Source organism: Sparus aurata, chromosome 6 (genome assembly GCF_900880675.1).
Source record: "Sparus aurata chromosome 6, fSpaAur1.1, whole genome shotgun sequence".
Classification (NCBI taxonomy): Eukaryota; Metazoa; Chordata; class Actinopteri; order Spariformes; family Sparidae; genus Sparus; species Sparus aurata.
The window spans coordinates 13062396-13133972 of record NC_044192.1 but is presented as its reverse complement, the minus strand read 5'-3'; the positions used below and the strand labels follow the sequence as shown (position 1 = coordinate 13133972).

At 42.0% G+C, this 71577-nt stretch overlaps 3 protein-coding genes across 14 annotated transcripts; 1 reads left to right on the top strand and 2 right to left on the bottom strand.

Moving 5' to 3' along the window:
- Nucleotides 1-30691: 30691 nt before the first annotated feature.
- On the bottom strand, nucleotides 30692-43280 carry tfap2c (transcription factor AP-2 gamma (activating enhancer binding protein 2 gamma)). 4 transcript variants are annotated; one of them, XM_030418549.1, is made up of 8 exons: nucleotides 43222-43280; nucleotides 38579-39037; nucleotides 38169-38220; nucleotides 36762-36833; nucleotides 35923-36145; nucleotides 33777-33895; nucleotides 32455-32596; nucleotides 30692-32288 (listed from the first exon to the last, which is right to left on the bottom strand). In XM_030418549.1, exons 1-8 carry the CDS (start codon nucleotides 43249-43251, stop codon nucleotides 31994-31996), a joined length of 1392 nt encoding a protein of 463 aa, XP_030274409.1. In that variant the 5' UTR covers nucleotides 43252-43280; the 3' UTR covers nucleotides 30692-31993. The 4 variants fall into 4 exon arrangements, with proteins under 4 accessions (XP_030274409.1, XP_030274408.1, XP_030274411.1 ...); XM_030418548.1 differs by lacking the exon at nucleotides 43222-43280 and adding an exon at nucleotides 39656-40144; XM_030418551.1 differs by lacking the exon at nucleotides 36762-36833.
- Nucleotides 43281-47202: 3922 nt separating this feature from the next.
- On the bottom strand, nucleotides 47203-67163 carry rtf2 (replication termination factor 2). 4 transcript variants are annotated; one of them, XM_030420501.1, is made up of 9 exons: nucleotides 66979-67163; nucleotides 66528-66622; nucleotides 66222-66315; nucleotides 65947-66086; nucleotides 65541-65619; nucleotides 55141-55251; nucleotides 54840-54897; nucleotides 50937-51005; nucleotides 47203-48407 (listed from the first exon to the last, which is right to left on the bottom strand). In XM_030420501.1, exons 1-9 carry the CDS (start codon nucleotides 67045-67047, stop codon nucleotides 48202-48204), a joined length of 921 nt encoding a protein of 306 aa, XP_030276361.1. In that variant the 5' UTR covers nucleotides 67048-67163; the 3' UTR covers nucleotides 47203-48201. The 4 variants fall into 4 exon arrangements, with proteins under 4 accessions (XP_030276361.1, XP_030276362.1, XP_030276359.1 ...); XM_030420502.1 differs by having other exon boundaries at nucleotides 50937-51002; XM_030420499.1 differs by lacking the exon at nucleotides 47203-48407 and adding an exon at nucleotides 49568-50019.
- On the top strand, nucleotides 51851-63785 carry gcnt7 (glucosaminyl (N-acetyl) transferase family member 7). Of its 6 annotated transcripts, none has more exons than XM_030420494.1 (5): nucleotides 51851-52170; nucleotides 60086-60325; nucleotides 60435-61176; nucleotides 62455-62550; nucleotides 63121-63785. In XM_030420494.1, exons 2-5 carry the CDS (start codon nucleotides 60122-60124, stop codon nucleotides 63354-63356), a joined length of 1278 nt encoding a protein of 425 aa, XP_030276354.1. In that variant the 5' UTR covers nucleotides 51851-52170; nucleotides 60086-60121; the 3' UTR covers nucleotides 63357-63785. The 6 variants fall into 6 exon arrangements, with proteins under 6 accessions (XP_030276354.1, XP_030276355.1, XP_030276358.1 ...); XM_030420495.1 differs by lacking the exon at nucleotides 51851-52170 and adding an exon at nucleotides 52960-53282; XM_030420498.1 differs by lacking the exon at nucleotides 51851-52170 and adding an exon at nucleotides 55186-55277.
- Nucleotides 67164-71577: the final 4414 nt, after the last annotated feature.

Genomic DNA, 71577 nt, shown 5'->3' with positions numbered 1-71577 from the left:
CAAGGAGGCTAATGAGCACAGGATCGGTACCTCTATTCTCCAGGAGGGCGGCCCCCATTCATTCATCCAGCGGCCCTTCTGTGAAATCCTACGCATTTACCAAAGGCCAAGCCTACAGTCAGTCAGCATACACACCACTCCCCTGTTGCTTGCTCTCCCCGCTGCGGCACACAAACTGTCAAAGCCCAGTTCCACCTTTTCACACTGTGCCAGGCTCAAAGGGAGGCTGGCGGGGGAAGTGGAAAAGAGCTGTGTTTGTTTAAACATGTCTTTAAAAAAGCGAGGGGGGGAACTTGTTAAATGCAGACCAGTGTGACTTGGCTGCACACACCCGAACACATGAAGGAGTGAAGCTGCTGTGCTGCTGCTGCTGCTGCTGCTGAAGGCCTTTTAGGTATCACTGCCACTCAGGCGGGTCATAAAGACCCTTTAAATGCCACCAAGGCTCTTTAACACAGATCTGTGCGCGTGTGTGCGTGCGTGTGTATGTGCAAGTGTGCCTGCATCCAAAATTGTGAGTTGCATTTGCTGTCAGCGAAAAGAATGTGATGATTTCTTTATTGTTCTCGTTTTTTTTTTTTTTTATCATGAAAACGTCTCAATAAACACATTTGTTTCGTTTAGCGTGTGTTTTTTCTTTTCTTTTCTTTCTTTTTTTTTTCTTTTCTGTTCTTTGTTTTCATGCCTTTATTTCTTAAGCCTTTGAAGGAAATATGTTTCCCCACAGCTTAGTCTCGGTTATTCCAGTTAATTATAAAAAGGCCATTTTCATTTATTTATAAATTTTCCTTCTTTGTCGATAATCAAACGCACGTTTCTCCCGGTGCCACTGCCGGCTTGTGAAGCGAAGTGAACCCAGTATTTTATGGCCTTTTTACATCTCAATCTGTGTTACATTTCGCTTGCGATTTTCCAAGAATAACCCGGCTGACTGTCCGTGAACGCGGCCAGTGACATTTTCAACACTCACTCAATGCGACCCGTGTGCGCCTCTTCAAAATGCCGAGCAAGTACTCACCAACCGCGTTCCACATACATCCCCATTCATGTTTTGCTCCACAAGTTCAGCATCTATTTATTTTTTTTTTAACCCAGATATAGATCTTCTAACTCTGTTTGACAGATTCACTGGAGATATTCATTCTGATTACATTCTCCCCCCTCACATAAAACGCGCTCCTCTTTGTGTTGATGTAGCCTATGAGAGTAAACATGTGTTTAGTTGTTTTGCATGTCTAACAGCGGAAGGTTTTTCACGGTTGACTTTGCGCAGCATCATCACCATCATCATCAGCAGCAGCAGCGCAGGAGGACGCAGCCTCGTCCCGGTTGTCGCGCCTGGACTCTGTCTCAGACTTGTCAGCGCTCTTGATCTGCGGCTTGCGAAAGGCAAAACGCGCCTTACAGGAGGAACCCCTCCCGAATTAGGTTAATTTGCGCTAATAACGAGGGTATTTTCTGATGTCTTCCTTAATGAGGGCTGCAGACGTGGACCCCGAGCGCTCATTGTCTCAGTGTAATTAAAGTCGCGGCCCTGGCTGACGTGCGTCATGTGTGACTGTGTGTGGAGAGGAGAGAAATTAATGAATGACGGGCCGAGCCGCGTTTTTTTTGTTGTTTTTTTTTTTTTTTTGTATGATACATAAAAAATGACTCATGTGCTTATTTTTTTTATTTTATTCGCCATTAAAAGAGCCTGTAAAATATTAATCTATTGTATTAATTTATTTATTTATTTATTTATTTATTTTCACGATTGGAGAGTTAATTCGTGCATTTTCTTTCATTGCAGACACGAGATGTTTTTTTTTTTTCTACGCGGATCTGAATCTGTGGCGTGTCACTCGTCTCCACGCACGCTCGGGACGCTCAAGAGAGACATTTGCATTTATGCAGATTAAATTAATCTGTTGATCTCCGTGTCTGTCCTAATGAAGGAAGGCACCGTGGTGTGTGTGGATATGAATGTCTGTATGCATGAGGAGGACGGGTTAATTAGGGAAACTGCGCCTGGGCCCTTGAACCCCCCTCCTCCTCCTCCTCCTCCCCCCCCCTTCCCTTCCCAAAAGGTCACACTTTGCCAAAGGCTTGAATACATTCTCTGCTCTTGACATGCCACAAAGTGACAAGTGCAATGACAGATTTTTTTTTTCTTCCGCTTCTTTTATTTATTTTATTTTAGTCAAACAAAAAAAAAATAATAATAAGAGAGCGCTGATTAAAAGACGTTCAGGGCTCAAGTGGGTTAATTTCCTATACTTTTAATTGTGCCTCTCCTTAATACATCGCCCGTGGAGAGTTCAACTTACTTCATTACTTTAATTCACTCAGGCCTGTAATTTGCATCAAGTCCTCTGATTTGGACGTAGAGCCAAAAATCTGCCTCAGATTTCACACTCTTTGAAAATTATATGTTATGAATATTGTCATCCGCGACAAGTGCTGGAAAACAAGACATCCTCTTTTTCTTTTTTTTTTCTTTTTCTTCAGAGCACACTGAACTCGTCACAAGACTCGAACGTGTGAAACGTTTTCCCTGCCTCATATTTTCTTTGGCTGTCACCTCCCACTCCAGCTGCTTTGTCTGATGGTTATTGCTTCCTTGTCTCATCAAATTATTCAAATACAGCCTTACCTGACAGCCGCGGCCACCGGCTGACACTCACACACACACACACAGTCTGTACATATTTGCCTGGCTGAGTTCAGATGCAAAATGAATGGAAGCTCAAGAATTACTCAACAAAATGAGATAATGAGTTGAACATGGTTCCACTTACATGAGCCCCCTAAGATGTGTGTAAGGTCTGGGTTAGAAGTGTTTGATTTCATTGTCCTCCAGTGAACCCCGTTTTCTATTTTTATGTTAAGGCATTAGAGCCATCAGCCCACAGCGGGAGTAATGATCAGCATGTTTCCTCTTTTATGAATCTCTCTATCAGTCGATCTTGTTAGACCACAGAGATGCTCGCCGACCCACCCTAACCATGCTCATCTCGGAAAAATGGAAAACATCTTTCATGGTTTACTGTCTACGGCCACATGATTGCCTCTAAAGACCTGTGACAGAGACGCAGACTACTAAAAATATCAGTTCTGGTCTGCATCTTAGAAGAACTGGAGCCAGTTTTGGTTTCACTACTTCCCTCCCCAAATTATTTACTCGTCGACGAAGGATCTAATACTGATGTCAGCTGTCTGTCCTAATCAGAATCAGGGGATAACATTTCTTTTCATGTCATGATTTACTGTAAATCACAAGTTTGGAAGAATGTATTTTTGAAGACGTGGTGCAATTAACACACGCCTCACATGTGAGCAGCCCACATGACAGGTGTGTTGTTTGAAATTGAACTTCTAAGTTCATATTATGTTCAAGAAACATGATACCAAATGACACCAATATTAATGAGTCCGTTGGTTTGATCATACAGATTCATTACTTGAGATGACACATATATACTGATATCTGCTGATTATAATATATCGCATAATGAAAGTTCATTCCGAAGACATTACCATTTATTACTTAAAGATATGGTGTGTTAATTGTTTGATAAGAAATCAGAACTCCAGAATTGTATTCAGGGTCATGTCAGATATAATTTCCTCAGTAATATAGTTGTTTAATGGTCTGCCTGACCGCCGGATCGTTTCTGTTCATTCACGTTACTTGAGTCAGTGTTTATTCGCCCCAAACAGCCAGTTAACTTTACTTTACGTTCGTTCTCACCGCTCTTTATCCCCTGGCCTCTCTGTAACATTATGTTCATTGAGTACAGTTCCTTTTACTTAGAGCTTCAATAGATGTCATCTCCGCGGATTGCTGCTGCAGTCAGGTTGATAAATGGGAGAGAAGATGAATCCACAAGGTGTTTATTCCTCCTGAAGGTCTGGCTCTGCACCGAACTGTCATCTGCTATGCCCCCCAGCGACTGATGTTGCATATTGTGTGATTAAATGAAATACAGATCTCAACTTGTTGGAAATGCTATTAAATTTTACTCTCTATTTCATGTCCTGAAATGTCACGTTGGACAGTTTTGCAGGAGCGCTGGCGATCCGGTGATGCTCAGAGCGTCACTCTGGTGGCATGTGCGCTCTCTGTGCTTGCAGGCGGACTTGTTGAGATTTTTACAGAGACTTTCTGTTTGCTGGGATGAATGCAGAATATTTAGTTCAGATGCACAAGAAACTAACCGCACAGCAACTGCATAAAATCTTCAATAAATCTACCACATTTTGCTTTGGTTCTGTAGACAATTAGGAGCATGTTCCTGCAGAAAAGAAACTCCTGGTGTTTTTGGTAATAGACACACACACACACACACACACACAAGTGAATAATTCTATAAAAATATGAAAGCCTGCCGTTGCTGCAGAACTGTGCCCCAATTGTGAAGCTCATATAAGTCGGTAAATAGCATGTGGAGAAAATTAGCAGCGCCGTACAGGACCGGTGTCAGCCAAACCGCACAGCGTTTCTTCTGCCATCTCCCTGCATCTCTGCCTGTCCTTCATTTCCCAACCGGCTGAATTTGCACGAAAAACCTTCAAAGCTCCCGTCAGCCAAACACCCTCCAGCGCATCTGATTGTTGTCCCTCTCCCAGAGTACATCAAACAAGTGGATTTTAATCAGTCACTCTGGTGTCTTGCAGGATGAAAACAAACAAGGCAGAGAAAGACAGAGGTCACTTTTCTAAAGTTTGGAGGAGGAGCGCAGTCACAGGCCTGACAGGACAAGTGCTATTCTGATATAAAGGAACATTCCTAAATGCACAAGATAAATGTGCAAGAACAGCACATACAGACAGATAAAGCACGGCCTTTACAGGTTTTACCGGTTGGTTCATATTGTTGATAGAGTCGTGCACTTAAGATCTGAGGTGGCTCCAGCGGTGGATCATGATTGACCTCAGTGTTGATTTGAGGATGCATTTCTATCAGTCAGCTCCTGTATAAATAACTCAGGCCTGAAGATGTCTTGGATGCACTACTCTGCACTACTACATCTGTAAGCACCCGAGGGGCTCAGGTAGCAGTGGAGTGGGCCGGTATTAACAGATTTCACAGCAGCTATTGTGGCGCACCATGACTCGGAATGAGCCAAATCCCTCTCTGGTCCTGCCTAAACCAAACCACAGCGTCTCACTTTGTTTGAGCGATATGAAAAAGAGAAGTTTGTGCTGACACTGAAAATGACACAAAGCAAACAAGCGCAGTGTAAGTGACACAAAGGATCCAAAAGATAAACACGTATGACTGAATAAATGGATTACATGTTCCCCTTGACAAAGTAGCTTTCTGCACCTCTGGGATTTTGGAGTTTGCCAAGTGTTGACTGCCACGCCCAGTCGAGTGAATGGATTTGGAGGAGAGGGGGTGTGTTGACTGATCCTTTTTATATGGGCAGAGTCATTGGTTCCAAGTTTACAGTGGTCATCAGATTCAATCTGCACAAAGTACGACTCCGCGGCCAGCTCGATTTCTTCCAACAGCTGTTTCGCCAGAGTTTGCTTTATTCGACCAAGATGCCTCTTGTGACAGAGAAAACAAGGTCATACTACCCTCTTTAGTGATTGGCCCAGAGGTTGGATTAGGGTTAAAAAAAAAAAAAAGACATGCGAGGGGTCCTTTCACTGCCGAAGCTGTTAAGAATAACTTAATCTGCAGAATCTGCTCCTGCCGCGGTGGTAATATCAGTTATATGGGAGCCTGTCAGCATTGGCAGCTCCACTCCAAATGATGCGAGCGGGGCGCGCTGCAGCATGCCTCTGTTACACATACAGTATTTCAATTACTGTGGGAATTTGCCACAGGACCCAGCGTCCTACAGCTCTCTGTCTTTGTAGTTGGGTCGATAATATATCACACTGAGCGTCAGGTTCTTTTTGGAAATATAAACTTGACGCTGGAAAGAGTCACATCGGCCAACGGTGCCAAGGGAGCGTTGTTGTGCGTCTCTATAGCAACATGAGCGGCGACGCAAAATCCCAATGAGAGAGTGTTTCCAGCTCGTCGAAACTAAACCGACACACGCCTCTGAGCGCGCGCATACACCTATACGCAAGTTCAGTCTGCTGGATGATGCCCCCCCCCCCACCCCACCCCCTTCGCCCCACTGTCCCTTTGAAGTGTGGACCTGGCAGTAAATTCTTGGGCTCTTTTATGCTCATTCCCATTTCGATTAGTGGGGTTAACAAGCCGCTGCAGCTCAGGCTAATGAGACTGTGCCACGGAGAGGGGTCATCAGAGGTGGTGGTGGGGGGGCGGGGGTGGTTGGAATGGAGGATGGATGACTCAGTCCCCTTCCTACTGAGGGAGTTAAGGGGAATCCTTAACATGTGTAGCTCAACACGGTCCAATGTTTCGGGACTGAAATAAGAAAAAAACAAAATAAAACACAAGAGACGGCCAGATCCCACAAAAAGGGGTACTCCCTTCGTTGCCTTTTTTCGGAGGGGATGCAGCCGCTCTTACCTTCGGTGGATCAATTCACATCTCCCCTGCGCAAACACATGCAGATGCGCGCGCACACACACACACACACAAACATACCTCCTCGCTAACATGGGGGCCCCGTGCGGCCAATCCCGCTGGGGACAGATGGGCAGACAGAGAGGGGGGCCTCATTAAGGCAGGATGTACCAGGATGCAGTAAAAACCTCGACTTTCCTTTCCTCCCATTCCCCCTTTTTTCTTCCCCGTGCTCCCCTCACAGCACACGGTGCTCTTGGAGATCACTAACAGATGGAGGGGGAGATAGAGTCGGATATCTAAGCGTCAAAAGACGAAACTTGAAGACTGTATTTCAGTTACCTGTTTAGGAAAGTCCGATATAAATCATGCAAAATTCGACGACAGTGTGTTTGAACACAGCTTTGTGCCGTGGCCCCGAACGTTAATGTATGGTCTCTCTGATTACCTTCCCTGTGTGTTCAAGCAGAGCCAATTATGATCAAACAGCCTGCATAAAAGTGATATAGGAATGTAATACAGAATATTTTAACATAAACGGCCTGCATGGTGTACTTTCGAGGCAGATTGGCAGCCCTACAGAGCAGCAGATGGTAACTATCTGTAAAATGTACACTTTAACACCCAGAAATCTCGTGATATGGATTCGGTTAACTGCGCATAAATCTCGCATCTGTAATGCTTCCAACAAAGAGGAGCCGAAAGAGCGAACAGAGGGAAAGATCGTAGGCTGGTTCAGACTTCCTCGAACTTTCATGCCCACGAACACAATCTTTACATCCGAATCCCTCTTGAGAACTGAGAAAAGAGAGTACGCAGTTCCAAATGGATTACGTAGGGGCTTCTTAGATATCTATGACCACTGTTTCCCTACAAACAGTTTGAAATATGTTGTGAAGTTGTTGTTGTATCCTGTTGCTCGCGGTCAAGGTCGAGTGATTCTCTGTTATTGAGTCCACATTTCTCTGGACTGAGCTCACAACGAGGTCTGTGGAAAATCTTGTGTGAGATGATTTTTAGAAAGTACACTGCTGTTTGGTTTCTCAAATGTTGTACTTTTTTTGGCGCCTCGAGCACCACAAGCCATCTAGTTCCATTATATCTGAGAGACGGCAGACATCTCTACGGCTTCACACTCAGCAGCTCACACCAAGTCGGTTGAATATAAGAGTAAAATATGCGTGTTTTTTATTTATTTTTTTACTTTTTTGTGAATTGTTTGTTTTCACAACTTTCATATTTGTCAGTTTATTTGGTGCATAACTGACAGAAGTATTATATTTTGGCAACAAAGTTTAGGAAGCAACAAAGTTAGAAAGTAAAGGCAAATGTAACAGTGTAATGATAATAATACACTCTATTTATGAACTATAACACTTTCCTGTTTCCTGTTTTATTTTGTAAGGTTCATCCTCAAGTGTCATGCTGTGTTTGCTTCCTGTCTTGTTCTTGTTTTCCCTCTTGATCGTCCTGATTAGTTTCACCTGTCCCCAGCTGAAGTCTTTGTCTTTTCCTGTTGTCCAGAGTTTTTTCTCCCAGCCTCTCTTTTTGTTTTCTGCCCTTGTGTTTCAAGATTCCTGTTTGTTTTCCCTGAGTTTTTTGTTTGAACTTCTTTTGCTTTTTATGTTTTTTGCACTACACTATTACTCAGATGTGCCCCCTGCTTGCTTCTGTGTTTTTTTTGCCACCTGCCTTTATGTTTGCTGTATTTGTTGGTCACTTTGGACTCCTTTGGATTACAGCTTAGTTTATTAAAGCTTGCCTTTTGTCTATTACCTGCCTGCCTTTGTGTGTCTTGTGTTTGGCATGTGTATGAATGTAAACTTAGAGAATAATAAATAAAATCAAACAAAGAGAAATTATAAAAATAATGACATAAAATATAATACACTTTGTATGAATAGAGGTCTTGAGAAGTGACGTAACAGTTAAAAGTGAGTCCGGACCACATTTATTGACAAAGTGTCAAAGTGTCAGATCACTGTGGACGTGTAGGCCGTGGACATTATGCATGAAAACATTATCCAGTGTAATGGAGCCTCGTGGACAGCCCCGGGGCTCCTGTTTTTGCATGAAAACACTTTACCGGGGTCAACACACTAACAGACCCATCTGCATGGCCCTCCCGCAGAGGTTAAGTGTCTCGAACCGAGAGGTCAGGCCGTCATTTAACGAATGTATCTTGCATCATATCCAGGTCACATGCTGGCGTGGAGATCGGCTGTGATGGCTGGCCAAGTGAGCAGACAAATGAGGAAATGATGAGAAGTGGGGGGCCGTGTCTTGGCTTGTCTCCGGCAGCATCGGCTCTCTCCTCCCCTGCTGTGTCCGTGGCTGTCTGTGCCGTTGTCCTAATCAGGCCAGTCAGCGGTGACACACAGCATACTGTACTGAAGCCCTCGCACGGCCCACAGTCCACTAGCATCCCAGCTCCTGTCAGTCTGTGTGGGAGGGAAGAGAAAGGGAAACCGCATCAGCAGCCCTTCAAAAACCTGACACTTTTTGGGACAGATTGGGGGTGTTCCTTTTTGCTTTTTTGAAGTCCTCAGCTCCTCTCCTGCATCCTGTCATCTTTCCATCACCGCCTGTCTATCCCACCCCCATAAGTACAGACGGATCGAGTGTGAGGCAGACATCCCCTCCAGGTGAATTTTGCAGACACAAAGCTTTCAAAGCCTGTTGCTCGGAGCGATGGAATGAGCATTGATCTCTGCAGAGGGAGAAAAAGAGGGATGAGAGGAAAAGAGGAAAAACTGCACTCCGTGTCTTTACTGCGAGGGTTGCTCCTTAATAAGCGACACCTCGGGGGGTGTGGAGGGGAAAAGCGAGGCAGGCACAAACAGTGGACATCAGGATAATAATCATAATTCAATTAAAAGGTTACTCACCTACTCGGTCACTCAAGGGGGGAAGATGAACAGTTCCAGTCAGCGAGGCCTATAACAGCACAGCCTAATTGAGGCCTGTGTGTGTATGTGCGTGTAATGACAACAAGGGGACCCTCGAACGCCTCCCGGGGGCTCCTCTCCTAATTGGTTAATTAATCCTTACAGAGCTCGTCTACAGGGCCAGGGGCGCTCAACGTGGAGAGGGAGGGAGAGAGGTAAGGACAGAGGGCTGCATGGATGTGGGGGAGTGTGTGTGTGTGTGTGTGTGTGTGTGTGTGTGTGTGTGTGTGTGTGTGTGTGTGTGTGTGTGTGTGTGTGTGTGTGTGACGGAAAGGGGAGCAAGTTTGACAATGACATCAGCAGCAACAGAGCGGATATTATCCCTTAAAGCGCCACATGTTTCTCACTAAGTCTGAAACAATCTGTTTTTTTTATGAGATCTGTGCTCGGTTCCACATTTTGACAGATACGTTTTTTTCTTTTTTCTTTTTGATCGATGTAAACTTTTTCCTCTCTTGAACTCCTCTCGCTTCTTCTTTCTCTCTCTCTTAACACCCCTCTCTGTCTCTGTGTCTCTCTTTCTCTTTTTTTTTGTGCAGAGAAGGGTTACACTGGGCTGCAGGGAAGGGCAGCCATGTATAGTGCTTGTCTGGATGATACTCACTGAAAGAGACAAGTATGTAATTTGCCCTTAGATGCAACACAACACATAATTCACTCTTGCATAATATGCTGGTTACGCGGGGGTAAAAATGAGGGTTGTCAAGAATATGTGTTGGAGCTCCACTCAAGTAAGAGTGATACAAATTCATTGTTAAAGAGCATTTTTGCGCAAAAGAAAGTAAACGTGTTTTCTTCATGGAGTTTTGGCTGGCAGTCACTGGGATGAAAGAGCATTTTAATAAGGAGGAGGATGTCTATGTTAACTTATTCAGTTTCATGTTTTTTGTCTGCCTTTTAATTTGTTTAAACATACAGCGAGAAGCTTTAACTGGTTATAAAACAGACGTTCTTTAATACCGATGTTTCTATATGACCTACATAAGCAGGTCAGACCAGAGGGCAAATGAGATGACTGCTTATTTCTGCAGTGTTACTATAGTTATACTTAACACTTGTCGCTGGGTTGGATAAGTTGTAAGGTCATGTTGTTTTTTTCGTCAAATACATTTTCTTTTATTAAACACCTACAGAAGCTCCAAAGTGATGTTTAGATGATGTGTCTGTGAAACGGTGGTTCCAGCTTCAAACAAGGTTTGTCAGACAATAGCACAACGTAGTCGTATCACATGTTTCAACAGCGATCAAGAGGCTTGGTTGCTGCCAGTTTGTGGGAAAAGAAACCCTTCCAGAAACCCTGAGTTCTACAGTTAGCGTTAGCTTATATAAGCAATACTGATGTTGTTTTGATAAAGAAACACAGACCAGCATCGAAAAAATCTTACATCTCTCAATCCCTTTCTAAATAAAAAAACATGCAAGTAAGATCAAGATCTTTACGACAGGAGCCGGTGGTGCTTGTAACCACTTTTGTCCACAGGGGGTGCCAGATTCAATGCAAAGTGAAAGCTCCCCAAAGCAGCTTTAATGTTACTTTTGTGCAGGGGTCTTGCGCAGAAAATGGGCTGATCCAATCAAATTTTGGCCCAAAGTTGTTGAAATGACAGAGATTTTCTCATCACGAGGAGGACTTTTGTACGTAGCAAAGCATAAACTTGTGAGTACTGGCAGCACTGTTGGCATTCATCGTGTTTTGTGAGTCACTGCGCTGTACCACCTAGTGCTAATTCCTCTAAAACAACATGCAGTCGGTGTTTGTGTTTGCTGCTCAAACCGTAGAAGGTTTCCCTCACATTCACAGGGCGGGAAATGAAAGCACACCTGCGCGCACACAAACACCCAAACCGAGGGAAATCAGGGCAGCGTGGATTCAGATGCAGACCGGAAAATGTAACCCACGCGCTGTCTTTCTTTCAGACACACACACACACATACATACACGTGTGCGCACAGGGGAATGTGGTCTGTATGCAGCCATGTGCGTGTGAACAGGTTCGATGAATAAAGTTAAAAGGTTTTGATGACTGAGGGAGCCTGTACACACACTCTCTAATCCCATTCACAATGCTAGTGAAACATGTAATGGGCACACACAAAGCCACGGATATACTGTACATTATTGAGGACAGCGTATCATCAGGAGGTACCACAACGTCTTACTCAGGTAGAGACTGAACAATTGTGATGCATTCTGGGTGCAAATATGAAAGGACACAGCCTATACAGAAGTATTTGGCCGAGATCAGTTTTGAAGAGGATAACACATGTGCAAATTGTAAAAACAAAGATGTTTAAAAATCTAATCCAACTCACATTTCATGCAGTGTGCTAACCAGGCAAATGGTTGCATCATCGAAAACTCAACTATTTTTAACTTTAAAATAATAACCATGTGTGTTTTTCTGCGGGAAGCGACTCGGGGTGGGGATCATAAAACCGCTAAAGTGCTCATAAGGACGGCAACGTTCATACTTCAAGTCATCACCCAGATCTTCCCCTCTCATCCAGGTCGTGCACGCAGTGTGACACAATGAGCAGCGTGCAGGTCTCAGCACGCTCGTCACTGCTGTGGCACCGCGGTCAGATATGAAGTCTTTGCATGAGGCTTCAGTTCCACGGAAAAGTCTTTGTTTGGCTCGAGACTTTTCTTTGCAGGCAACATTTCAGCAAGCTTCAGAAAAAAACACTGCTTTAAGTACAAATGACCAGATGATTTAAGTTCGAAGCCATTATCATTATACATTTAACTCTTTGGATAATAAAATGCATTTCATCAATTCCAGGGCAACTTTTGTTTTAACTACATCTGTTTATTGACCAGTTGAGTTTGTTAGCAGGATTACACAAAAAAACGGCTTTCAACAAAACTTGGATGGAGGATGGTTCTCCACCCAGATTAGATCATATTAACTTTTGGTGCAGCTCTGCAAGAAGGGCTGGTGCCAGGGAAAACATGTTTTCTCTTTCTTGAACAATGTGAGGACAACAGGTTGGTTAATTACTCTGGGAATAATGTTTGGATCTTGACTAACAAAATTAAGCGTATTCAGGTGGCTTGTACAGTATATATGTAAGAACAAAAAAGGACTGTTGGGCCTTGGCGGCTATATACGCTCTACTGATTCCAGATTGAGTTTAGTCCACACTACGGTTTTGGGAGAGTTCAGAGGCAAATCAGCTCGCACCCATTTGTGACGATTGCTATGTTTCATCTGTTCAAAGATGCAATCCGAGAGGTTGATGAGAAGTCGTGGACGCCTTGGCGACATATCTGCATATCTAGCAGACTAAATCTCTGGTTGAGATGCAATTTGGAGCCAGAACAAGCTGAATACCTGACCCCTTTCACCCTATTTTAGTCAATTATTGATCTTTCTCGCTTAGCTCCAGCCAACTCTATCTTTGATATTACAGTTAGCATAAACTACTCATGTATAGTGCTTGTCTATATATAAATTATTAATGTTTTCTTTTTTCTAAAAATCGTACTTCAAAAGCCTATCCTTGTATTGTTCTCCTGCTGCTGTGACCCTTTCACTTCTTCTCTGGGTAATTTTGGCTGCAGGCTGAAGAGATGTTTAAACCCCCCTTGGACATTAAAATATAAGGAGAGGAACCATGTCTGTCATAGCTGAGATCCCAAAGAGTTCAGTAGGGGATGAGCCATGTTGGTGTACCAGAAAACATGGCCCAAGTCAAGTCAAGCACTCGTCTTGGACGAGTCCGGCCTGAGGCAAGGACGAGCCAAGCACCGAGCAGACTGTATGTGACATGACGGGGTTTCAAAGCAACCCAAATGGACACACACTGACAGTAGAGACAAATAGCTTGTGTGTGGGTGCGTGTGTGTGTGCGTGTGTGTGTGTGTCAGGCAGTCAATTATACACACATGCACACACATGCACATATGTTGTATGTAGACATGTAGGATACAAAGACAGTAAGACGGAGCAGCGAGGCAGCGATAGTCTTGTTCCTTCTGTGTGCAGGCTGTCCCCTGACAGTCCACCTCCCTCAGGCCCTTACTAGCTCAGGTCAGGGATGTTAAAGTAAAACACATGTAGAGTAAATAGATACAAGTAAATGAAAGCAAACAGAACAACTGACTTTCATGTTTCTACTTTGGGAAATACTGGAGCATCAAACTTTCCATTGAATCTTTCCATCGGAAGGCACTGGAGCCAAAATGCGAAACATCTTGTCCAATGTTACAGTTCTATGTGCACACGTGTATGTGTGTCTGTCAGCATGGATCTTCGTGTGTGTGTATGTGTGTTTTGAGGTTAATGTTAGTGTTCTACTTATGGCATCGAGTGTGTGTGTGTGTGTGTGTCGTCTTGTCTCCTCAGACGTCAGAACAAGGCGAGGGGTGTCAGAAGTCATTTGGCCACGATGGAGCCACACGGCACGCTGCCATTCACTTCGAATCAGCCGCACACTGAGAGATCCAACTCAGCCTGGGGGGGCACGGCCACTGCCACACACATGCACAGACACACACACGCGCGCGCACACACACACATGCACCTCCATCATCCCACCTCATTCTGCCTCACAGACACACCGAACACAAGATCCCTACCACGCCTCATCGCCCAGCCCCTGGCCACCCCTCTTGACCTGCCCTGGACACACACATGCACAAAAGAAAACGCGCGTAAACACAGACACCTACGATCTCCACATGCACACGCCGACACACAGCGATGTCAAGAAACGCACACATTTAATACACATGCACATGCACCAGACAAGCGCTGTCTCTCCCACTTATTCTCCCTCCATCCTCCACCTTCTCACAGATTTCTTTCCTTCCCCACTGACTTCACTGTCTCCCTCCTTCCTTCCTCTTTCTTCTCATCCCCCCACCTCCTCCTCCTCCTCCTCCTCCTCCTCCTCCTCCTCCCTTTCGGAGATTTCAGAGAAAATAGCTGAGGGCCAGATTAGAGGTTGGCTGCCTCTTTGCGTTACCAGCAAAGATAAATATTCCCAGGATGACTCCCATTGCCTGGAGGATGTTTATGTGTGTACATGCGGCTCCAGCCCCCTCCGCACCCACCCACCCAGCCAACACACACTGACACACGTATGTGAGCACATGTGCGAGTTCAACCACACACACCGTGCTGCATTTTCCTCTCGTGCTCAGTGTGGCACAGTAGATTGAGCGGAGGGAGGTCGCCAACATTCATCCGCCTGTTACCGGCTCAACTCACCCTTACCTGTTGCCTCACCGTGCCAGGTGATAAACGCCAACAGCTGCTCTCTGATGTCACAATCACAAGCTTGTGGGAGGAAGATGACGGCGAGGTTTGTGTGTGTGTCTGTTTTTGCAGCAGCGTAAATGGGTTACACGGTGTTTCCCATCGCCGTTGACCCACAGCACCTCATCAAAATTGAAATCCTTAACACGGTGGAGAGATGGGATTACAGGTAATCCAGGAGGTTACATCATGTGTTTTGATTGTTCCATTATGCTGCAAGATTAGTTGTATGACATGTGCATGCAGAAGTATGAATATCTGATTGTTCTGTTTCTTATTTATTTCAAATGTTACTCTTTTTTTTCAACATTTTGAACCTATTATTCTGTTTCCACTCAATTCTCTATGTTTAAATGACGACTATCAAACCGTTGCCGAATAGTGGCCACTCTGGCTACAAATTGGGATCACAGAATAAACAAATCAGATTGAATTGTCTTTCAAAGTGACCCAAGATTCTTTGGAGTCAGGTGCCTCAAGGGTATCATCATTAGGCCACCTGACCGAGAGTGAGTGGATTGCATGGATGTATTATACAGACTGGAAACCGGAGAGAACAGAACAGCTCTATCAGGACAACACTTAATACCAGAAGTTGCGGCGCCGTATCCCGCTCTCGATGTTTTTGAAATTGGTGCTACATGACCAGGGAAGTCAGGGAAAAATTCAGTTTCGATCAGCATTTCCTTGTTTTGCAGAGTGATCAGAGTTTTGAGGGGCACAACAGAGAGAAGTCCACCATTGTCCAATTGCTTACACCAACACTGCAGTGATGCAAAGCTGGATGGAAATATCCTGTTGAGGACATCCATATCAGAATGGGAGCACACAAACAGAAAACAACAAACATCTTCAACATAAATCAACGTCTCGACTCCTCACCATACTTTTGAAACCACTGCAAGTGTTGGCCTCAGACTTTCAGCTGCTGTCCGTTAACCGTTATGCTTCTGGTTCGAAATCCCATTTGGGCTTTGTTGCACGTCATTCCACGTCTGTTCCTTTCCTCATTTCCTGTCACCTCCGTACTGCTGTCTATCTAATAAAGACATACACTGTCCACGAACAAATGTAATAAAATGAAACCAGTGAAAAATGTATCTACATAATTCTATAAAGCAGTATTACAGTAACCACACAAGGAGCAATGAATCAGTCATATCTGTTACATCTGAGGCCTCACTGATGGTCCAGTGTGTAAGATTTACAGAAATATATTGGCAAAAAATGTAATATAATATCAGTGCTTATGTTTTTATAGGTGTACAATCGCCTGAAAGTAAGAATTGTTGTGTTTTCACCTTTACATCTGCAGCAGGGCTCGATGTCCGCCTTGTTGCTCTGCCGTGTTTCTACAGTAGCCCAGAATGGACACACCAAATAGTGAATCTCGATTGGGCCTTGTGCCTCCCCCCGCCCCCAAGCTAGATGCCACTAAATCCTTCACACTGGAATTTTAATATTAGTCACTGCATTCAGCAATGACATGTTCTACTGTTTATGACTCAGACTTTGTATGTGTAGGAGAAAGATTGAGCTCCGTCATGATTCAGTGAGAGTGTGTCCTTAATACCCAACCCTTCATATCTAAACATGGGTGTGTTTGTGCACATATACTTTTAATTCTTGACTTTATTGCCATGTTTTGGATGCCAGCGCTTATGCAGTTGCACTTCGTGCGTGTATATGCATGCACAATTACAGCATGCGTTGCAGCTCCTTCTCCACCCTGGTATGTTCACCAATAAAATAATAGTTCCTAATGAGCTTCTGTTTTTCTTTTCTTTTCTTTTTTTTTATTTCTCCACGGGCTGAGAACTGTGCAAGAGATGTGGGTCTCACCTGACCATTTTACTTTAAAGGTCAACAAAGATATACTTCAGACTGAAGAGGCCAAATAAGAGTGATTTGGTGATAGCAGCAGCCATATGATGCTGTTTAATTTCACATGAACAGTGGCTCAGTATGTTTGTTACGTGATCTTCAGTGGAAAGCCAGCACATGTTTTCGAGCCACTCAATGGGAAATGTACATAGGATACAGTATGAATTGTTTACAGATGTATGATTGTTTAACTTTTTGCAGTGCGGGGAAATGCAGAAATGTAAACAAAAAAACAATTTCCAAAACAAAAATCCGCATTTTTTACAGAAACGCGACAATGTACAGGCAAAAAAAAAAAAAAAAACGATACACACAGAATGACTTTGTTTTGTACTTTGTGTCCTAACCGCCGTTGTTGATGTTCATATTCTCAAAAATGTATGTTGGGGCAGCACAGACAATAGCAGACCGCATTTCTCTGATTGATCTCCTCGGGCTGCTCTGTGTTTTCTACAATACATGACAGTGTTGTAGAAAGGCTCATTTTCTCCTCTCAGTAACACCAGACAAATTAGAAATTTTGTGAAAGACATTTCCTGTGCAAATTTCCTCCCTCGCCACAATTGCTTGTCTTTATTATAAACTGAATTAGAGACTGTAAACACTTTGGGTGCACAATGACTGCACAACAGTGTCTACAGTTGCAGCTGTGCTTAACAACTTTAAATGGTTAAAAAGTCTCGGCACAATTGAAATCTATGGTGTCGCTGCCAACACATCATCATACAGGAGCATAATTCAACCTTCGGTATCTTTTTGACATCTGTAGGGGATCCCCTGTGAGGGAATCTAACCTCACAAACCAGGCTGTCCTGAGCCTCGCCCACGGTGAACCAACGTCTTTATCGTGGCATCTTCCCAGAACGATAATTACACAGAAGAGAAAGAGCTGGCAGGACTCTGTTCTGAGCCACTGGGAAAAGCCAGGAAGTTCCTAACCAAATTTGACATTTTGAATGCACTGCCAGGATCTGATCTCAGGTCAGCAGGGACACGTGTTCGGCTCCAAAGGCGGCAGACTTAACTGGTCCACTGCTTTTTTTTAAAAGCAAGAGAAGGGCGACAAAGAAAGGGAAAGTCAGACCTGACCTCCTTTTTAGATTGAGGATGCAGTGGCATAGTCTTATAGATAACGTCCCCCCACCTTGCAAGTGTCTTAACCAAGATACTGAATCCTGCTTGCTGCAGGGGTGCTGCTCTGTGGCTCACTGCAACATCTTACCTAATAACACGCCCTCATGACCCAAATCACAGAATTGGTCATTTTCCAAATCTCCCAAGACGATATATGAATGTTTAAAATACCAGCTGTACCTGACCTTTGTCGACACCAACCAAATAGCCAGGATGTTTGCGTCAAACTTAACATTTCTTCGTGGCGCAACTACATTTATGTTGATTAAAATTTCAACTGGTCTTTTGTGACAACAAGGTTTAGGCACAAAACTACTAAGTATAACATGCTTTGGCTTTAAATCCGTAAAACATGGCTGATCGTGTCCCAAGGTCTCGTCAAAAACATACGGTTTTGTTGCCGCAAAAAAAAATCGTCCCAAGGTTTCACAGTTTGGTTAGTCCCCGAAACGACCTGGTTAGGTTTAGGAAAAGATCATCGTTTGGATTTAATAATAAATGCTTAGAATGCTTTTATTGTCATTGCATTTATGTAATTGGAGAAATTGGAGAACAACGAAATTGGAAATGTTAATGTTAGTTATGTTACAAATGTAAGTTAAGTTAAGTCAAGAAAAAGAGTTAAATGCGTAAGATGAGTTGCGCTATGAATGTGATATAAGTTTACTGCATTACACAAGTTATATTACGTACAAAAGTTAAAATTAGTTTATGTTGGCTTTTGGTTTTGGGGGAGGATGATCTGGACCTAACCATGCCCGGAAGTGAACAAATGAATTAAAGTCTCAGATTATCATCATTGTCATATCCAGTGTTGGGAATAATGGCGTTACAATAAACGGCGTTACAATAAACGGCGTTACAATAAACAGCGTTACTAACGGCGTTACTTTTTTTCAGTAACGGGTAATCTAACTAATTACTATTTCCACCGTTACAACGCCGTTACCGACTATTAAATGTGGCGTGTTATGAATTGAAGCTGCTCATTGAAGCTGTTGTCATCCGACTCGGCTTTCAGCCACCGGAGCTGCAAAGCTGTTTTACTTTATTATTTTTTTTAACTTGGCGAGGGAGGAGGGAGGGGCAGGACAACCGCATAAGTGATGGTGATTGGCTCTCTAAGGTAGAGTGAGAGTTCGTAAGCCAATCAGAGGCAGTGTTCAGTTTACACACAAACCACACACGCACACAGCAGCCTCGCACACACAAACTAGCAGAGGTGAGCTGCAGCACTGGCGAGTCCGGAGGGAAAGTACAGACACTACTTTAATCTCTTTTGTCTACGTCCGTTGTAAGCAACTCTAATCTAATGAATCATCTCTCAACGGCACACACTTCTACAAAACTAGTGGCCAAAAACCACCGTTGTTGACACTGTTGATGATGACAGCAGGCCAGGTGTGGCTAACGTGAGCTCCGCTAACAAAGAAGGACACGGAGCTGTCCAAGCAGACTCTACAGCTGGATTTTTCTGCTCCAGCTTCACAAAAACTTGACACAGACTGAACTGAATGCAATGATAGGCAGGTATGTTGTTGAGAACATGCTCCTGTTATCAACAGATGACTCAGTACCCTCAGAGCACTCACTGGCAAAAATATCGGGGAGAACAGGAGCCGGTCCGTCATGCAGGAAGACATTTTCTAAATACATGGATGCCGAGTAGCTAAACTGAATGCCGAGCTCAAAAGGTGGAATAATTAAAAGTAACGCCATAGTTACTTTTCCTGGTAACTAGATACTTTTAGAGTGGAGTAATTCCGTTACTAACTCAGTTACTTTTTGGAAGAAGTAACTAGTAACTATAACTTATTACTTTTTTAAAGTAACGTGCCCAACACTGGTCATATCACCATAACGTCACCTCAGATTAGACCTGTCACGATTTTAAATGAATCATCGGAATAAACCAATGCAGGGCCATGCATATGATTTTGTCGGGGGGTTGCAGACGAAATCCTTACAGGAAGCCGGTTTCCAGGGGACACTTGGAGGAAATTGGAATCAGATGGAGATTAGAGAGTTAAGAAAATGTTCCCCCCAGAGGTAGAGTAAGGAGAAAGGACTATACTGGGGGGGGGGGGACTGTGTTGTATAGCTCACGGCCCTGGTGACCTGTGAACAGAGGAAATGGACTTGTGGTGTAAGCTCAGCTTCTCTGGTGAGCTAATTTACCTAATTACCTTTGAACATTTACCTCAAATCTGCCATCTATTGACATTACTTCATCTCCGAAGTTTCCAAACGGTCTTTCTCTTCCCCACTGCCTGACTGGACAGGTTTCTGAGCTGTATGTTCTGTTATCAATTTCACACTTGCAGAAACCTTTGGTGTCATATTTTCAGTCTAGGCTTGTCCTTTACGCCTCATCCTGTTTGCTAGAAAACAAAGCTCCGAATTATTTTTACTACATAATCGGCGTCGATTAAAAAACACAAAGGGTACGATCGCATGACATTTTAAGAAACATTCAAGTCTTTCCCGAGTTGCCTTCGTTGATCAGCTGGTGAACTCGCTGCTGCCGCTCGGTCGGACAGCTGTGCTTCAGGAGAGGCGGTTGGCGCGGAGCAGAAAATGATGAGACGTGTCAGAACAAGACTGATATTTTCAAGCTGCACATTTTTCTCCCTGCTTGAGACTTCTGTCTGTCTGTTTGCACAGCGCATTGAACACACACACACACACACAGACACACGCACTGGGCACTGACATGCATTGCATACATTCAGACTCATACACTTACACACACTTGTGTAATCATGCAGGCTCTTAGTCAGACTCATTCATGCATGCACAGATGAAGATAAACAGAGACACACAGTAAGGCTAGCGAGGTCTGATGAGAGCATTGATGTTTGTGTGCCAGTATCACATTACATACTGTTAGTATTAGTTTTAACAGATGACATGCAAGTGAATATGTCTGAATATATAGTCAAATGTGCATAACATAGCCAGAATATTGTAAGAAAATGTTGTTATCCAAGGTGTGCAGCAGTTCTCAGTGTTGTGATATACTCCATGAAAGGAATGTTATTAGATATCTAGTGTCTCACACTCGTGCACACACACACACACACACACACACCTAAACAGGTGCTCTCACACAAGGATGTGCAGATGGTCAGAGGTTTACGAACTCACTTGTATCTGATTTCCCAACACGGTGACAGGTCCTCGGTTTAAATATGAATGACGAAACGCGTCACTGACACCCTGCTTCGTCTTCGCCCACCTCGGCAAACCAGCGAATGTGACACACACACGGTATCAGAAACTGTTTTTTTCTAGGAGGAAAGTTACATACCGTGCACGCCAATTTCATCAGGTTTTTTTTTGTATAAGGGGGAATACAGGGAGCATTGTTGGCGTGAAGGGTGTTGAAAGACGGCCTCGGTAAGTGTGACAGCTCTGTTTCTTGCTAAACAATCAGATAGTATGCAGCAGCAGTTCTCTGAGCGTAAACATGCTGAGATATGAGCTTTATCACCCTCATATCACTGACATCTGTGATCTCTCTCTCTCTCTCTATCCTCCCCTGTGCTCTTTATGTTCCCTTTTTTCTTTTTTTTTGTTCCTTTGACATGCCAGTTTATCCAACAGCGGTTGCATCAGCATAAACGTTGTCCGTGGCTGTCACGCTAATTTAGCTTCTTCTCTTTTTTTTTTTTCATATCCTGGATAGGCAGGTGCATGTTAGTGTACACACAAACACACATGCTCTCACTCACTCACTCTTCTCCCTCACACACACACACACAGGAACGGAAAACACATACCTCAGCAGAACAGACCCCGATTTCCTTTTTGTGCGTTTTGAATAATAATGTTTGGAGTGAATGGATTGACCAATTTTTGGGAACACTGTTCAAACACCCAGAGCAAGCAGATCGCGGCGAGCTCAAACACTTGAGATTACATTCAAATGCGTGTTTGCTTGAATTAACATACACACACATACGCTACACTTTACACACAGCCCGGGGACATCAGCTTTTTTTTTTTTATTCGTGTTTCGGTTTCCCGAAATCCAGACATCGGTTTCTTTGTCTCGATCTGACATGCACGACTTGCGACAATTATCCCTGCAGTTTGAAGAAAAAGTCTGGTTAATACCCCCTCTCTCCACGTCACGAGAAAGAAACATATTACTCTAATATCAGGAGGTGAAACTCTTTTTGCATCCTTCACTCTGCCTGCTTCCTAACTCAAACCACAGCAGAAAAAACATCTCCATTCTCTCCCTCTGTCCCTCTCTTTCCTGTTGTTTAAAGAGGAGGTATGCCAGATCCGACGGTGACACCTTTCATCACCACCTTCCCTCTTTATGCAAAAAGCACCGTCGTGGCCGGATGCCATGGGGTAGGTACTGTAAACATCGCTCCCTTTCTCTCCCCCTCCCTCCAACACAATAGCGTCCAAACATAATTGAGGCATGCAAGTCTGTGGCTGCCATATGCCAAACATGGGCTGGATAAGCTGTTGGGAGAAGACTGAAGGAAAAAAGGAGAACAAACGTGTCTGTTTCTTCGATTCAATCATTCGTGAGAGATTTGAAAATGCAGTGCTTGATCGTCCTTGAATTTGGGTGTAAATGAAATGGTTAATTCCACAGGATAAAGCCTGGATTAAATGCCGCTTGTTGCCATCCATTAATTTCTTATCCAGTAGCCACAAGGCTGTCAAAACTACTACCTCTGAGTGTTACTACAAGTTGCACAAGCACAGCCTTTCTGTCTGAGATGAGCGCATCTCCCTTCTCTGTACACTATTCTGCACACTGCAAACAAGTCTGGACAGCTTTGTATCTCATCCCTCTTTGGATAAACACAGGCAGGAAATGAATGTGGTTTTACAATGATTCACTCCATACTGGAAGCATTTGCTTTCAAAGAAATCCATTCAAAGCAGCTTTGGCTTCACATGTATACTATTTTCTCTCGCTTTGGCAGATATGTATCTTTTCATTTGGCTATTTCCTACCTCTAAAACGCACCTTGTGTTTGATTTGTGCCTCCTGACTCGGATTTTTGTGTCTGACTTTTAAAGAAACAGAGATCTGTGTTTCATTTTGTCGATTGTTTTTAACTTCTGTTTTTATTTTTCTATTTTCCTTTTCCCTTTTGCTTCATCCCCCCCTTCCACTTTTTTTCTGCAGCATCCCACATTTCTACATGTTTCTCTTCTGCTCTGCTATCTTTATTAGTGGAAAGTCAAAGTGCCCGAGGCCGGCGCTTAAACCATGCAGTACAGCTGGTTAGGGACTGTCGGCCGGAGTAATGAGCTTTACCTTTAGCTGAACCATAAAGGCTGGTGCCTGCCGATGGGCATTCCTGCTCTGAAGTGAGGACAACACACCGACACATGCTCGCGTACGCTCGACGCCTCATCTCCCCGGTTTGCAACAAATCCCATTCTCCAGCGTTAAATGTTTCCCCTCATATTGAACAGCTGAAGAAAATGAGACCCAAGAAGTGGTTGTTTGGGGGTTTGATAGTTAAATGACCTCCCTAACAACTCATTAGTCGTTGAGTCTTGACACAAATGAGTTCATGCAGTTTCACAGGGTTCATTCTCCAGAGATGTTATGTGAGTAAGCCCGTCCGGCCTGATGACATACAGTAGGAGGTGATGCACAGTGAGCCGTGCGTGAAACGGAATGTAAACGGTGAACTGACGTACGGCGAGTTCAGGAAGTGGCGCATGACTGAGGCCGTGCAACATGCATGCAAATTTTGACATTGTTGCCGTGACGTCTTGTGATTGTTGTTGTGTTCTCCGAAGATTTGCATGTAATTTGTACACAGTATGCATGACACTGACATTTAAAAAAAAAAAACCTCCTCCACTTCACGTGATTAAATAGCAGTGCACCTTTTTATGAACAGCGACATAAGCTTCAGGAAATCAAGAGCAGAGTTGCTCTTTAATGCAGCAAAACGCCAGATATTTAATGAGTCCGCCTGTTGTTTGGCCTACTGCCTCTGCTAAACAGTTTCCAGAAGGAAAACATGTATCATATTGTAATCAGGAAGGCAGACAATCACTTGAGTATTTCCATTTTTGCTACTCCGCTACATTTTGCAGGAAAATGTTGTACTTTGACTCCACTACACCCATTTGATCCTTTTAGTGACCAGTTACTTTTCAGAAATTTTCAAACTTGTACTGGATTCTCTTCATTTGGGCGACTTTCACATCTCCCAAAGTACTGCTCGTATACATTTCAACACAATAGCTATACTTTTACTCAAGTGTGTCATTTTTGTAGTTTTTACAACACTGGCTAAAACATGATCTTTTCCTTACCCTAACCAACTGGTTATTTGGTTTAACCCTAAACCTTACCAGAGCACAAGCACGGCATTGTCACAACATAAAATGCAAAATCGAAAAAGGAAAATAAAAATTCAAGTTTTCAACATATCTGAGGTTTGAAGAAACGGACATTAGCAACATTTAATCTGGTGACTGGGTTGCAGCTTTTGGTATCTCCTTGATGTAAATTAACACTAAAAAGCCATTTAATCCTGTGTTGTGAGAACAGTATCATAGTGGCAGCAGGTGGTTTCTGAGAAACTCTCTGCAACGCCTTGCCAGTGTGATGTGGCCAGTAACTGTGGGCTTAACCTCTACTTTGCCCAAGCGGTCACAGTCACCATTCACTGGGCTTGGGAATCGACCATGTGTTAAGGCCAGCGATGAGAGACGAAGGACTGATGAACAGTGAGACACAGACAGATCAATAATCCCTGCTAATCCATAATCCCATTAACAGTAACAACAATAGGCAGCAAATGTTACTTTTCAAGACGTATCTGTTTTCTATTGATCCATGCTAGATTATAATAACTGTTGTTCGGGCTAAACCCTTTGAGAAACAAACACCTGAGCGACCACTGGCACGACATATGTGATCTCCTGTTGTTGCTCCCCTATCCTCATGATTTCTGTCTCTGGTAAACCAGTAAAAAAAAAAAGTACTGTGTGTAAAGCACAATGCATTTTGTGTTCACAGGCCTGTTTGTTGACCAAACAGCTTGTTCCCATTACTGTGCTCAAGCCTAGGTGAACAAGACTTGCTTGTATGTCGGTTAGCAGGGGGAGACGCCAGATGCTTTTCATTAGATAGATCAGCGGCGGCAACCATCCTGTGTAATTTATCTGTTTTTGTGTCGGAGCAAACAAGAACGAAGACGAGGCTCTCGACGGTGCTGGACAGAGTTTGTGTGCGACTGAGCTCGTTTGTGCGTGCTGGAGAATATCTCGGCCTCCTCCGCGGCTAATCTCTTTCCAGTTAGCTAAGAGTTCTGGCAGGTTTGGGAGAGGATTTTCTTTTCTTTTTTTTTTTTTTATTTTGTTGCAGAGGCTGCAAGAGGCCAGCAAAAGACGACGCATGTTCCCTGAGAAACCAAGACATCTGTTGTCTGTGAGAAGAGAGTGCAGGGAGGAGAGCAGGGATTGAGTGGTCCCTACAGTCCTGTCCGAGCCGGCAGCGGCTACACTGCTGACTAATTGGTAAGAGGCCTGTGCGTGAGCGAGTGAAGGAGGGGTGTCTGGGTGGCAAGCCAGAGAGGAAGGAGGACAGGCCACCTCATTCCCACAGGATGAGGGGGAAAAAAGAAAAGGGGAAAAAAAAAGAAAGAGAGAAGAAAACGGCGACCAAAATACAGAAAAAGGACAGGAGTAATGGCTGTTTCCCCTCCTTCCCTTCCCTCTGTAGCCCTTCCAGACCCAGACTCCAGACTAGCCTCATCCTTGTAATTTAGATTAATTTCTTCCACATTTTCCTCAGGGATTAAGCTGCAAACCCACCCCGCCTAACCCCCACCCCCCTGCTCCTCCACACACACTCACACACACACACATACACACACACATACACTCACGCACTGAGCTCACCCCCCACCCCCCCACCATAGTTGCTTAATGCTCTCATTATTGAACTACGTTCCCCTCCCAGCTACCCCGCCCCACCCCCAACCCTCCAAACACACACACATACACAAACACACTCGGAGACGCAATATTCTCAACTCTCACGAGTGTTGATCTTTTAATGTCATTAAATGTTTCCACTGATTAACCGAATGAAACAGTTATGTCTTATTTAACGCCATCATTCATGTTCTGCCTTGTGCTTAACTGCCGCCACTCAACGCTTAACAACACATGTTATCGACATCAAGCGGCCTGTTTGGAGTAATGAATAGATTAATTTTTGTTGTTTTCCCCTCATCTCTGAAAGGTTTCCTAAAAACAAAACGTGTTGACCACACTCAGCACCCAACCAGACGAGGGATGCTGAAATATTTCACAGTGAGCATGAGTAATGCTGGCAGCGTCATCCGGACAAAATCCGGTTCATCACGTTCTCAAACTGCTGTGAAATAAAGCAGAAACGCCGGCGCTCTTCACTTACTGTAACTCCAGGTGTGTTAGATGAATGCCGCGGAGCAGTGAGTCATCGCTTCCGAGTGGGCGCAATTCAAATCAAAACAAGCAAAAGTAAAGTAAGTAAAGCAAAGGCATGTAGGTTGTGACTCACATAATTCATTTTTTCATTTTTTCATTCATTCAATCATTCGTTCAGTCATTCATCTTCCTCTGCCTGCATTGCATTCTACACAGTGTTAGCTATACAACAATGTGGCCTAGAAAACATGTGCAAGTCTCAAACAAAGCCACATCTTTGAAAAGCCTAGAGTTCATTCTCTTCTTCTCTTCTGGCTCTTTAGTTGTGCTGTAAAGTGCTGCATAGTTAATCAGTTACTGTTTGTTATGTATTGGGACACGTACGTATGTAAGTCCCAAAGACCACAAAGCCTTAAGACACCAAATGCTGAACTAACAAGACTTTTGCTTATCATCTTTCATTGCAAACAAAATAATTGTGTCTCCTGTCACAAACCGAAAGTGCAATACCAAATGGAGTTCAAGTTAGTTAGCAATTTCCGTCATGGCCGCTGCAGGTCCAGTTAGTCAGACCCTCTGGAGAAACACTTCTGTGAGTAACGCAAGTAAACACAAATGATCCAGCTGTCGAATTTGCTTCGCTAGTTGGTGAATATGCCATTAATCAACCACCATTCCTGATTTAAAAAAAATAAATTAAAAAAACTACTTACATGACTCATGGCACAAAAATTCACAGATGGGGTGATTCTGTAACGTTTAGTGTATCTTACCCGCTGACTTCTCTATGCTGGAAGTATCAACAGGCGACCAAGTGAGATGCACTTGAGTTATCTTGAGTAAATGTGGGGATTTCTCTGGGGTTGAACATTGTTGGAAACATTTAGGATAATGTAAGACCACAATTCAACAAGGGTCATATAGTTTTTTTTTTACATTAATGTTAGACAGTGCTTAAATCCACTCATGATGACCAATAAAACAAGAAATGGACCTCATTTCAATCTTGCCATTTGTAACAAAGTCTTCTTTATCCAGAGAGAGCGTTGGCATTCTGCTTAACCGTCACCTGTTTCTATAGATTATAGTAACTTGGCAAACCTGAATATAACTAAACACAAGCAGATCTTTGGTTTGTGGTTATTTATAGCCAATAATAACCAAAACATAGCCAAATGTCCCATCCAAGATGGAGTTACCATCCACTTTGTTTCTCCAGTCAGAGAGGCGCCGCATCAGTGTGTTGAGTTGGTGTTTAGTTTGTATGAGATTCCTGCACAAATGGTGACCTTTAAGGAAAAATACTGCGACTGCAAGAGTTAAAATGACTGTCATCACGAGTCATTTTACTGAGCTCCAGTGAAGCTGAATCATCAATGAATCATCTCTTAGCGTTTAATTTATTTTAATTACTCTTCATCTATTTCTTCACCACTTGATCTCGTTCTGAGACGTGCCAAAACGGCAAATTTCCAATCAGCTTGAGATCAGACTCATTGCTTCCCTTTTTGTTTCTCCAGATGAAAGACAATCGTTTTTTTTGGTTTTTTTCCATATATGAGCGCTAGTCTGCTTCCTGTGTTTACTGAGCTGGAAACGACTTGACCTGGACTCCTGATTTAACACATGAGAATCGACTGTCGCGGGGTATGACTTGTCGCTTGTGACATGGGATGTTAAGACCATGGTTTAACTCATAAAGTGGTTTCGGTGGTTGGGAACTGCAACCGAGCGATTAGTCTGACTGCAAATGAGCCTTAATGTACAACAGATTTCACGAGGAGTTGTTGAAGGGAAGTGGTGTGGACTAAATGGAAAGGGTGAAAGTCAAGTGCTAAGTATCTGGGAACATGTTGGACGAACCGCTGTGAAATTTGTAAAAATCCAAGGGGAACAGTGAAGTCGACATAGATTCAGATTTTTACGAGGTACTGATGTTTTCTCCGTCTTAATATCCTTCCCTCATTTGACATTTTTTGATTATTATTATTTATTATTATTTCAGTGCTAAAAGTAATTAGTAAGTAAAGAGAATCTAGCCAGATTGAAACAAGAGTAAAACAAATAGAGCATGAATCGACATTTTACTCTTTTGCCGCATTTTTTTTCCTCTCTGCTGACAGCTTTTTGTCACGTGACTCGCCGTGACCTACATAGAAAAGGTCACTCAGTCAGAGCTGGCATGAAATACAGCCACAGTTCAGTGAGTCTTGAGCTGACAAGTAGCCCCCGGTGTCCCTAATGAGATCAAAAGATTTTTATTAGCATGTCAGATGTGATCTCTGATAATAACAGAACGTGGATGGGTTTCTGTTTTTTTTTTTCTTTTTTTTTTCATTAAGGGGAGAAAAAAAAAGGGTAACAGGTAAGCCGAACAAGTCCGCGCTCGCCTCCTTTTCCCAGCTTTATTAGGTGTGTCAGAGCTGAATCACTTGCACCGTCTCACGTTTTGGGAGGAAAATGTTTGACCGGCAACCGTGTTGTGCATGTGTTTTCCGAAAAACACAGGACGAGGAGTGCCACATTGGACAGGTACATTGTGGTCTGATTAAACATATGATCATTTCTTCTGACAGGTCACAGCCGTTTGCTGTGTACCTTATTTGGAAATGCTTGGCACGCACTCGCTCGAGAGAAGATCTCCTCCGCTGACGAGGGAGGTTGAGTTGGGAGAACGGGGACATCTGTGTGTTTAGTGGCTCATGGCAGCCGAAGACAAAGGCCGGGCGACGTGACTCTGATGGGGCGACAACATGAAAGAGAGTGGAGACGGACAGAGAGAGAGAGAGAGAGAGAGAGAGAGAGAGAGAGAGGAAGGGACCTCCAATCAAAGCCTTCAACACAAGGAGGTGTTGTCTCGACCGCGTTCAACCGGTCATCAAAGACAAAATCCACCTCCTCTTTCTCCACTCCGAAAAGCCTTCGCCAGTACCTCCCACTTCTTTTTCTACCACCACCTCCTCCTCCTCCTCCACCTCCTTCACCTCCTCCTCCTACCATTATCTACTCAGAGCTTAGCGTATACAAGCTAACAGGAGTAACTGAAGGCAGTTAAAGTCAACTGCTGCAGTGAGGTTGACAGGTCTGGTTGAACAGGTTCTGAGGGGAGAGGCTGATACTTGTTTAACTGCTAGGTATGGCACGCTGCTACTGCCGCCGCCTCTCTTAACATTTTAGTTTGGCCTTTTGAGAAACAGCATTTACCCACTGACCTCCAAAGCAGGTTACATCGCAGGAAAAAGGGAACTATCGGACATGGATAGTGGATCATGGATCCAGCTAAATGCACTGGTTTGGCGTTACTGCAGCTCAGACACTTACTGAGGTTACTGAAACACATAAACAGACAGACCACATGAATCAGCAGGGACTGGCTGGGCGAGTGATGATTAAGCAAGCTCAATCCCATCTGCAGTTTTTGCTCAACTCGGTTTTTTTTTTCTCACAGACATCAAAAAGGAATTGTCATCCGCGGTGTGAAACTCACAGCGCCGCATTGCCGAAGACCAGCTACACGCTTGAAACTCAGAGGGGACGGACGCCCACACGTGAGGGCAAACCTGCCCCCGGAACGCAAGAGCGAGGGGAAAATCAGCGCGCGGAGGAAGTTTTGTAGTCTGCGAAACACTTTTTGGAGTTGTTTTTAAAACATTAAAGAAGCAACCTAAAAAAAATGACACAAAATGGCTCCGCATAGCCAGCCCGAAATGCAAGTTTTCTTGAGCACCATAAGTCCAAAAGTGACTTGTTGAGATGTTATTTAACCCCTTTTTGAAGCCAAAATCTTCATTGTAGCTGTTACGCTAATAGTGTTAGCGCACCCCGTCTCGACCGTGCAGTGAGGGTTAAAATAACACATTTTTTAAAATCAATTTGGGATCTAAGGGTGATCTGTAAGGAGCCATTAGGTGTTTTGTTTTTAGGGATTTTAAAACAATTCCTCATCTAATTCAGTTGTTTAGGAGAATGCTGCAGAACTGTTTTTACTGCAGAGCTCCAGAAATGTTTAACAGACCACGAAACTTCGCCCGACTTCCCGTCAGCGTGGGGGTCAAGTAGATTAGGACCGAGTTGTTTCACTTTTGGGTGAACTTATCCTTTAAGGGACGGGCCGTTGGAACACATTTTTCAGCGTGTGTCAATAGTTTTCTAAGTTTAAACATAAAATGGGGCCATTTGTCCGCTCTCAGCTGCGAGTCTGCGCTCATCACATGGTGTACTTTTGTGGCTCTGCCTTCACTGAGCCACACAGCCTATTTGTGAAGCTAAGTGAGAGCAGATAATGATGGCTACTGTTCCCATTAGTTTGGGGACTTTTTCTTTTTCGCTGTTTATTAATAGGAAAATCTTCCAACACATGACTTCACCATCATCTGTGAAACACTGCTGCGGCTACGGAACAATCGTGCACAAAAACAGTGTACGTGTGTGTGTGTTTGTGTGTCTGCATGTGTGTGTGTGTGTCTGCGTGTGTGGTCAATGGGTTTGCTCGATGAGTCAGGGCTCGGGTCTTTTTTTTACTTTTATTTTTTCCTGAAACTTTAAAACAGTTTTTTTTTTTTTTAAAACATATTTTCCAAAAAAAGTATATCATGCCCACTTCCTAACCGCTACTTGATAAAAAACTAACCCATTTATAAAAGTTTAACACATCATCATACAAAGTGAAACCATACACCAGAATGATACCATTATTTACACAATCCCATTAAATTACAACATAAATTAGAAAATATTTACATCCAGGACAAGACACTGGATAAAATTCTATGTTCGGAATTTAATGTCTAATTAAAAACATTTTTTTCAAAAGAAAAGAAATATATACATTGAGACATTCTCACAACACACACACTCTGGCAGGACTGAACTGGTTGGTAGTTTGGTGGTTACTTTGTTTTTTTTTTTTTAAATACTAAGAATAATGAATACCTAACACGGTCACAAAAATAACGTGTGTTTCGTTCGCCGCCAGGTTTAAAAAGAAGTAACAATGGAAGCATCGCTACGCCTGTCATCCACATGAACACTGAAGAGGCTTTAAAGTCTCTGGTTTCTGAACGAACACAGACTGACAAACCAGAAAGAATCATCTTTTCTCATTCAGGCCTACATAAGATTCAAATCATCGCTCATGAACAAAGCACAATAACACTGGAGCCATTTTGAAGTGGTTGTACAAATCAAGCACACAAAAGAGTGAAGTGGATTTTCTTCTCTCTCTTTCTCATAAAAAAAAAAATAATAATAAGAATGTCCTTTGCAAGTCCATTGAGACACAGGAAATCAGTGGATTTGCCTCCAGACAGAGCAGGAGGAGGAGGAGGTGGGGATAAGATGGGAGGGGGGGGGGGGTGCTGAGAGGAATTCACAGCCACAGCAACTCATCTTGAAATGATGTCCTCTGGGGAGACAAAAACAGTATGCACTTTGTTCTTTTTTCCTCTTCTTGTCAACAGAGCGCAGGACTCGTGGTTGTAGCATCAGCACATTGGCAACTGTATGGAACTGCATAGTGGTTTAGGACGATATGGTGCGTGTCGCGGGCCGAGGACCGGCACACGGGCGTAGGTGCCGACACAGACTGATCTGCGGCCGGCTGTGAAAAGTTCTTTAAAATTATCGACTTCTCCAAAAAAAAAAAAAAAAAAAATTGGATAGAAATTCAACAGTGTGAGTACACACACACACACACACATACACACTCACGCACAAATTTCAGCTCTCAAAATGACAATACTTATCAATCAATATTGATTTTTTTTTTTTTTTTTTTTTTTTCAAAAGTCCAAAAAAGGGCAGACAGGGCAGCGAGATCAAGGGACTCGGGGGGGTTCTCAAGTTCTTAAGGATTCTCCTCTGAGCTCTCATTTCCTGTGCTTGTCCATTTTGTCGGAAGACTTGCTCCCACTGTCTGAGGATCCCTGGGTGTCGCTACCAGAGCTCAGGTACATCTTGTCCACTTGTTTGAGCGCCTCGTTCAGGTAGTTCTGAAGCGAGGTCATGGCGGCGCAGATGGCCGGAGAGCCGAAGCCGTGGGTGATGAGGCTGAAGTGGGTCAGGCAGCCTTGGATCCCCGGCTCCATGATGGGGGCTGGCCGGGAGTTTCCCAGTGGTGAGCGGTCCTGAGTGAGCAGGTCGGTGAACTCCTTGCAGATTTGCCTGAGGGAGGAAAAAGTAGATTAAATACTTAATTAGCAAGTCTGCAGAAACTACACTTCACAAAATCCACATGTACATCAATGAGCGCTATAAAAATGTCTTGATATGTCAGGCTTGCTACATCGTATGCCAATGGCAATTGCAACCGCTCAGTGGTGACACTTACTTGGCAGCGAGGAGCATGTTCTTGCGAGAGTTAACCTCATTGCGTTCCACATGTGGCCTGCCCAGGTATTCAGCAATTGCCTTTGCCGGGAACTCTGTCTCACACACGTAACCAAAGTCTCTTGCTAAATGAACAGCTTCACCTGAGAGGAAAACACAGGACAACAAACTTTGTTAGATAAAAGACGACTCGACAGTCTTGGCCTCAGAGCAAGCCTGCATATTTAAGAAGGTGTAGATACTGTCATTATTTCCGCAGACATCATCGCTTCATGTCTTCTGACATTCTGAGATCAAATGGAAAACTGGCCGGCCGCAGCAGTTTATCAATTTAAAGCATTATATTTGCAGCCCCGCTCTGTACCGAGCATCGAGGCGCATGAAGTGAAGCAGTTGAACTACAGAATAATCACTTGTGCTCAGCTCTCTAGCTCGGGGGAACGGGAGCTAGTGAGATGAATATATTTCCGTCTTCAGGGTGGTTTGACTTGCACGGTCATAATGGGCTTATGTGGATAAATGCTAGCAGAGAGCGCCCACAGCACCAACAGCACCGCTTATTGATAGATACCCACATCACTCGAGGACAGGGACGGCTATTCAGAAGCACAAGCTTTAAGGTCAGCAGGGCCTCCTGGCGAGCCAAACACAAGATAACAAGGCTTAATTCAGCTTTGAAGGTCTCTAAATAACACAGGCCCTCCAGTTATTCTCCTGCACAGAATCATCAGCCCGTTTAGAAAAATTAGGCATGTGGGGAGCAAGAGGAGAAAAAAAATATTCCACCTCAGCCCGCAGCAGGCACATGCAGATGTGATTAAAGTGATAATGGTGGAGCGTCACCGCCTGACTGACAATGCTGTTTTTAGTATCCGAAGCTCTGACGAGCGAAGGTGAAGGTGTCGAGGCTGTGTCGTCACTATGACTGCCCAGCTTCCCCGACACGAAATAACCGAAGATACTTGGCCGTGACGCATGACGCAGGCATTTTAAAGGTAGAAAATGTCAGACGACGTGTACAGCGTGATGCACAGCAATCAAATTCGAACAGGGGCGTTGAAAAAATGGACAGAATCACCATGAGAACAGAAGGACAGCTAATGAAACAAAGTTCCTCATGAAATAAAAAAAACCCCTGCACCCTTCACATCGTCCACCCAAGTATCTCAACGATGAACGTTGTTTGGAGAATGGCTTAAGGTACACACACACACTGCGTGAACGAGACTGACGTTCTCAGACCATCACGGCGACATTCCAGCCCTTGCAAAGCGGCAATTACACCTGAGAAGGAGCTATGCACTCCTGAGTGACATGTCATACCTTCTACGAGTGAGGTAAGTAGAGTGACGTTGGCAGCCTTCCTTCTTCCTGCAGGCAGGTTGAGCCCGATCTTGTCCAGCTTTTCTCTCAGGGAGCGACCGCCATTTTTGGACTTGGCTCTGCGGAAGGAGAATGAAAAAAAAAAATTACAAATCAAGTCCACAGTTGTGAAGTAGCTCAGACAAGATGCAGTGTGTGCGGATGAAGAAAATAGATGTGATTGCCATCTCCTTACACATTATTTTTCTTTGGTTAGAGTCTCAAAGAGGACATATAACATATAAAATAACAGGCGGCCATTGATTTGCATGATTATATTGATTGCATGGTCTCCCCGCGCACTCTTGATAACAAATGAATCGCACAAATCACTCCCCTGACCTAAAGAGAGCAGCGTCACAGTTGATGCCTCCGCTCGAAAAGCATAGCAGGAGGAATCCCTCGCACACGCCTGTTTGTGAGAAACACTTAAAACTCCCCACTTGCTACAGACGATTCAGTTTTCCGCATGACTGGCGGGGAAACCTCTCGCTCTACACGGCGGGTGCATCTTTAGAGGGGCGTGCTTGTGCGAGTGCCCCCCCTCCACCTCCCCACCCTCGCCCTTGGTCCCTCTGCTAACGATCCCCCCTCCTATTGCTATATGACCTACTTAAAAATGTCTGCGATTGTGCATGTGTGTGTGTGTGTGTGTGCATGTCAGCATTAACATGGGGCACGTGGGAAGTGGCAAACGTGCACTCCAAGCACAAAAAAAAAAAAACACTCCGGTCAGAGTACATAGCGCAACCTCACAGTCCCTCAACACACCAACATATGTGCCATGAGGTCAACTGCTCTGCCACACATAGAGCTGCCCGTGCTGCAGCCCCCCTGACAACAACACACAAAAAAAACACACCCACAGAGTCTTCACGTCGGTACTGACTGTGTTGATGTAACCTATCCCCAGAGGACGCCGAGAACCAAAATTGCAGACCGCACAAAGAATGTCACGAACCTTGCGCAAAAAAAAACTGATGAGCCAGACCAACTGAGCCAAACTGTGCTTTTTAGAGGAGCCTTTCCCATGGGCTGCTGAGCTTCAGTCCACAGATCAGTAGAGCTGGAACGCCTCCGTTTGATGATTATTCTCGGGTGATAGGGCCTTAAAATAATGCTGCGATATTTGTAGGCTGTATCGCGATACATGATAAACATCTTGATATTTTGAAATCTACTCAGCAGCCCTTCGTAACTGCTAGGACAGGGTGAGAAAATCAAATATCAGGATATTTTTCACCGAATATCTCGATATTGATGCATGAGCCTGGCTGATACTGAATTTTAGAGGCAGCTATTAGGGAGTAAAATATTCCGTAATTTTTTCGTATTCTGTATTCCGTATTCCGTATGTTTTGGCCGGTAAACACACATTTTTTTGCTATGATCCCTCAAATCTGGTTATCAGAAACTTCCATATCACACAAATATGAAAATGGCGGAAGGATGCTTTACAGTTCAGTGCGCTTTAATGTTACATTTCACTGGCATTATAATCTCTTTAAAAAAAAAAAAAAAGTATTGCATATTTTGGACGACAAATCTGCTAATACCAATACATCTGTCACAATCCAATAGTGGCCAATCATATCGGTCATCCGCTATCGACCGCTGTATGGACCGGGCTATAATTGATATCGCATTAATATTGTCGGGCTGAAAACTGGTAGTAATATATTAACACAATGAGATCTTTGATAAATATTCATCAGTAATGCAGATGTAATGAATACATGGGTAAAGGCAAGTATTAGAACAAGTAGAACAGTCTGATCAGATCAGGATATTACACCACTTTACTGCACTGCAGCCTTCAAAACCATGAAATAGCCTTTAGACAGATATCACGGTCTCATATCAAGGTTACAATATCAACATGTTGCCCAGCAGTGTGTCCGAAACCATCGGTCAACTTTTATCAGCAGCTCGCAGATGAAAGAAATAAAAGTAAAAGTAGACATGATTTATGTTTGGGTCGGCTGGCCTAATATTTCCTTGAATTGGTGCGACTGTGTTACTGTTCTGTTGAGGAATTCTACAAGGAGAACCCGGGAATAGCCTTAAATCCAGCCCGCTGTCACGTTGAATGAGTCTGAGCTCTGACCTGCGTAAAACCCCTCCCAGGAGCGATGCGTTGAGGCACTCGGGGGGCGACAGGCGTCTCTGGACCTCGGCCACGGTAACCTTGTACTTGGACGTGGAGCTCAGCAGGGACAGGCGGCCCGGTACGGAGCAGAATACCTCTGTGGGGTTTGATACCATGCCCAGCAGGGACTCTTTCTGGAAAGGCAGACCCAGCGCGTTGCCTTTGGGTAGAGTGACAGGTCCTGGAGGGGGTTGAGAGGGGAGGAAAAAAAAAAAATGTGGGTAAGCTTACGAGTGTACAAGAACAAAGGAAGAGAGGAAAAGATTCTGGTTTTGCAATGGAATTTGTTTGTATATACACTTTTCTCGTGTATGTACATAAACTCTAATCATCATAATCCCTTTGTACAACAGGGAATCTGTGTTTTTCTTGTACGTAATCACAAGGAAGAGTGTGTATGCAGCTCTTGCACGACTGAGAAAAAAAAAACCCCAGCGTCTGCTGTTAGGAGAGACTTTCGAAATATTGTGTGGCTTTTCCAAACACTGGGTGCCTGATGGTTACACAGCTAGAATGCCCTCATGCCAAACACCATCCACAAACAGGTACACACACACAGACCGCCCCTCGTCTGAGGCACACATACACCTCAGTGCTGTTTTGGGGTTTTTGGGTTTTTTTTGTATTTGCTCTCACGGGCTCTAGACATTGTGTGTGTTTAATGCTGGTTCTCAAGTCAGACGGGGAAAAAAATAATGTTTTTGAACAACCCCCACAAAAAGCACTTTGACAGGCATCGCACAAACAGAGAAACAGTACAGCACACTACAAAACAGAGCTATCTTCATCATCCTCACCCGCAAGAATGCCCCCCTGATAATAAGTCCTCTGTAAGCGATCAAGGTTCCTGCCACCTCGTAGTCCTAATACTGAGACAGAAATCACACAGAGTCACATGAGTACTTTAAGGCTCCTCTGGGGCACATGGCTGGGAATGACATGCCATTGTTTACAAAATGGAAAACCTAGGTTGCCCATAGCGTGCCCTTGAGCATGGGAACAATATAACGAGCCATCACTGATTTCCGTAAAACAAATGGAGACCGGTTGGTTTTGTCGTGGCGTGCAAATGGCTTTCCGCTTGTTAACCGTGCATCGTAATGTTGGCACAGTCACTGCTATTATTTTTTTAGGACCAAAAAAAAAAAAGAAAAGAAAAGAAAAACGCAATTGTCTTGTCACGGAGTTATCCACACCGCTGTGATACTGGTCAGGCCTGATGATGTGGACCTAAAGCATGGAGTTAATATTTTAAAATGAAAAGTTAAACATCTGTCTGTCTATCTGTCTATCTATCTATCTATCTATCTGTGCAGTGAACTGTGGTCTCTCGGGCTGATCTCCCTCTGACTCAAGGTCGGTTTACCGGAGCCCTGATGACAAAACAGCGGGGATAAAGTTCTCCCTTCAAAACACTTCATGTCCCAACAAATTACTAAACTGTCCTTCACATGCGAGCCCTAATGCCACACCCTGCCAAAAAAGCTGGTTCTGCAGAGAACACAAACACTGCTGCAAAGATCAACGCATATAATTTCCTGTGGAGGGTGAAACAGAAAAGGGGGGAGCTGCGATCGCGAGCTTAACCGGCCTAAAGGTGATCCAAAGCCTTCCTCTTCTCTTAACAGTCAACGGCCAAGGCTGCGAGATTGCTCAATTTCACGTGTCTTGTCAAAACCCTGTCGTTTTTGGGGTTTTTTTTGGGGGTTGTATGTTTTTTTTTTTTTTTTGTGAAAGGGATCAGCTCGTTCCCACTGGGCACCCATCCAAGCACCTTCGCCTCCCCAACAGAATAGGCAGTGGATCACATCGAGCTTAGATAAGTGCATCTCGTGGCTGAGAGGATTACCAGTGTATGCAGTGCAAGTACAAATACAAGACTCCTCCTCTGCTGTACTCGCGCACTGACATGCCACTATAGAAGTTACTGTTATGACAATCCCAAGTATGAGTGCGAGAGTGAAAAAAAAAAAAAAAGAAAAGAAAAAAAAAATACAGCCCTTACGGTAAATTTCCAGCCCTTGCCAGTAATTACTGCATCTTTATTTGGTTGCACAAAGGCGCATGTACCCCAGGCAGCATTTTCCAGAAGTGTTTTTTTTTTCTTTTCTTTTTTTTTCTCCCTTGTCAAATTAACAGAGAACTGCAGTGGTTTCTTTTTTCACTAAAGATTCAGATGAGCCACAAACGAGGAGCAAACTCACCTTTTTTGATGACTGTCTGATCTGCCATAATAATACTGTGGTCATCTACATGCTGATGAAGAAAAGAGAAACGGAACAGAAGCAGCAATGAGCGATCAGAGTTTCAAACAAACACCAACAATTATGGAATTAAATTCATCTGTCCAAAAGTGACCTTTTTCTCTCTCTCTCTTTTCACTCCTATTATACAAAACAAAGGAAATAATCCATGTGTGACAGGAAACATGATCAGTGGTGACTTTTGGATCTTTTATGTGACGATCAAAATAATGCCCCTATTTAAATTGGCTTTAGCTTTCTGTTTCTGCTTTGATGGTATTCAAATATGTGTGGTATTTGGCTGCCTGTGTCATGCACGCACACCTCATCCTCACAACTTAAGTGTGCTTTAGCGTGTCAATCTCACTCACCTGGACGTCCTCCAGTCCGTGCCCCATGTCGTGCAGCCCCATGTTATCCCCAATGACCGACGAGTCGAGGCTGTGGTGCGGCGGGAGCAGCTCCGGCCGGCGGAACCCTTCCCTCCTCACCCCGGACGAGCCTCCGTCCAGGCCCAGGATCTGGCTCGCCAGGCCGCTCCTGCCGTGCCCGCCGAGCCCGTCCTGGCCCTGGCGGCCGGGCCACGGCTGCTGCTGGTTCGACGACTGCGTCTGGTGTATGGAGTTGATGTTGAACGGGTCGCCGAGGTGCGAGTAAGGGTCGCCGGACTGCGGGTAGGAGATGGGCTGGTAGGGAGGCGGGAAGTACGGGGGCTGGAAGTCCGAGCTGGCCGAGTGCGAAAGAGAGGGAGACGGGCTGTAGAGGTGCTGGCTGACCGCGGGCAGGTGAGGCAGCCGGGGGTTCCCATTGCTGCTGCCGTCGTGCCTTTCCTGGTGGAGGGGAGAGACAGAGGGGGGAGCTGTGAGAGGATGACATGTGTCCCCCTGAAGGGAATCAAGTGTCCGCTGAAGGGACGTGTTACTTTAAATTCATAGTCAACCAAGGATTTATTTTATTATTCTTATTTAGCGTGGGAAAAAAATTAACAGCCTGCCTTGTTATTTTAAATTAAAATGTCCTCTCACATGTGTCGAATGAGGCCTTATTATTAAAAAATGAATTATTAGCCTGTGCTACTTCAGGAAAATATATAGTTTAAATAGCTGATAGGCTGATAATATTATTAGTGTCGTGTCTAATGCTGTTATTGGTTTTGTTTTTTTGTTTTTTAAATAATTATTGTGCTTTTATTCTGAAAGCTGCATCTTGTTTTTACAGTCGAGGCGTCTCTCGCAATTACGTTCCCCCCATTTTTTCATCTTATGACGACTGTTGACGTTTTCCATGTTATCCTACTTCATCTCATCTTATCTTTATCAATAGCCTATAATATCATTTTTTAAAAATGGAGAAAAAAAATAAATAAGAATTAAAAATCCTTCTTCAAGTCTTGACTGAGCGTCAAACTTTTTTTGTTGTTGTTGTTTTCTCTGCTCGGTGCCACTCACCTCGCAGTCATCCTCATATTTCACGTTGTCGGCTAATTTCCATAACATTGTGACAGAGGAAAAAAAAGCCCAAAACACACACACACAAAAACAGAATAAAAGTAAAAGAAGAAAAAAAAATCGTCGTCGTCTGAGAGTTAATCCAGGTGTGGAAAAAGTGAGAGCTTGTTCCCGGTGATCATGAATAAAATAGAATTTAAAAAAAAAACCCTCCTTCCTCTGTTCGCTTCAGCTGCGAAGGCGAAGTTGCGGGTTGAAGGCTTGAAGGGAGGCTGAACTGACCGACCGACTGACTCTCCCGACCACAGATATGAGTTTTCCACAGCCAGCAAGCGGAGAGAGAAAAAAAAAAATGATCGTCGCCAGCCAAAGCGATGTTCCCCCCCCCTGTCCGGCCGGTGTGCTCTGCAGCTCTGCTGTGGGAGTTGAGCGAGAGCGGCGCATATAACAACCTCGACTCCCTCTGATGGACGGACGGAGATGTTCAGTGCTGTAGCTGCCCGCAGGAGCGCTGCGCTATATCTGCACGGCCGCTCCGAGGGGGGCGTCACCCTGCGCGATGACGTCAGCGAGATGTTGATATTGCTGATTGGCGGGCCGGCGGTCCAATCGGAGCTCCGTCCGTATGTACAGTGTCAGACATTGAAACCCATTGACTTTTACTGGAGTCTGTCAGCGCCTCCTGGTTCGGTTCCACTGTTTGTTTTCATCTCCTCAGTGAGTTGAAGACAGGGGAGCACCCGTAGGCTTCTGTTTGAGGGTTATAGATACACACTTAGATCCCAGTTTTAATGAAGAAACTAAAAAAAAGGGTTTCGTTTTTCTTAAGGTGTTATTAAAGGTGCAGTGTGCAGTTTTGGGGAAAGATATTCTAATCAGAAGAGAGAGAGACTGATTCCAAAGGACGCAAACAAACGCTCTTTGTTTTCACGACCGAATAAACTGAATAAACACACTGACCTCACAGGACAGCACGATTTCATACAGTTTTACTTTGCTTACATGTGGCGGACCCTGCCACCTTTCAGGCTTCAAACAGTGTTCTGGGGGACCTTGTTTTCCTCTGAGAGCAGCTTGTTTCCTATGTTATGGGAAAAGATCAGTATTTCTGAGTTTGTATTATTACCTCATTCATTTTGTAAATACTAAATGTACAATACTATGCAATACAATATACAATACTATACTTGTTCACTTCATTGAAGGTTATTTGTTGTGGCTTCTCTCTTGTGACAAATGTACTCATTATAATTCACTTTGGACAAAAGCGTCTGTTAAATGCCCCTAAATGTAAATGTAAATGTAAAATTATCAATTATGAATTTCTCCACCTAAAACTACACAGTTTAAGGAGAGAAATTATTTTAAACTTCTTGCTTAAAAAAAAAAATAATAATAAAAAGTAAAAAAAATAAATAATAATTCTTCCATTGCAAGTCATTGTTGCCAGAACTCAGATAGTAGTTGTTGCTAGGTTACTGAGTACCTCAGGGTCGCGAGGCTCAGTGGATCGCCTCTAGGCCAATCACATGGCTCGGTTGCAGACGTATAAGAGTGCTGATGGTGTTTCTTAACAGTTTGATCAAAGAAGCGACATGTTCTGTTGATTATTACAGGACAGTATTATTTTGAATGTTTTTTTTACAACTTATTCATTTAAAATATCAAGATGTAATATTATAAATAGAATTATTTACATTTATCAATCATTCCCTACTGTTTTTAATTACACCCAACCACGCCAAGTGGCCTGTTATTGTCATCATAATTCTTGTTTTTTTAATTAAGCTTATTGTACTAATCATTGCTGTTGCTCGATCTGGTGTCCTCCTCATTTACTGTCATCAGAAGTGTAGTGGAATAACACCCTGCTGTGATCTTTACACATGACGCTTGGCTGAATTCTTGCGTTCCCACTCCAAAATGACTTATTACATTTTTTGTCTTGAAAATCAGCAAAATATTACATCTCATCAAATAGAATTACAGGCGTTCAAACGAACCCCTGACACATGAACGTCGGTGTTTCACAGGGGTTGCTCGTTTGAAACCGCAACAGGCCCCGAGGCTTTAACAGCACCGTGCTCGCAGGACGACCTCTCTCTCTCTCTCTCTCTCTCTCCCTCTCTCTCTGTCTCTCTCTCTCTGAAAAGGATCTCAACAAACAAGTCTTTCTTAACTTCATTTACATTTTTGGTGGAGCTCTGTGATGTCCACAACACGACTACTGCTGCCGCTGCCGCTTTGAAGCTTTGGTATTAAACAAATCCCGAAGTGAGGACAAAAGATGTTTGTTGTGTCTTCTTTTTGTATTATTAATGTAGGCTACTATCATAACGACCTAACTATCCACTGTTGAGTTTGGGTCCATTTTATTGCAGACGCTAAAGCTTTAAATTCAGCATTAAAAAAAAAAAAAAAAAAAAAAAAATCTAAAATCAATGTCTCTAGCAGAAAATAATGTGTCTGTTCATTATCTAGAGGCATGTTTTGTTTTGTTTTTTATTATTAATTGGTTTTGTATCATTTGACGAGCAGGGCTGCTAAATGTCATGTGATCATTTATGAGATGATGGGACAGACCTTTGTGTTTTAGGGGACAACAAGCCTGTGGCGTCCGGTCCACCCACGCTGTGACGGAGAGAACAGACCGAGAATTATCTCTGAGGATTATCCCCCCCCCCTTTTTTTTTTTTTTTTTTTTTTTTGTTGTTGTTGGTTCCTTATTGGCTTGTTGTGATGCGGAGCAGGAGTGAGATGATTAAATAATGCTTCACGTTGGAGCAGCAGACCTTGGGGAGGTTAGTCACGCTTGGGCTGCCTGCGCGGTGAGGATGTTACCAGACTGTCACTTCTCTACACGAAGAGTCCGCTGAGTCCGGAGACAATCAGGCTCAGCCGATGTCAGGTGTCGAGATGAAATAGATCCACGGAATCATGTCACAAATCAACCAGGGACTTGGTATATTTCATTGAGTTTCAATTGGTTGCTTCACTTTCATAGAAGAAATCATATTTTATAGCTGAGTTATGAGGTGGCTTTTCACAATAAAACCACTGAAATACCAAAAAATTCATTCTTCAAATGATCTATGTTATTATACGCGTGCACTGGCTTTGATTCCCTTTCTTATACGTTCCTCTCATATTCTATACTACATTTAACAAATCGTGTGGGTTTATATATATATATATATATATATATATATATATATATATATATATATATATAGTCACGTAAGAGACAAAAACAAACTCGCTGCCTGTTATATTCTGAGCATATTTCAGTCGAAACCAGTAAAACGTAGCCTCAAACCAAATTACGTAAAGTTTTTTCTTCTCGAGATCTGAAGCCCTGGCCCTTATTGACATTAATCACGGGTTATCCAGAAAAAAAAAAAAAAAAAAGCGCTGTGTGATTCCCAAACAGGTGATTACGGCGGTGAGAAGGTAATAAAAAAACGAATATACAGGCTCAGCGGCGGAAAGCGATAAACATGACGCAGGCTGGGATAAAACTAAGTGAGCTGTAAAAAAGAAAAAAGAAAAAAGAAAAGTGTACTCACCCTCCAGTCTATCCTCTCCAGTACAGACATCTGCGAAGCTCCAGCCGACAGCAATCCCGACTGAGACGCAGCGACTGAGTGAAACCATCAGAGGCTCACGTCGCCGACTTCACCTGACGGCCGCGTAGTGCGCATGCGCGGTGCGAGTGGAGGGGGGGGGGGGGGGGGGGGAGAGATGGGGTGGTGGAGGAGCAATACACCTGAAGTGCGATAACTCAAAACAATCCATGTGTGAAAGCTCGCATTTTATCATATGTGTGATATTAAGTGACGCTATTGAAAGTGGATCGAGGTGAGAAAAAAGTAAGTAGTACATTTTCATAGTACATTTTTGGATGATTATGAGATTAATAGAGGTTTTCTCACAGGATTAGAGACATCACCGAGACAGCGTTATAGTTAATCTCATAATTGTCTGCTATTGTTGCGTGAAAAAAAAGATAAATGAAAAAGAAACAGTGTCGCACAGGCTAAAGTTTAAGAAAAGGTGAAAAACAGACGCGAGGTTATTTCGAGATGAGGTAATTCCACCTCCATCACCTCCACCTCCACCCTTCTGCCAAAAAAACAAAAAAAGCCTAATCGCCTCAGGCTGACCGAAAGAATCTGCTTTCAAAAGCCACTGAAGCTTTTTAAGGCCTAAAATCGCTCTTGTTATCTGATCCATTCCCCCGCCACCACCACCTCCACCTCCACCCCAAAAAATACTTTGGCTTAAACTAATGAACAGATCAAAGTGTCTTGACTTGACTATGTGGTTGAGAATGCAGCTTAGATCCTGCCTCTGAGAAAAAAATAACCTCATACCTGCAGCTGCGACACCTGCCATTAAAACAGTGCGATCTGAGATCATTGACGACGATAAAATAATGTCCTTATTTCATAAAAGATTCATTTAAATCCCATTTTGTAACACGAATCTAGGCTGTATGATTAAAAAAAAAAAAGGGTTTATTTACAGGCCCACCCATGATCTCAGACTTTATTTGACTTCCACATATTTATTTTTTGAGGTCTTAATGAATCAAATTTGAGACGAAAATTATATAAATCTAACGTCAGTATTAAAGTAAATGCAAAACGTTCAGGTGAATATAATAAAAGGCGCGTTTATTTAAATCCAAGTTCGCTCATTTCTTTTGTTAAATTACTTTCTTCTTAATAAAAAAACATTAACTGAGTTCAGAATTTGATTTTAACGCTCGCAAATTTCTTAAGGATGTCCTTAAGACCTTTTACTTTGGAAAAATTAAATATATATATTTATGGTATTTATATGGTATTATGCTGCCGAACAATGTATTTTTTTATGGTCACTAACAAGAGGTCAATTTCAAATAAAAATATTATAAAAAATTAAAATTAAAAAAACAACTTACTCGAGCATCTGTGGTTCTCATTATTGGTGCATTGTTTCTCTGTAAACCACGCATCCAAGTGATCTGACGTGCGCAGAAAGACATAAATCAGCAACATAAAACATGTCACAGGCCGCAGCTGGATGACCACAAGACGACGCAGTGTTTATTTGAAATCTTTAGCCACAATGATTGGATTATTTATGGTGTAACTTACATTTAATGAGAAGCAGGCAGACCCCACTTTGTGAGTCCTTTCAACCCTCTGACCACAGCGCGAGTCTGTAGGAACCAGAGGGAGGATGATGCTGATGATGAGGAGGCCTCTGCTGCCACCTAGTGGCTGCACCCTGTCATTACCAGACCACAGGATCACCGAAGGGCCAGCTGCCTCCAACTATGGATCGACTTTATCTTATTTAATTCATGTAGCCAGTGTGACATTAATATATTTGTGCCTAGCCGTTTGTTTCAACTGATTAGGTTTAGAGACAGATGACGTCATACAACCAATAGCAGCTTGCAGCGACTGACAGGAGTTTTACATGTAAACTTTAGAGCCACATGTTTACATCTGAGGACAACAGAGCACAACAGGCTTGTGTTTTAAATTAGGGTGGCATTAGAACACAAAGCACACATCAGGAAGTTACTCAAACCACCACTAAAAAAAAACAAAAAACTACAGAGTGCCCCTTTAAGTACTATTATTACTGTAAATACTGCACCTTATCCGCTTGCACCTTATGTTCCAGATACCTTTTATACCTCAGTATTTTATTTTTGTTATTGTATTTTACTTACTACCTCTTAATTTATAGCTACTTCGATATTTTAATATAGTGTTTCATTGTTTCTGTATTTGCCCTTGTATTTTGATTGTACTTGTATTTGAATGTACCTGCTGCCGTGATTACCCTTATTTCCCCTCAGGTATTAATAAAGCTATCTATCTATCTATCTATCTATCTATCTATCTATCTATCTCTTGTCATGCTGAAGTTACAATTCACATTTAATTTGTGCATCATTTGAGGGGAATAATGTGCTTATTTTACTTATTCTACATAATGTACTTAAAGTAAGCTCCAGTATTTTAATGTGAAATGCTTCTTACACATTAAAACATCAGCAAAATTAATTCAATACATGGACAAAAAATACTCTGCTTTGTCTTGTATATTTTTCCGCATAATAAGTGCAGTTACCTGATTAAGAAAATCTAAATTATATCAACTTCTTCGTCTTCATTGTAAAATCCGAAACTTTATGCAAAATGCAAAACGTATTCTTTTATCGAGTTTAACGACCGGACACATTAACATCTCCTACTTCACTGACAAATCCATTAGCAGTGTTTGGTTTTCAAGATTTTTTTCCCCTTGTTTCTTACGTAAGTACAAAACAATGATCCTTGACTTCTTCTTTTATTTATTTTTTTGTTCTTACACTTCACTGCAGCATTAAAGCACTGCTCCCAAGTCCTATTCATCGTATGACAGTTTAATACAGTTGCAAACAACCTTGCACAGTTGCAAACAACTTTACTTAAAGCTCACAGAGTCCTTGCTATAGTACTATTCTGGATGTTAAAATACATTAGAAACAAAGAGAGTTTATAATCTGTATATTGGAGCAGTTCTTTATAACTGGCTGAGTTATGGTCGTTACTATGTCCGGCTGTGTAACCCAGAAGTCAGGTTCTTCTTCAAACATTGATGTCACTCTGAATGAGGTAAAAAGCCTTATTTTGTAATATTTTATCAAAAATCATGACCGTCAAATGTGCTGTGTAGACATGACCCTACTAGAAAGTGTCACACATTTTGCACTAGATGCAGACCATACTTTGAAGTGGCCCTACATCGTTCGGGAGAATTAATTCAAACTTGTTAATAATACAAACTCAGAAATGTTTATTTTTTTCCATGACGGAATAAACACACTGTTCTCAAGAGGACAATAAGGTCCCACGAACACTGTTTGGATCCAGAAAGGTGGCAGGGTCCACCACAAATAAACAAAATGAAACCGTATGAGACTGCGTTGTCATTTAAGTTGAGTTTGTGTACTCGGTCTATAAAACAAAGACAGTTTGTTTACTTCGTTTAAGACTTAAAAAAAAAGGTCAGTTAATGAAGATCGTGCTCTTCTGATTAAAAACGCTTCCCCAAAACTGCATAATGCTCCTTTAAGAAGAAAAACGCGTATAGGTTACTTCCTGCACCTCTGGGCTGGATTGATGCTGCAGCAGCCAAGCAACACAACGGCAACTGTTTAAATATTTAGTGTTTAGAAGCTGCCAGCTGGGTTTTCCCCTAATCAACACTCTGAACACTTCACCTCATCACAGATGTAATTTTCACACCTTACATGCAAACACTTGTAAGCTGCTGTATGTATTAGGAGCTTTTTATAGTTTGTGTTTAGTGTAAATTTTCCTTTGAAGGGCACAACAGGGAGTTGTTGTTGCTGATGTCACCTCTGGTAATTATTGCTGTTCCGAACACATAAGGCATTGTGCGACTGAGCTTTATATTACAGAGGAAACACACAAAAGAGTGTGCATTTTACTTACGATAGAAGCTATAAAACACACAAATAAAAACAAAAAACAGCTCAATAGGACTGAATAGAAATTTATTTGACATTTGCTCATTAAATGCAATAAAAAGGAAAAGAAAAGACCCACTGAAACACAAAAAGCAGATTTTAATCACCTTAAAAACTGTCTGAAGAGTGTGTAGAAAATATGATTATACGATTGCTCTACATTTTGGGGTTAACTAGAAACTAGAAGCCAACTTTAGACCAAAGATCTTCCAAAAAGGAGAAAAAGACAGACAGCTGAAAGCACCTTGTTGGGAAATTAACGAACATATTGATTAGAAGAACACTGAGCTGAAAGTGTGTTACCTGTTGTCTTGTGACATTACAGCTGTGTATGTCTGTCTTCTGCTCTCTGTTCTCGTTCGCTGATTTATGAGCATCAGAAGCTTCAATAAATAAGCAAGATGCTTTTAACAGTCCTTGTGTTGTTAACCTATTATTTTACCTGAAGAAAACAAATAACCAATACAATGAACACTGACGTTAAGTATATTCTATGAAGAGAAATGTAAGCCACGCCATCCTCAGAGCTTATAAAGGGTACAAGAACATCTTCACCTTAGATGCAGAACAAAATCAATCCTACATTTGATCCCAACACCAGATTTTCAATCGTTTCAGGACTTGAAAAGCTACGATCTGTCCACTAGGAGACAGCAGAGTGACAGATATGACGAAGTCACCCTGGCATCAATTCTCTAAGCACCTGTGAGTGAGATCATAGAGATGCAGGAGAATACATAGGGGAGGCATTAGGTTAGAAAACAAAAAGCCCGAATTGCTTGGGGAGCTATTAACAAACTGTTCACAGCATGTAAACAGTGAGCTACTGGGGGCCGAAGGGACTTGTTGGGGATCCACATATTGATGACATTATTATAGGTCATGTGGGTAATATGTGTGTGTGTGTGTGGGGGGGGGGGGGGGGGGGGGGGGGGGGGGAGCAGTCGTAAATGGGTCACAATCTGTGGAGCAACCTAAAGATGTGGATCTTTGCTCTGAGCGGTAGTTACTAGAAGTGATAGGGGGTGTGGGTGACCCAGTTGGATGTCTGGTCTTTGGTGCGCTTGGCAGAGCTGTGGCTGGTGAACAGGGACTTGAAGACCTCAGACTTCTCCTCCATGCTCTGGACGGACCTCTTGGTGGCGGAGGTCGTCGAAGACGTGCTGCCTTTAGAAGACCTGGAGGAGGCTGACGATCCTGAGGGTCCGGCCACAGCTAGGTGGTTAAAATGGTAGTTGGGGAAAACAAAAAAACAGGATAGAGGGAGGAAACAAGGAGAAAAGAATAAAAAGAATAAGAACATCTGAAAAGGAATAAGGTCTGTTCTAATGTTCAAACTGGCATTGCCTCTTACAGAATAAAAAGTATTTGTTCTTTTGTTTTATAATAAACAAATAATCTCACTGGAGTGGTGTATATTTAATAACTGGAAAATTGATGTGTCGATGTGAACAAGAGGTTAACTGGGTATTTGAGATGTTCTCTTCTCAAACTCAATTTTTTAAAATGCTCGTTGGTATTTTAGTATTTTGTTCCCCATTGAACAGAGTATATTAACAACTAGACTAGAGATACTCAATTTACAGCATGTATTCGCACTGGGATTTCTTTCTTCTTGTCTGTTTACGCCAATTTCATTGCAGTAAATGTTAGATAATCTTCCTTGGCTGTGACTTGGAAGCTGCATTTTAGTCTCTCAGTGATTTGGCTCTGCATGTGGAAGTGGTGACACTTCATTTCTGCAACCGTTTACATATACCTGACCTGTTGCAACCAGATTCCTCTTGACAAAGAGGAGAGGAGACAAGTTGTGAAAGGTTGAAATTAAAAAACAGGCAATACGGTGAAAAAAAATGGATGGATGGAATGCCTGTGTTTTGCCAACGTCTATGTTTAATTTGCCAAATGACAATTGCTGTATGCAGGGTTTGCTGACATCAGGTGCACTTTATGAGTCAAAACATGCTAGCCTCAGTGGAGCATTCCCACCTGGTGACAAAAAAAGATCACAACTCTGAAGTCAGTCACATTATACGACCCTGACAACTGAAATATTGATGGCATGGTGAAGGAGATTCAAATTGCTTGATGTTATATATAGTATTTACAACTAAAATGCAGCTGCGGGTGTTAAATGCACTAAAATCTAATTTAAATGAATTTAAGTTAATAAGTCTGTTTAGTATTTAAAGAAAGATGAGTATGGGCCTTTTATATTCATTTTATCTGATAACAGGGTTTCTGCAGGTATCAGCAAATCTCATTTCATGCTTTTTCATGCCCTTTTTCATGCCACTTTAAACTAATTTAATGCCAATGTCCAAATGCAGATACTTTCACACACAAATTGTAAGCATTTGACAATGCCAATTTTGTATTTGAAAATCCAAATTTAACTGTCAGATGGATCACAAGACGGTTTACAGTCATTAAATGCAACACAAAGTGCTTCACAAAATAAGAACACAACAAAATACAAATATTTCACTGGGCAGCACACATCTCTGCCCGGTGGATCTCAAAACAACATGCACTGATAATTAAAAGTAATGAACCTATACTGCTTATGGTAGTAGGCAAATTCGCCAAAATGTTGAACTATCATGTCAACCACTCACAAAAGATAGACTAACTTCAAGTAAGCACTGACATCTGAACTGAATGCTGGTATTGAAACAGGGTGTAGCCAGACTTTCCAAAGTCGCATTCGAGCCAAATGCTGCTCGCAGGTCGGTGGTCTTCCCCGCTGTCCCGGCTCTGCTGGGGGCAGTCGTTGTCGCGGCTCCGCTGTGGCCTAAGTTGGCAGGAGTGGTTGTAGCAGCAGCAGCTGCAGGTGTAGGGGTGACAGCAGATGTTGCGCTGCTGGTCACGGCCAAAAAATTCGACACGGTTAACTGCTGCCTGCCTTTAAACGCCGACTCGTGACTCCCTGACTGCATGTGAGATTTTACCGCATTGACGCCCATTGTGAAAAGTTTGAAGTTTTTTTTGCACACGGTGCAAAATGCCTCTCCGGGTTTACCTTCGACAGGCTTTAACCAGCTTCTAAATTGTTCATCCTCCAACCACTTCTGCTGAAACTTGCATTTCCCCATTTTTCCGTCATTTATTTCCTCGGTTCTTTCGTCACGGCCACAGCATTCACACACACACACACACACACTAGCTAGCATTACTCCGGTGTCTCAACTTTGTGCACCGGCCGTAAAAAGGTAGCCGATTAAAAGGTTCCGCCTGTCAACCATTACGCTATACTTCCGATCAAAATTAGATTTAGATGTTTATATAATCAAAATAAATCGTGAAAAACAATGTTTTTATTCAATCAAGTTTTTTTAATGCCTCTGAACAGCGAAGTTCATGCTTTTTCATGCCATTTCATGCCTGAATTTTCACAAAATCCATTTAATGACTTTTCATGCTTTTTAATGACCCGCGGAAACCCTGGATAAATAGCACTGATGTTTGTTTATTAACTCTCCTCTGGCCACCTGTCAGTTTTTCTAGTGTGTGCCCTGGGCAAAGAAATGTTAGTGTCCCTGTACTAGATTCACATTTCAGATAATAAATCTATGGATTTTAAATTGTTATCTTCTCAACTGCCTTGCTGTTTGAAGATGTGGAGGTCTCCTTCCAAGTGATCCTTGTAGGCAGGATAAATGCCATTTTCAAAATTCAGAAAGGTTGAGCCTAAATTGAAGCTTTTCTTGTCTGTATTTGTCAGAGAAAAGTGCTGTTAGCTACCTGACTGGCTGCTTTCATCCCCATTTTGTTGTGAGCTCCTCCCTGCCACATCCACTTGTGTGTCGTCTGCTGGAAGAAACAGAAGTCAGTTTGATTAGGACGGAGGGCTCTGCTTCATAATCTGATAATGAATTACAAAATGTTGCATTTAATGTTTTTTTATTCAAGTTTAATTTTCCAATGAACTTTGTCAACATCCAAATGAATATCATGTTTTGAATCAACCAAAACACATGTGTCTACATGGTCTGAGCTGAAAGTAGTTTTTTGCTTTCATCTCAAAACAAAAGCAATTTCATTCACGATCTAAAAAAAAGCTTCACACAAGCAGGAAGAAGCTGCACTCAGCTGTGTTATTGTTTCATTGAAACTTAAGTTTTTATTAGAGTAACACAAATAAATGAATGTTTTTTCAGCCAACACCCTGTTCTCTTGTGAGGCGAGAGCCCTTTGCTGTCTTGAATAATTAAACAGGAAACCCCACCAATGCTCTCTGAGGACACACAACACTGGACGTCTCTGATTCAAGATTCGTAAACACCGGGTCAGACTGTAAAATTGCTGTACCTGTTCCAATAACATTATTTTAAAGCATTTGCATTTTTTTGCCTATTCGTGCACGGAGCCCAAGACGAGTCATAGAGAAAAAACAACAAAAACAAATTCATGCTCTATACTCTACTCTGTCATCGCCCACACTGAGCCACAAAGTCAATCATTAATGAAAAATACACTGTGCGTTTATTGGTTAACTGCTGCTTTCACACACGAGAAAACTTCTGATCTGTCTGTGTTGAATTAACAAACGTTAACTACTATGTTCACGCGTCACTGAGTAATCCAGCCAAGTCGCTTCAATCTGTGCACAAGTAACAAGACAGCGAGTCTGCAAAGTTGTGGTGTGCAGTTGATGTACATTTCCTTCCCAATAAGCTTTGTGAAAAACAGATGCATCTAACTACCACAAACAAAAGATTATAGTGTATAGAGAATGAGGAAGCTAAAGCAGGGTTGTGGCAGGTGGTCACATAAACAGAGGACTTTAACCCGAGAGACTGATTATCACACAAGACTACGTGATCAAGTTGCGTATGAAATGTCATCTTTTCCGGAGACCGTACCGAGGAGATTTATTGCTTAGAACAAACCAAACTGTGACCAGAATGTGTGTATTTTGGTTACCATGACGATGACGGCCACCTGACTGAGGATCTGCTCCCAACAGACATTATTGGTAAGGTTTTGCCATATTACCTGCAAACAAGATAGCCAGGACTGCACACAATTTCAAAGTGTAAAGTTGTGTTGTTTGCACACTGATTGATGAGAAATCATCAGTATATCTTTTATCAACTTTTAAATAACTATAACATAGAATCTAACGATGAATGATATTGTGTAACTTTATTTTTCGAAACAGAGAGATAGTATGTGACACATAGATTCTATATGTATCCAGTCACATCCTCTGAAATTAAGTATCTGTCCTCAAGATGAACCCCGAGCGCCATCAGATCTATTGGGACATTTTTATTTCACTGTCCAGGATATTACACGAGGCCAATAACAGGGTTTAAGGAGTGGCTCTGCGGTTTTCCATGGGCAAAGAGAGAGATATAGAGCAAGAGCTTGAAAGCCACAGTCTTGTGCCGCAAAAACATTAATATAACAATGACGACTCTGAATTCGTGGGACTACGAATGGAAAGAACATTAGGACAGGAGTAATACGCCTAGCACTGACGGATCCTGCTACATGAAATATGGCAAAGGCTCACACCTTTGAAGCCCCACTGAACTTCAGACAGAAAAAGATTAATAAGTAAACAATGAAAGATTAGGACTTACAAGGGATCTCTCTTTCCAACTCGGATGGTTTGCACCTCTCAATGACAGCAGCACTTGCCACAACAGTTTTATGTCCTAACTTGACCACAACATCCTGTGAAACCAACTGCAGCACATACAAGGCTACTGCATGGTCAGAAATCGTTAAACCTTGCTAAATAACTACTTGTTAAGCAAGTCTTAGCGTCACGTTAGACAGAAATGGCTCGAGCCTTATCCAGTGCCTTACGTAAGAACGTCTACTGAAGATTTGCTTGAGTTTTTTTTTGTGATGGACTTCTTTAAACTGGTGGCACAGACGGGCGTAAGACTTTTCTTTTTGTCTTTTTCTTGTTCAAAGTAGAGAGTGGGATGGAAAGGGTGTTTTTCTCCTGAATACCAAATCACAGGACTTGCCAAGCCATAAATTAAAAACGAATTGTAGACTCTGCAATCAAATATAAATTCCTGATGTTGTTCCTCGTCGTGTCTCTGAAGGTGGTTGCAACTACTACTAAAGGTAGGAAACTCCTTGGGATTGACTGAACATTGTTAGTTTGGCCACTTGATGATGATTTGAACACTATTCATGTCATTATTAATTAATTTGTCTTTAACTGAACTTGAGTTGAAAGTAAAATGATGGTAGGGGTTAGAAGAGGCTTGACGATGCCTCATTAAACAGGACGAAAGCTCTCAAACTCGAGACCAGAGTCACCCTAGAGGGTATCTTTCCCTTAAAAACTGCAGCACATAGATTTGGTTGTTTATCTAGCCCAGCGGTATATCATCAAAGGACACTGAAGTCTGAAAAAGGTGACAGAACCAAGCTTGTTATCGGCAGTCAATCTGAAGTTTCAGGCTCTGATTGAATGTTTACCTGTGTATGTAGAATATAGAAAACCTGTCTGATACCAAGGTCTTTAACTAGAACACTAATCCTGGGTGATTTCAACCCACAAGATTGTGTTCATGTGACTTTCATTGTGTTGCTGCTGTCTGAGTTGCGTGGGTCCTTGGCTAGCTTCAACCTGCTCGCTGACGTCATTAAAAGGCAGGCGTGTCTCCCTGCTTTTTTTTTTCCAACAGACGTGTTCAGGTGATATTCACCCGACGTTAGTGATTGGGAGTAAAATATTTTTCGGATGGATTTTCAGTTATCAGTGATGCAGGGAGACTGTGCCTTCACCAGACAGGGATCATATGTCCCAGGAATGGGTGGACCATTCCCAGCTCCATTATTTATGTTTGTTTTTTTAGGAATTCTTCGTAAATAATTCCCTTATTGTTCACTAATTTTAGAGCCCTTTTATAGCCCCCCCCCCCCCCCCCCCGTACTTTAATATATTTTGATGGGACGTATGTTTTAATCGGGTATATTATATCAGGTAAACTATACCTGACATTAGCGATGGTGTTACAATACTGTTAGTTAGTGTTTAAGCATCAGGTTAAATACAAATGCCTGGAGGGGTTATCAGCGCAGGAAACACAACAGCAGTTACGAAAGAAACCAACCTCTATGACTCATCCAGATAAAGAAAAAAAAAAGTTTCCCGTTTACTGAAAATGTATGACCAAACCGGCTGAGAAAATCATTCCTGACACATCATAGAAGAACCGCACTGACATGTATAAGTTATGTAATTAGGACATTGGTCATAGCCCAATAATAAGGAGATGAGATGTGTCAGCTTCCAAGTGGCTTACCACATGTTCTCTACATCATCAGCCTCTAAAATCATAGTGTAAAGATAGCTGTGATGGTTAAAGACTCAAATAGTTTAGATTTTTTTTTTTTTTCATGGCAGATGTGGGTGTCACATTCTACTGTTTTATTTTAACACGGGATTGCATTTTCCTGTATTAATATTTAATACACAGGTATTTAGTGAGTTTTGTTTTGTGTTAAAAGTTTGAATAATCCAGCTTAACCCACAATGGCTCATTCAAAACATTATCCAAATCACCAAGTAAAGGTTCTGGCGGTTGTTAGCTGCTTGGTTTTGTTTATGTAAATGCAACACAGGTTGGTCTTAACAAGGCGAACTATGCCTCAACCAGGCTTTACACAAACCTTTTGATTCTGATGGTGTGGACACAGCTGCTTCAGCTGCTTTGCTCTTCTTTGATTTCTAAAACAGAAAGAGAAATGCATTGATTACAAAACTTAAAAAAATGTTTTACTTAAAATTAGAGCCATTTGTAGTGGTTAATCAGTATTTGATTGGATGCATTACTTGACAAAAAACACAGATCTTGTTCCAGTGAAGACAAATAGTTTCTAAAAGCTAACAGCTAAATCACGCCCAAGAACCCAAGGCAATATTTTAGAGTTTACTCAACCCCGATCACCAACTGTTTAAATCAAAACCTGCCTTAATTTTGGCTTTGGTCCGCCTCTCTTCCATCTTCTCCCTCAGCTTCTCTACCTCCTCCTTAGTGCCATTGAGCACAATGACATCCTCGATCTTGAACGGGTCCCCACACTGTAACACAAAAAACGGCAGCTCAGGTAAGAGACAAACTGACGCTGTAGAAAAACATTTCCAGTTCATACTTATCATATATCTTTAAAAAGGAGGGAATTCATAATCATGTTGTGTTTTTGGAGTAGTCCTGTCCAAAGAGGATAAGAAGGAAATTTCATTACATTTTTGCTGCCCACTAACTCAACAATTCATCACTATACATTTAGGTCTATTTCCCTGATAAGGTTAAGCCAATTCCTGAAAAAAAAGCACCATTCATATACATCAATACAATATTCAGATATGTAAACCGCTTTAAAAACACGTAAGCATTAAACATGAATACTGCATGATTGGCCTAAAACCAGCTTGATGGAAATCTTTCAGAAGGGTTTGTGGTTTGTGAGGTAGCTATGGAAAGAATCAGATGCCTGAATTGGCCTATTGTTCAAATAAGTGGAACTATTTTCACAATCAACTGCATTTTTTTTATGCGTGTGTGTAAGAGAAACACGTACAATGGGTTCATCGGGCTCAACATTTTTCATCTCCCCGCCACAGTATTTTCTTTTACTGTTAATTTGCATGCAGGCCGCCTTTGGTTTGCTTTGAGAGGAAAACAAAACTCAAAACACAGCGAGGCAGAGGGCAAATTGAGTCATCCATCAGTCATCCAGACAAACAGATTCACAATGGTTAATAGCATACAGGGACGCGGTAACTATTTTTCAAATATGTTGATCTGCAAAATCCTCCAGCCAGGATAATAATGTTATGATAATCAATAAATAATTAATGTCCACAAATGCATACAATAGCAAATGACAGTGTAGACAATGCATTAGGTATGAAAGACTATCTGAACCGGATCAGACACATTTCTCTGCGCTTTTCATTTCGAACCTGCGTTGTATATGTTGTCTATTCTGATCTAAATGCAATTTCAAATCAAATCAATTTTACTCATACAGCCCAAAATCACAATCACACTGCCTCAATGGGCTTTGTACAGTAGTTTGAGTTAGACTTCAATTGCTCTTGTATAGCTTCTTTTTTTTTAAATTCCATTCTTATCTTCGTTTATACACTTTTAATTATTGAATAGGTACATTTCTCTTTCTATCTGTGCCTGCCTTCTTTGTGCTGCTCTAACACCCCTGATGTCCCCTCGGAGGATCAATAAAGGATAACATTAGAAACATTCTATCTAAATTATATTTTTTTTAACTTTCTCCTATGAACAGAAATCTGTTTCTCCATCAGTCATGTTTGGTGAACAAACCGTGGCAACTATTGAATACTGTATTTCACATACTCACAATCAGTTGTTGCTGACTTAACTGAAATACAGAGGATAACACACACAAGTTTTCCCTTTGTATGTTCATTCTGAACACTGGAATGGTAGCGGCCATGTTTGTATACATCCGGAACAGATTGTAAATTGTTAACATTGCAGCGGTAAAAGGCACCGGAAAACACAGTCTCTGAAAAAACAAATCGTCGTTCAGCATTGTTGTATTTCTTCTGAAGAAGCAAAACCAAAAATGGATGGCCAAAAATCTCTAGGTAATAACTGTGTTATTACTAAAAAATCTTTACTTACATATACAGCAGCACTACTTGGAAAAAGGGGGAGAACACACCCATATCCAAACACAAATATTAAACCCCTGAGTAACCAGCAGGGGATCCATTGTGTTGCCGTAATGCAGGCTCAGTGGGTGTGAACTCCGGCCATGTGCTCTGTTCAACACAAGAGGGATAATCTCAGGAGCTGACCAAGCAGCAAACAAACTCTGTGGCTGCTGCTCTGAAGTCAATCACTCTGCTGTTGCTATTACCACAGATGACACAGACCACGGGCGAGCTGAGCACCTTATCATCGAGCCAGAGAGCAAGTCAACCAGAATCTCGACAAGGAAACAAGCAGGCAGACTACACAGAGGAAAGCTCACTGTGGATAATTCAACACACCTCTAACTGGACGGATGAACTGGAATAAAAACCCAGAAAAAAGAAGAAAGATACCCAAGAAGAAAGAAGCCGGCTGTAAAGGGAGTTTTTTTTAATGACAAATAATGGAAAACAAGACGACATTGAAAGAAAGATGCAACACACCAGCGAGTAGGAAACTGTAGGAAGGACAGTGGAAAAAAACCTTAGGGAGAGAAAGTGTGTGTGTGTGTGTGTGTGAGAGTGAGATGGGAGTGTGTTCTAGTGAATCAGGTGTGTGCGTGGGTGTTACTGCTGGTAACCAGGCAGGGACAGACCTGCTCTCGTGGGGATGTAGGGGGAGCGACTTCATCAGCAATGAATATAACTAGAGGGAGAAGAAAACCCATACACAAAGCAGTCTGCCTCACTCTGACAGGGTCTCAGAGAACACAGGCTGCCGGGTCACTTGCTGCCAGAAACAACATCAAAACAATCCTGACAACCAGATTTAGCTCATTCAATAGAAACTGCTCCTGCTGCTGTTGTTCTTGTTGCTGCTGATGATGATGATGGCGCCAGTGGGAATGACTTGTGCTCGCCACCGGATGCTGGATGGCTTGTAGTTAGCAGTTCAGACTGGCTGTTAAGGTAAAAATGATCAGAACAGGCGCCGATGTGTTTTACTTCTTCTGCGTAAGGACCATAGACTGAACTGCCTGAAAGGTAACCGTCTCACCTTGCACTGTGTTTGGTATGCTGTCACTGCATACTGTGTCTGCGTGTGTGTTTATATGTGTTGCATTGATACAAGCTTTAGATGTTTGATCTTGACAGCAAACAAACAGTACAGATAGATATCATCCCAAAGTAAATGTCTAAAATGTAGAATGAAGAGTTTTTGACTGAGAAATATATTACTTACCTTACTAAAACACTGAGAGGGGCAAGCTATTACTTGTTTATGAGCCTCCATAGATTTCTGCATCGTTGGTGTTTTTCTCAAGAACAACTTGGCTTTAAGGGCAAGGGGGTTTAAATGAGGAGGCTTCAGTGAGATGGGATTACAAACAGTCCTGAGAGACGTTGTTCTCTGCTCGCAGGAGGGGAATGGGCTGTTAGATCCATTTTTTTTCTCTAGTTTCTATTTATGAAAGAATATTCTTGCATTGACATGAGCTGCACAGCTCACTGGTTAAAAATGAAAACAACTTTCGACTTGTTATATCCTGTTTTCCAGGTGTTTTGCTTTGCTTGCTGTGTTGACACTGCCGTGTAGCTTGCATAGCTTCATCCTTTACCTTTCCTTTTTCACTTGCTTCAAATGCTAAGTATTGTCTATTTATTCGTAAACCAATAAAGGCTGTGGAGGCTCTGCAGCACTTCCCATTATCATGCCAGGGCCAAGATCATACCAAAATAAAGCAAATGAGACGAGTGGCCAAAAAAATTGCTTTTTTTACTGCATTATTTTGCTCAACCGTTCTATGCAAACTATTCGAACTGAACTATTCAGTCAAATTCAGACTGCTTCAGAATAAAGACAGTCAAAAGAGAAACCTGTAGCTGACCTTTCTTAGCGAGAGCAAACTTGATGTCAAGTATAAAGATGGTTTTGAGATTAAAGCATGCAAATGCCAAATTGACAACACATCAGTAACTTGGATTATGTAAAACCACAGATAAATCATTCATCAAAACACTTGCCATAACGTACACCCGTTCATTTTTGCAACTGGCCTGTTCAGGGTTCATACCTGGAAACTATTTGTTAAGGTGCCCTGAGAACGCCTTATACAATGAAAGTGGTCAGAAAAAGGCTTCATGAGGTTGGATAGTTGATTTTGGACTTCAGTATCAAACAAACCCAACATAATTCTCCTTCCAAAGTGATAGGCTTTCAATAGAAATAGTGCCTCTATAGCCAATATTTCTAAGCAGCTCAGGCGGTTCTCGAGGACCTTACACTTGGTCATATGTGCTCAAAATAACAACATTTGTATTAAGTGACAAATAGATACACTGCCGATCATCACACTTATCACTACCACATTCCAGCCCCTTCTCTCAATTATACTCCAGTCAGTCTGAAATGTTTTTGGGTATCCTCATATCTCAGAAAAACATGTGGCTTGTTTAAATAATGTTATCTGTTGTACCTTGTACATGTAGCTCCTGTAGAATTCACAAAGAGTTTTCAGATGATCTGCAAAGGCTTGTTCAGTGAGTCTCTATAGCATGTTTCCATCAAAGCTGTAACTGTTGTTGCCAGAGAGAATGAAAATTTGTGAAATGAGCTGTTTAATCTATGAAATAGTAATCAGATACAGCCATTCACTTTTACCCACACTTTTATCTCAATATATTCTTCTTTTTTTCTGCAAAACGTATTTGTTAATTTGCTTTTAATATGAAACTAAAGAAAGCAAGCTATAACCAGCAATTGTCTGTCATTTTACATCATTATTATTAACTGTCTGAGCAGGAATTAAATTATTCATGAAAAAAATAATTAAAAAATAATGACTGTATATACTCTATACTTAGTCAACTCTCTGTATGCGTTGCCTTTTATTTTGTCAAATCTAGCAGAAGTTTTTCATCAATCTTACTTTGTTCTTGTATTTCGATTGGGGCATAGTAAAAATCCGATTAAATGAAGATCAGTTCAAATCCTTCACACTTCAGAAATTTTACTTTTAACTACGGTGTTTCAGAAATATAAACCAGTTAACCAGTTGTGTTGCCAGTTACACATCACATCTCGGATAAGACAGATAAGTACACCAAACTACATTTCTTGAGCTAAAAACTGGCCTCATCAATTAGTGCTAACCTACATATTTAACCCTATTTATCGTCCCTCAGAGGAACAGCGCCCGACTGCAAATAACTGATCTGGATGTCTTTATTGCAGGAGTTTCATCTGTGGAGACGGTGAAGCGGGGCTATTATGCGCCAGCTTGAAGGGACGAAATGCAGCTTCCTGTTGTGCCTGGGGATGAGTATCATTTGTTCAGTCATTTACTTGAAGACCAGGATCCCTACAGAACCAAAGCCCCTAGAGACTCCAGGTTGTAGGCCCTTTGCTGCTGAATGTAAATCTTTCCTGCCCAGCCTGGAAACAGGAGTGGAGTGGTACCGCCATGACTGCCAGGTATGTCGTTTTTTAAATATATGTATATATAAATATGTACTTTCTTGCTGCTTTCCGTGTTTTAATACCATGTGCATCGTTACTATATTTTCTACTCTCTCTCTCATAGGTGGAAAGCTACATTCTGAATAGTCATATGCAGTGTTCCAATTTGACGAGAGACCTACACTTCATCACAAGACCTCTGAGCCGAGAAGAGGAGGACTACCCTTTAGCATTCATTGTGACTGTCCACAAGGAGCTGGAGCTTTTTGTGCGCCTGCTGCGTGCCATTTACATGCCACAAAATGTCTACTGCATTCACGTGGATGCTAAGGCGCCGTGGGAGTACCAGGCAGCTGTACGGAAGATAGTCAGCTGCTTTGAAAACACCTTCGTCTCCAGCCGCAGCGAGACAGTGACCTACGCTGGGTTTTCCCGCCTGCAAGCGGACGTGAACTGCATGAGGGATCTAGCAAAGTCCAACAAAGGCTGGAAGAAGGTGGTGAATCTGTGCGGACAGGATTTTCCCGTCAAGAGCAACCTGGAGTTGGTGCGGTACATGCAGAGCAAAGAATGGAGAGACAGAAACATGACGCCCGGGGTCAAGCAACCGGCATCTATGAGGCACAGGACAGAGCTCCAGCACAGGGAGATCATAGGGTCACATGTAGCTGTGAGAGGGTTCAAGCAAAAGAAAGGTCCTCCTCCACACAACCTGCAAATGTATTTTGGAACAGCCTACTATGCTCTCACAAGGGCATTTGTAGACTTTGTTCTGAAAAGCCAAATAGCCCACGACTTCTTGGAGTGGTCCAAAGACACGTTCAGTCCAGACGAGCACTACTGGGTGACACTCAACCACATTAAAGGTAAAACTTTCAGCTTTAAATCGACACTGACATGCAGCAACCTCTACTGCTGCTGACACATACTTATTTTAAGAGGTTTTTGTTTGCGCCTTTAGTGTGATTTGGACGTTTAAACAAAAGGAGACGTGAGAAACACAAACACAATCAATACAACAAGGTCAAACAGCATATTAGATACATAAGAAGCTATTTACACTGGCTCACTGACAGAATATCAGGTACACATGACGTGTATGATCTACGAGCTAAGACATCCAAAGACAGAAACGTCTGAAAAGGGCAGTAAAACTAAAAACCTAAAAGCAATTAAAAGGGTATTAAAACTGGAGAGATGAAACAGCCAGCATTACTACATCTAAAAGGGTCACATGATAGGTTTGAGAAATTACACTTTGCGTAGTTTGCGTCACAATGTGTCCTTCCCTGATTCATGAGCTTGAGTCAAGTCTCAAGATGTCAAATTTGTGGTGAACTGTGACACCACAAGACAAGCACGGTAGTTATTAGGAAATACTGCTCCAACGGCAAATACAGAGCTGACCTCACAGCTGACATTGGCCTCTTGGTGTTGCTGAAGACAATAGTTTAAATGCAATTGCTTTTTGTGTAATAGATAGCATTATTCTGGCAACATATCTGTTCTGAGGGGGATATAGGGCGTATTGTCTATGTTCCAATATCAATATTGATATTGATCGTTTTGTTTAAGATGTTAGCAATTCCTTCAAGTCTGTGTGCATTCTCCAGTGTTAAGGATTGCAAGCATGAAAACGATACTAAATTAGATACGAGCACACTGTTTCTGTCTTGTTTTGATCTTTATAGAGCGCTATTTTTTTTTTTAAGCTATAATTGTTATAAGAAAATACTAGCCCTGGTTTGGGTGCTTCCCATGGAAGCATGTCTGTGCACTGCACTTAATTGGAGGTGGGAAGGTTAACTAGACAGTGAATGAGGTGAAGAAGATGCAGCACATGAAAACTTGCTTGGACAAGCGGCACAGAGATGATATATATATGCTTTACGGTTTTAGTTTTATGAGAGGAAAGGCTTGGAGAAAGATTACTTTATGGCCGGTTTGCCAAACGCACATCTGGTTACCTTCCCCACATCAGATAAAGAGTGGCACACAGCCGCTTCCCTGAGCTTTTCTATGGGGAGCATCCGGGACAGTCTCCCACGCAGTGGATGTGACAGTCCCCAACAGGGGAAGTAAAACCTTCAAATTCAGTTAGGTCGCATAATCATGATTTATTTTGTTTGGTCATGTGTGTAAAGAAGCTCCAGGCAGCCACATAGATGGAGGCTGGGAAGGAGACATCCGGGCTATCAAGTGGAGGGATCAAGAAGGAGGATCACACAATGGCTGCAAAGGTATAGTGGAGAAGTGCATGTATAATAATAAGGTCCAATTCAATCAATTTATAACTGTACCACAAGGCTCATCTGTGGTCCAGGTCAAACATGTCTTGTTTAACCAGTTCTATTTATCATTCTTGATGCTGAGGGAATGTTATTGCAGCATTAATGTCAGTCATATAATTCAAACAAATTATTACTTACATACACAGACAAGTACGGATGAATCTTTTTTCTTAACATAAGCCTTCCTCATACTATATCTCTGTCCTGGGAAATAGAAATTGCCTTGTCTTATGTTTGGCTCGATGGCTCCGGACAGGATTACAGGACCAATACGGCCCAAGGCAACACAAGATTTACCCAACAAAAGATGATAAGAGGAATGATATGAGGATTTATCTGACGTGATGTACTGTCTAATAGGTTTAGTCTGGGTTTCATATGAGCTTTTACAGGTTATGGATGGTATAAATAGGTTTTTAATGCAACAATAAAATACACTCATCTAGCCATTAAACATAACGTCAACTCAGGCTTAATATCTCTAAGCACAAGATCAAAATTGTTGTCATGATTTTCCAGGGCATTACGTGCGAGATATCTGTATCTATGGAGTGGAAGACCTGCCGTGGATCATCAACAGGAACAACATGTTTGCCAATAAGTTTGAGAGTACTTCCTTTCCAGAGGCACTGGACTGCCTGGAGCAGTGGCACAGAAACAAGGTGTTGAACCAGTCATTGGTTCCCATAGAAGCATCGTGGCTGCTGGCCACACAGAGGAACTCAAGCTACTTCAACAGCAGTGCTGGAGCATGAAAGCACTGTTTGCATCCTCAACGAAAAAGTCAGACTTTATGCAGTTCAGGTTATTTGCACTTGTTCAGCAGCTGTTGCACTTTGCGGACTCTGGAGCACAGCCAGTGTTCACAGATTTACGAACCTGTACGATGACTGTTCTTTTTGATAAGTGAAAGACAGTATATATATGTCAGATGACAGATGAAAATATCTTTTCAGTCAATAAATTCCTTTCCATCAAAAGTACACCTTCTCAAAATAAAAATAAAAACATCCAGGTAAATGAAGGAGAGTATTTGAGATAACTACGCAACAAAATGTGCTGAATAAACTCCTGAATATGCATTTACATGTATTTATTTAATTAAATGTTGAATATTGTTTAATTTAATATTGTTCAATGTGTGGTCCAGTTCAAGATGCGTAAATAAAACTACTGTCTGTTAATCTGTTTTGTTTTGTTTTCTAGGGAGTAGCAAGTGTAAACAAACAAATAAAGATGAATTCCCTGCACTTCTTCCCTTTCACAAACGAGATGAAAACTAGATAGCGGCTCTGTGAAGCTGCGCCTTGAGCAACTGCTAACGTTGGATATTTTATCCTGCACTTTTAATGGCAGATCAGTTTTGTAAAAGTGACTTGCTTAGGCCTGTCAAGCAGTTTACAAATATGTGCATCATTTCATGTTACAGATTACTAGGACCGATACAGTAGTGATCTCCTAAATGCAAGGAAAGATAAAAACAGCAACAGGGAGTAAAAAGAAAGTCCCATGACTTTCTCATGTCTATCAAATTTACCAAGTAATGTCAACACTAAGCTGGCCAAATGCAAGTTAAATATAGAAATTGTGCATTTCCTAATAAGCCTATCTCAAAACATCTCTAGGGATCGAATCAGTTTCCCACAAGAAGCACTCAAAGTTTTCTAATGGTTTCATGCCCTATTTCCGGCAAACTCAAACAACTGATCTGTGCCAAGATGCATTCAGTTCCACAGAAACAATAGCAGATATCATCTGCTGTCCACTACCTCATAATAGCCTGTGCATGAGAAATCACAGTCATAGCTTATAAGTTATTTAAAAAACACAACCCAAATATACTTTGTTCTTATGTGAGATTCTCGTGTGGCTCCAGTTGGGTGATTGTCAAAAAAACAGCTCCAAAACAGAAACAGTAAAGCCTACAGTTGCCTATGGACACGTGATGAACACTAGTCAAGAATATGTAATATCAGGTTAGTTGGTTGTGAACAATGAGGATAGAAATAATGCCAACCTATGTCTACAAAAAAATACCTATATAACCAATTTTCAAAACAAAGACAATCACACATCCGAATAGGGTCAAATTGGAGTAGACTGCAAGCTTCCCACTGAACTACAAAAGGATTTGTGGCAGGTATGTGCAGATTAGTAATTAGTGGCTTTATTGGCAAACAAAAAGCATTTAGAACTGTTACAAGTAATATTCATTTTGTAATTTTCTCTGATACTGTTGTTGTTTTGTTCAGTTCAATAAGTTATTAAGTAAATGTCTAGGTAATATACAGTCACAGTAAATAAAGAAATAAAAAAAAGAATTACAGATTACATTGCAAAGAGGTTTGCATTTGCTTTGCAGCGGTCATTTTGGAACACCTATAAAAATTATTAACACAAAAAGTGGCACGCGAACACAATCAGTCCCGAGCTGACATGAAGATTCTTGAGATAAAACCTGCCATAGTGGCCAGACTGTCTCCCAATTATTGATTTTAAACAATGTTGAGGTTTTTCATTAGCTCCTTAATGCCTCAAAGTGCAAGTCTATTAAAAGTTGCACCGATATCCTTGGATAGCTGGCACCATTTATTCAAATACGGCACACTGATTTGATTTTTCAGAACCTCTTAGGTGCAAAAACGCTACGCTTCAAATCGTCAACACACATTCCTGTCCCTCCGAGTAACACATTGAGCATCTGGAACCAAGCCAATGTTTGACTGCCAGTGTGTTGATATCAAGGCTTCTTATTTAACAAGCATTAGCAGTGAGAGGACTCTGTTTGTGAATGAAACAACCAGAGTTACTGGCAAACACTGACAGGTCTGCAATGGAGAGATTTTTCTTTTAAGGAGAACAAAGATTTGACAATCCATTGGTCCTTTAAAAGAAACCTAGAACGGTGACTTGGATGAAAATTGTGAAAAACTGCTCACCTTGTGACAGATTTCTGTTTTGACCTCCTTCATGGCTCTGTCGGAAAACACGCAGCCACAGGTTTGCAGGTAACAGAACCTAAAAAAGGATATACATTACATTAGATAATGTGTTGAACATTTTTTTTCTTTATAGAATTTTGGGCCATTTCCTACACCAAATAAACTGTCAGTACCTGTAAAGTACATGTCTGATTTATAATTGTGGATGGTGTTTAATACCAAATTAGTAAAGAAGAGCTCTGTCGATGTTTTTGCAACATATTTTGAACATATGTTGAATATAATAACATAATGTGATCGACACTGAAATCTTGATTGTACTTGCTGCATTAAACTTTGTGACGTAAAGCACCACCCTCTTTATTTCATGTAGGTTGTGGATCCTTCAGTTGCTATTTGTTACCTGTGCTTGCCATTCATCTCCAACCCAACAACAGGGCAGATGAACATGCCACAGTTGATGTCCTCATATCTGTCTCCTTTGGCATTTCTTCTCTCTCCCTCCCACTCAGGGTTATCAGTCAGGTTAAGTTCCTTTATATCCTACAGAGGAAGAAGAAGGATAAAAATGCTATTAAACGTTGACATTTCGAATGTTTTTCACCACAATTTTCCAAGAACAGCTGGGATAATATCTGTGTATTATCTTAAGAGTATAGAACATTAGCATTAACATACCCTGATCCCACGGATGTGAACCACAGTTTCAGCATTGGGTCTCTCAGCAGACTTATCCAGGAGGTATTCGATGACAGCATCTTTGTTATAGAGCCTGAAACAAAACATGGGCCATACTTTCAGAACATATTGTGCTGATGATTGGCTGTAGGTTATCTGATCATGGCAGGCTCGTAAATTTGCATATCACAATAACTACAATATGTTATTCATTCACAAATTACCGAGGCCATTAGGCTCCATAAGTGTATGTAAGCATCCTACTTTGCCTGACTGTCGATGGATGGACAGAAAACAAACTCTCACCTTCCCAGGTCACAGGAAACGATGGGCCGTTTGAGTTTCTCCTGGCTCAAGGCACAATATTTCCATTTGGCAGCCAACTCTGCATTTTTATCAACCTGTATACATGAGAAGGTATGTAAGAGCAAACCAAAGACGTGCCATGGTGGTTAAATGTCATATTCCTTCATATGTAACGTTAACGATTAAAACAACAGCTAAGCTAACGTTAGCTAGGTAGCTAGCTGCCGAGCAACGTTAGCCAACATACGTATATATAATGCGACACGTGATAATTCCCATATGTGGATGGTCTATCTAAAAGTGATAACATATTTAGCATAAATGAATATGTAATTTAAGCCGAGAGACAACTAGCCATACACCTATGCTAACCTTAGCTGGCTTACAGTTAGCTAGCAACCTACAGACAACAAACAGTTATGAATTAGAAGATAAAGTAAGCGTGACCAACCTTCTCGACTTTTTTGGGTCCTTTCACCAACTCGTGTCTTTTGGGAATTGTTCCTCCATCACATCCCATCTTGAAAGCTCACTAGTAAAGTTGTTTTATTCGGTTAGCTTGCTACGGACAAAGCTACACTAGCAGGCAGGAAGTTCCCAGGTTGTAAACAAACAACGAGAGATCTGCAAAAGCTCGCGGGATGTGGGATGGAAAAAAATGGCGTCGCCCTCTGGCGGCTGAAAGAGCAAAAACTCTTCCACTGCGTGTTGTAGCTTCAACCACAGAGTGGAAGCATCAGCCCAAATATCAACTGAGTGGTTTGTGTTCAGCATTCAGCACAGATGAATGGGTGGAAATGCACCATATAGCATTTTAAAACATACTAATTACATTTCATTATCACACAAGGATGTGCAAAGACGAGCATAAGCAACTAATTACCAAGAAAACATTTTGATAATTACAATCAATATATTCTCCCTAGTGATTTTATCAGTTTTCTAAGGCACCTTGCACAGTTGTAGCCATGAGTGTAAACATGAAGAAAAAAAACACACACACACACACACACACACACCACACAGATGACTTCATTCTTCTCCTGCTCATCATCCATCTAGACATTTTCAGTGAGCCATTAAACCCAGAACTAGTAAGTGACATTAGTCTGGCTTTCAGGCTTGTTGTCGGAGTGGTCTAAAGATGAAAGTTTCCTTGGAAGATAGTTCAATGAGTGCTAATGAGATCTGTTTCCTGTGCCTTGCAGGCTGCAGATTAGTTTACTATCGACGGTGCTGTCCAAGAGCGACCATTAGTTTGGGGAATACCTCAGTGGAGACATCTCTGGCGGCATGACTAATAATGCGCATGGAATAGAAGACTGAAGGAAATAAGCGGCGTTTGACTTAATTTTGGCCGAGAAAGTAGATTTCGACCTTTTTTACGCTCACCACACGCGGGCAGCTGCTTCTGCGGTTTTCCCAGAATGTGGGAGAAGTGAACAAATATAAACAAAAAAACATTTCTCCATTTTGCCTGTTGGTTCGATTGGTTCTTCCTGTAATTTATAAATTGTGTTATGTGTCTTATTGAATTTCCCCCTTTCTCACACAGAGCTAAATGTTTAGTATGGATTTTCATTAGAGGCAATGGAGTGAAAGCTCTGTTAGCAAACTATCTTTGAGAGAGTGGAGCGCCCCAGGCTTATAGTGCAAACCAACACCTCAGGAACACACAATGCACAATGGCCACTGGACAAAGGGAGACAGAACAATGGTCTTCTATCCCCGTCTTGCGAGTTCTGCTGCTTTTCAAGACCGCAGAGAGAGACAGATAGTTGTTTTCCACAATTTATTACAGTTTTGTGTATTCATACTGGTTTGTGCCTGATGCACCTAATTATAAAACAAAAAGTGAAAGGACACATATTGTTTTATTTTGTTTTGTTGCTGAGTTTTAGTTGGTTACTACCATTCATTTACACCTATCATCCAGATATCACTGTTTCCATGTAGCAGAGAGTCTTGTGTTTCTCCCAGCTGAAATCCACAAACAGCCTTCTCTGGAGACTTTCAAAAAAAGACTTAAAAACCCATCTCTCTTTAATAAGGCCTATCAGCTCTAGGCCCAGCCCCAACAATCAACCTTTCTAGTTCTTTATCTTATATGTTTTTTTGTTTATCATATTCTTTGTTTTGTTTGTTTCACTCTGTTAAGCATCCTTGGGTACCCTGAAAGGCGCTATATAAATTACATTTATTATCATTATTATTATTATTATTATTATTATTATTATTATTATTATTGTGTTGACACAGCTCAATTGTTGTAGAAGTACTCTGATATCATAAAACGAAACATATTGAAAGTTGTTTTCTTTATGGGCGGCAAAAATTTAGAGGATATTTGTCAATGTAGGCTACAAAGGGACAGGTCACCTCAAAGCCAAAAATGCAGTTTTGTCTTCTTACATTTTGCCAAATTTCTGAGGTAGCGGCTGTAGAGCTGGCTGTATCCTCTTAAGTTGTAATAAAACCAGATGGCCTGTCGTGTTCAAAGCGCCAAAAAAAGGAATGACCCTCCAGAAATCACAATTTGGTTACTCAAGATAATCCACAGACCTGGTTAAGAGCAGTTTAATATAGGAACTATTTTCTTTCTACCAAACTACACCTGCCAATTGTATCTGTGCGTGCTTCCTTCTGCGTAATGATATGGTTGGCGTAGTGGGTCGGTAGAAAGACAATGAAACTGCCAACAGCAGGGCCTGTGGAGGTCGTGGTTTCTGGAAGGAGACATTGCTGTTGAGTATTTTTTGGCGCGTTGAGCCCCAGCAGTCAAGTGCCATCTAGTTCAATTATATTGGAAAGGAGGCAGACTTCTCAACAGCTAATATCTCCAAAAATTGGCAACTCAGACAAAAAAATCTAGATGGATAAATAGCACAACAGCTGAGAGGAATCATTGTATTCTTAATTCTAGAGTGAACGGTCCCTTTAATTTTCTAAACTACTGATGAAATACCCTGTATCACTGCCATTACCCGTAGCTCTCCACTGTTTTGATCACCGTCTTCTCCAGTCTTACAGTTTGAATATGAAGAGTTTGCACAGCTGAAATGCAGCTTCCTTTTCCTCCCGGACCTCCCCCCCTTCGATTGACCTCCCTACCACACATATCTTCCCCGGCCTGCTGTGGTGCTACCCAGCACGGCTGACCCATAGAGAACCCCAACCACCAAGCGCCCATCCAACCCCGTGTTTATACTTCCATGATGAGTCCAACCTGCCCAATCAGACTTCCACTGACTGGCCTTGAACTGAAACTGTATACATCTTAACCATCCCAGCCATCCGAAGCAGCCAGTGAGGACCAAGGCTGCATTAATTGCATGGACCGGCCCTGGTAGTGCACCGAGTCCAATGCATTTAGCGTTTCTAATTGGGAAGGAATTGCTGTGTTTACCTTGGCGGGAGTTGATAGAGTTGGCCCACTGGCCCTCCAGCCAACTGAGCTAAAGCCCTCTGAAGGAGGAAAACCAAACTGCCTAGTCCCTGAAGCCTCTCCGGACAGAGCTGGAAGGAAATTATTTGGAACAGAGAAGAGGGATATTTACTCTGATTTATCAAGGGGGCGGTGCAGAGATGAATCTTTTTTTCCCTTCAGATTTTTACCTTAAATCTATAGGGCACTAATTTCATTTGTCTCAACTAGGACAATGCCATACTGTTATTATGCCTTTTTTCCCCCTCTAAAGTCCTATTTCTGCCTCTAAAACAACTCATTTAAAAGCACTGGAAAGAGCGAAACTTGAAAAAGTTTACAGCTTGTAAACATGTTCATTGTCAACTAATGTGGCAATTTAATCCTTTTAAATGATTCATCCTTCAATCCAAAAAGTGTCAGAAAATAGTCAAAACTATCCGTCACAGTTTCCCAGAATCCCAGGTGACGTCTTTAAATTGCTTGTTATTTTTCCACCTAACGCTCCAAATATTAAAGATATTAATTTCATAATTTTTGTGAAACAGGAAATAGCAGCAATTCTCACATTTGAGAAGGTGGAACAAGGTTTCATGCTTGATGAATCTGGCAAATAGCTGTCTTTCAATCATATAATTATAATTATCCACGAACAAACCAGTTAATTCACTAATCTTTTTTAACTCCACTATCAGACTATCAGCTTACTATAATTTCCAAGCCCTGAACACACAAATCCTATGATCCAAAAAATGGGTCACATTATATAAAGGCTGTAGTAAAGTCATAATTTCCTCAAACAACTACAGAGGATGAAGACACCATACTTCAGGAATTTAGCTACAGATTCAACCATCACCACAACATTTCCCCTTAATAAAACGCCTGCTATAAATACATATATATGTATGTATGTATGTATGTATGTGTATATATATATATATATATATATATATATATATATAATGAAAGAATATTTTATTTGTGATTTTTTTTTAAGTTGAATAGGGAACAGTTCTGTTAGCTCTCACACCATGTATCGAGTCATACGCAAGTTCATGTACCTAACATATAATGAGAAATCCAAAACCCTGGAAAAAGCACACCACATCCAACATGAAGACTGCGACGGGTTACCACACACACCAGTCGACCACAATTATTTTCTCATTCCTTTTTCTGTTTATGTTGAAACTCGCATAGCTAAAATTATGTCAGTTGGAAACACTGCCCATAACTAATTTTTCTATCCACTTGGTCAGAGCCGTGTGAACGCGATTAACCCGATAGAGCTTTCGCCATATACTGATAGAGACTGTTAATAGCTTGTGTGATAAAATGTCATAAACATGGGGATTAGAATTGGAGTTTTATTTTTATTGTCATTGTTTATAGCACGGTCAGGATGAAACTCTGAATTCAAAAGATTAGGGTTTATTTTTATAGGTGTTTCTAATCAGATTTGGAAATGTTACAGATGAGTCAGCAGCATGGAAATCAGGTTTTGTCTGTACCTCCTGGCTCCCAGAGCCTGACTGTTGAAGAAAAAACACGCCCAGTGTTGCCATGATTCCTCAAGCAGATGATTGCGGACCATTTTTCCCTGTTGCACCAGCCTGCTGGGTG

Coding starts and splice junctions, on each gene's coding strand:
- gcnt7 (XM_030420494.1), top strand. CDS start 60,122: ATGCGCCAGCTTGAAGGGACGAAATGCAGCTTCCTGTTGTGCCTGGGG. Junction 60,326..60,434: donor GGTACCGCCATGACTGCCAG/GTATGTCGTTTT, acceptor TCTCTCTCATAG/GTGGAAAGCTACATTCTGAA. Junction 62,551..63,120: donor ATCACACAATGGCTGCAAAG/GTATAGTGGAGA, acceptor ATGATTTTCCAG/GGCATTACGTGCGAGATATC.
- rtf2 (XM_030420499.1), bottom strand. CDS start 67,047: ATGGGATGTGATGGAGGAACAATTCCCAAAAGACACGAGTTGGTGAAA. Junction 66,623..66,978: donor GACCCAAAAAAGTCGAGAAG/GTTGGTCACGCT, acceptor TCATGTATACAG/GTTGATAAAAATGCAGAGTT. Junction 54,898..55,140: donor GGACCAAAGCCAAAATTAAG/GCAGGTTTTGAT, acceptor TTTCTGTTTTAG/AAATCAAAGAAGAGCAAAGC.
- tfap2c (XM_030418548.1), bottom strand. CDS start 39,703: ATGTTATGGAAATTAGCCGACAACGTGAAATATGAGGATGACTGCGAG. Junction 39,038..39,655: donor AATATGAGGATGACTGCGAG/GTGAGTGGCACC, acceptor CCCCTCCACCAG/GAAAGGCACGACGGCAGCAG. Junction 36,146..36,761: donor TCAGGGGGGCATTCTTGCGG/GTGAGGATGATG, acceptor AACCCCCTCCAG/GACCTGTCACTCTACCCAAA.